Source organism: Thamnophis elegans, chromosome 2 (genome assembly GCF_009769535.1).
Source record: "Thamnophis elegans isolate rThaEle1 chromosome 2, rThaEle1.pri, whole genome shotgun sequence".
Taxonomy (NCBI): domain Eukaryota; kingdom Metazoa; phylum Chordata; class Lepidosauria; order Squamata; family Colubridae; genus Thamnophis; species Thamnophis elegans.
The window spans coordinates 146,480,227-146,552,315 of record NC_045542.1 but is presented as its reverse complement, the minus strand read 5'-3'; the positions used below and the strand labels follow the sequence as shown (position 1 = coordinate 146,552,315).

Genomic DNA, 72,089 nt, shown 5'->3' with positions numbered 1-72,089 from the left:
GATGAGGCATTCTGCTCCCCCTAAAAGCAAAGTTATAGAGATCTGAACAACACATCCATAGAGTGAAATAGTATATTTGTTGGTTATAAAACTGACCAATACTTGTGGAACAATGGAGAGAACTTGGCAGAGGTCCATGAAAGCCAACTGACTTAGAAAGAAGTACATGGGAGTCTGAAGTCCAGAGTCTGTTTTAATTAGAAAAATAAGGAGGCTGTTTCCCATCAGAACAATCAGAAACATGAAGAGAAGCCCCCAAAGGAAGAGGGTGGGTGACCATTGATGCAGAAGTCCCACCAGCAGAAATTCTCTCCATGAAGTTATGTTCTCCTCTCTCATTCCTCCTTCATGTGCCAAGCTTTTATCTAAAGATACAAAAATAATTTGGGACAACGTTTATCATAAATCTGTTGAAATCCATCATTATTGATAGATATCTTCCTCACTCCCTCTGCTGTGGATAGGCAATGGCTAAAACAATGTTGATGACATTGGAAAAGAATGTTTCATTTGAAAATGTTTTGCTTCTCGTCCAAGTGGCTAACTTTAGTTGGAACTGAAGAAGCTTCTTGGATGAGAAGTAAAACTTTTTCAAGAGAAAAAAAAAAGGAAATCCAGTTGCCTTTTGAAAAAAGCATCTTTAGTACAACCATGACTTGGATGGTTGGGAATCCTCACAGTCCACTTGCCTATCTCTTTCACCCTGATCCAGGTCCCTGCACCTTTCTGTCTTTAAAACCCTGCAAAATATTTGCTTTAATAATAAGCACAAAAGGAAAGGCTCTTGGATACAACTATAATATGCTTCAAGAGAGAGAGCCCGTATGAGCAGTCATAAGCCCTAAGTCAAAAATCTGAAATGCTCTGTTTGTCCACACCAGAGGTGGCCCTTGTTTAATATTTAAATCAGGAGGCAGAATGATCTCTATACCCAATTTATGTTGAGACAATTAAACATTAATGACCTGCTTTAGTTTTGCATCTCTGATAATGAGCAGCTAAGGAAGATGTAATGTTGCGTATTTGGAAAACAAGTACTTGTTGACCAAGATCAGGCAAGCAGATGTGTTTAGTCAAGTAAAGAGTGTGCTGCATTGTCAGGGATACCCTTAAAATGAAAAATTGAGTTTAACCTCACACAATTGTGCAGGGAGACATACACCTGCACACACATTCATGCACACATTCATGTGCACCAGGAATGTCACTTACAGCCTCAGGAATTCCTGGATATTGCAGGGATGCAATTATTGCTATTATATGATTGCTATTGTGGTGTTTGTATACAAACACACACAAACAAGCACAAACTTAATAGAACTCACCATAATTATCTCTTCAGAAATGAAGCATTACATACCTGCAGATGTTGGCAACAGCCAAGGAGAAAAACAGGGTTTTAAAATAAAAAAGCTCCATTTGAGGTTCTGAATCTTTGCCCAACTGAATTATTTTTCATGGCTTCCATCTCAAGCCATGCAACGTGATTCTTTTCAAATGCCTCAGGTTTATTCTTTCACTGCAAGAGTCATCGTCCGACATCCTTCAGGAGACAAGCGATTTCCATTCTGAAAATTAGTGAGAAAAACTGCAATTTTTAGAAATCAAATCAGGGAGAAAAATATGTGCTAGAGATTCAGGGATCAGTCGCAAGCATTGACCTGATTTTGATATGATCAGTTATATACATCTAATTCTTAAACATGTAGACTGTGATTCAAGGATTACTTATGCACAGCAATGGAGAGAAAGTGAGAGAGAAAATAAGAAACAGACTCAGTCCATTTTTTCCTGCCTGAATTATCTGAGGAAGGAAAAAACTGCATTCATTTTGCAAAGCTCAAGTTAGGGTCACTCTGTTTGTCATTTTTCCTACAGCCAACTAAGTCTTTCCTATATCCTGGGAGAGGTTGAGAGGCTTCTTCTTTAGGGAATTTGGTCTCTTTTCACGGTTTTAATTAAGGTGCAGTTTCAAAAGGGAAAATTTAAGAGCATAAGATCATATCATTTATTTCTGCAGGTTTTTTTTTTTTTAAAAATCTGATTTTCTTAAGAGAAGTTATTAGGCATTTTAGTGAATTGCAAAGTGACATCATGAAAGTCATGCTAGTTCCAAAAAGCCAAATCTTTTTGCAATAGTGTAGAAAAAAATTGCATCCTAATCTAGAGTATAGGCAAAGTCCCACTTAGTTCTGGTACTGGCCTTGTTATTTGAGCCTGAAACCCCAAACCTTTCTCTTCAGATCTCAGAGCTGCTCGTGTTCTGCTCCTGTGTCTTGCACAGATGGATCTCCTTATTCCTGAGCAAACTCACTGTCTGGCCTGGAAGCCATCTTTTGCATTGGGCCTTCAGGCCTGCCACATTAAATGCTGTGGGGAAATGGGGAGGATTATATGGAGTATGGGAGATATATAGTCTAAATAACATTCCTTTCTCAGAGAGACAAGGACACTTTGCACTGGATTGGTGTGACTGGGAGGGATCTCCAGTTGGGACAGGGCCAGATTGGACCATGTGATGGACTTGTGGGTGCTGGGCAGGGACTTGAACTTTCTTTTTTTAAAAAAAATATATTTTATTCATTTTCACATTCCATTTTACAATCACTTATATACAGGGTATTTGCTATAATAAAAAAAAATAAAAAAAAATAAAAAAAATAAAAAAAAATAAAAAAAAATAAAAAAGAAAACACAACTCATCATTCACAACCCCACCTGACACTTCCATCCTCCATACACCCCATCTACCCCCTCCAACTTTCCTTTCCTCCCTCTAACACTCCCCTCCTACTTCCCTTTCCCCTCAAACCTTCCTTCTCCCCTTACTCCCAACACGCCCTCCTTGCATTCCCCTTACTCCTTCCTTACTCCTCCCTCCTCTTTCCCTCTACCTCCCTCCCTCCTTGGTGTATTCCTTTATTCAAGTGTTGTTTATTATAATCTAATAAAAAGTAAAATAAACCAAGGAAAAAAAATTTAAAGAAAGAAAAGAGAAAAAAAAAGGAAAAAAAAAGAACAACCGTATATAAGTGCATTCTTGTTCTTATTGAGACTATGTTAACACCCACCCACCCACCCCCCATAAATCCCCATCCCTACTCCTCCCGACTTCCCAGGGCCCACACCTGGCACTGCCTTCTATCTAAAGTATCTTATATTCATATGGATTAAAAATAAAAGCAATATATTAAAGGAAAAAAAAAACCAAAAAAAAAGAAAAAGAAAAGAACAAAGAAAAAAAAAAAGAAACTCTTTGTGTTAAGCTCAGCCCCCCATCTTTATATATGCTTAAATAGTGTAAGTCATTCTATCTATATTTTATTCTCGTCTCTTGCTTCTTTGTTATTTACCCCGACCTCCTGTAGACTCTCCCATTCCTCTTCCTTAACCTTGTATTCAGATAAACATTTATCCAAATTTGTATAGACATCAATATACAATCTAACTCAAAAATAATCCCTTCTAGTAAAATTTAAGCAGCGTGGATCATTCCACATATTCAAATATTACTTTACAGAAGAATAATCAAACTTTCCCTTTCTTAACCTTAATTTCAAACAATAATTCAAAATAATCTAACCAAACTTTCCCTTCTTAGTAAAGTTTAAGCAGCGTGGATCAAGTATTACTTTACACAAAAATCAGTTTGCATTCTATCTTGAAATGATCCCGACCAGCTTTCCCTTCTAATAGGATTTAAACAACGTAAATCATTCCGCATGCATTTTGCCCTCATCCCTTGCTTCTCTGATATTTACCACTATCAAATTTATGCAGACATTAGTTTAAAATTTAGCTCAAAATAATTTCACCAAGCTTTCCCTTCTAATAAAAATTAAATAGCATAGATCATTCCACATATTCAAATAATACTTTCAACAAGAATCAGTTTACCTTCCGTTTTAAAATTATGTCATCCAGCTTTCCCTTCTAACAGAATTTAAACAACATAAATCATTCTGCATTCATTTTACATATATACATTCAGTATCACCCCACCAATATACGTAAATCATTCCGCATGCATTTTACCCTCATCCCTTGCTTCTCTAATATTTGCCACTATCAAATTTATACAAACATTAGTTTAAAATCTAGCTCAAAATAATTTCACCAAGCTTTCCCTTCTAATAAAAATTAAATAGCATAGATCATTCCACATATTCAAAAAGTAGTTTCAACAAGAATCAGTTTACCTTCTATTTTAAAATAATCTCTTCAAACTTTCCCTTCTAACAAGATTTAAACAACGTAAATCATTCTGCATGCATTTTACATATATACATTCAGTATCACCCCACCAATACATTCCGCTTTTTCTGCCGGAGAGAGGTCGCAAACCCCCATTCAATCCACAACTTTGGTGAATATTTTAGAATGTCTAAATCCTCAAACTCCGCTTTTCTGCTTCTCCGAGGGAGGGGGAGCTACCCCCTCCATCTTGCAGCCATGTGGTCTGTTGCTTGCCTTCTCCTTCGGCTTGTCTCTCCTCTTTTCCAAGTGAATCAGGAAGTCCCGCCTTCAAAGTCTTGTAATAGAAATCTCGAGCCTCCGAAACAGAATTGAGATGAAGTCTTTGATTCTCAAATGTGACCGTAATGCCGGCTGGGGCCTCCCATTTATATTGAATCTGATGATTTCTAAGCTCTTTAGTTAAGAAGGTATAGTCCCTTCTTGCCTTTAACATCTGGAAAGGTATTTCTTTGAAGACAATCAAGTCCTGGCCATCAACTCTCAAACTATTATTGTAAAATTTTTGCATGATCGCGTTTCTGGATTCTTTTGTGGAGAAATATATAATTATGTCCCTCGGGAGCTGTCGCTGTTCCACTACCAACGAATTCTGGCGATAGATTTTCCGAATCTGCCAATCAAAGTTAAGTCCCGGGCTTCCCACCGCATGGCTGAGGGCTTCAACAAAGGTCTGTTTCAGATTCTCTCGCTCCTTTTCGCGGAATCCTCTGACTCTTATTGCGAATGCCTTCTTATTAAAGTTTATCATAACGAGCTGTTCTTGGGTGTCTCTAATTTTTTGTTGTAATATTTGAATATTAGTAGTCAAATTAGAATTAGCCTCCTCCAAACTTTCCAATTTATTCTCTATTTCAGCGGTATAATCTGACAGGGCAGACACGGCTGCAAATGTATTCGCCTTCATTTGGTCAATTTTAGACTTTAAATCACCATATAGCTCCAATACAAATTCCTTAATTTCTTGTTTAAAATCATTAAACATTTGAAAAAAAAAATCCTGTGTTAAGAATTCTCCAGTAGAGGGCGTAGGAGACAAGGGCTGCGATTCCAGTGTAAATTCTTTAAGTTCATTCATAGATTCTTTAGGCACATTTGTAGAGAGACGCTTCGATTTTGACCTGGGTGCCATTATAAATAAACAAATAAACAGCGCTTTCGCTCCCCTCTGTTTCCAAAAAACCCCAAAAAAATTATTTTGTTAAGGAGCGGTCTGCAGGAAGGTAAAACCGGCTACGTACATCCCCTATCAGTCACCAACGGAGAGAAATCGCCATTTTGAAGTCCGTTTAAACAAAGAAGCCTCTAAGACAAATGGTGCTGGTATTTAAGATAGTAATAAAAGCATAAATCTCACAGGAGTGGGACCCGCCCGTATTAATCCTAGCTTCAAACAACTTTGCTTTGTCCTGGGGGGGGGGGATCGCCTGTCTAGGGCTGCAAAAAAAGGCAGCTGAGAAGAACTGGCTGGAGATAATTCACAGCCTTTCTCTTTTTTTTTGGCTGTGGACAGAGATTAGATCCAGCGTGAGCGGAGCTTTTATCTCCGGACTTGAACTTTCAATTGGGTGGGGAAAACCTTCAGATTCAGGTTTTCCCAGATGCGCCAATATGGCATCTCTAATAAAATGTGAGCCGAGGTGGCGCAGTGGTTAGGGTGCAGTACTGCAGGCCACTTCAGCTGACTGTTATCTGAAATTCAGCAGTTCTAATCTCACCGGCTCAAGGTTGACTCAGCCTTCCATCCTTCTGAGGTAGGTGAAATGAGGACCCAGACTGTGGGGGCGATATGCTGACTCTGTAAACCGCTTAAAGAGGGCTGAAAGCCCTATGAAGCGGTATATAAGTCTAACTGCTATTGCTGAAATGGAACTTTGAGGAAACACAAGCCTGGGAGTCTTCCTTCATTAGGGGTGTTACTTGGAACCTTGACATTAACCCGAATCTTCTTTAAAAACTCAACGAGCTCCTCCAAACTCCGGGGTGCTGTCCAGGGTCCTGAGACCCGAATGTTGACCCGAAACCAGGTGGTGCGAAGACTCAGGGAAGATGAAAGAAGACACCAAGGCCTGAGTTTCCTCAAAGTTCCATTTTATTAGAAATGTCACATTGGCACATCTGGGAAAACCCAAATCTGAAAACTTGCAGGTTTTCCCCACCCAATTGAAAGTTCAAGTCCCTGCCCAACACTCACATGTCCATCACATGGTCCAATCAGGCCTCGTACTAACTGGAGATCCCTCCCAGTAACATCATTCCAGGTGCAGGGCAAGATGTCCTTGACTCTCTGAGAAAGGAATGTTTATTTAGACTGCCATACTCCATATAATCCCCCCTCCCATTTTCCCACAGTAGAAATTGTGTCAGGCCTGAAGGCCCAATGTAAAAAGGCTTCCAGGTCTGACAGGCTGCCCTGCCCCCCCCCCCCCCAGCAGAAAATCATGTCCTGTAACAAGAGTAACACAGGGGTTTAAAATCATATACCTGACCACTTCTTTCCCCCGCCCCCAGGGGTGGGACTAACAACAACCACCCCTTCAAACAGACCGAAAACAGACTATGACTCAGAAGCATTCGGACACTAATTTGCATCACACAGACAGTACTTAAAACCAAAGACCATGTCTCAGTAACAACAGCCAATCAACAATCAGACCACGACCCAGTTATTAGTTTGCCTCCAGTGCACTTGCAGTCAATCCCAAAGGTGCTATTTGAAGAGCAACCAGACTTCCTTGTTTTTAGAATAGAATAGAACAGAGCTGGAAGGGACCTTGGAGGTCTTCCAGTCCAGCCCCCTGCTCAAGCAGGAGAACCTATACCATTTCAGGCAAGTGACTGCCCAGTCTCTTTTTAAAATCCTCCAATGATGAAGCACCCACGATTTCTGAAGGCAAGCTGTTCCATGAGTTAATTGTCCTCACTGTTAGGAAGTTTCTCCTTAATTCTAGGTTGCTTCTCTCGTTGGTTGTCCTGCCCACTGGTGCTTTGTAGAAAAGGCCTTCTTTGAAGATGTTTTGCTTCTCAGCCAAGAAGCTTCTTCAACTCTGGCTGGATGATGGGTAGCTGAAGTTAAAGCTTCGATGAGAAGCAAAATATCTTCAAAGAAAAAAACCAGAAAGTCCAGTTTCCTCTTGAAAAAGCACGTTTGGGACAACCATGACCTGGATGACTGAGAATCTCCATAGGCACTCCCAGATCAATCCTTATATCCAGGCCAAAATAAGCACTCATGTTTCTCTCACCATCTCCACTACAAAAAATCAAAAGCTTGGTGAGATTTATTTATTAAATATTGGGAAATCTTACAGTATTGAGTGGCCAAAAAGAGATAAAAAGCAACAAGGCAGCAGAAGAGGGAGGAACAGAGAGACATGGATACTGGGCAAGAATATATAGTGTTTACACATCTATATATCAAAAGGTATAGAATTTTCTCATGCTTCTAGAAACGAAAGGAAAGCTGATTATAATGAGCAGGTTTCTATAGGTTGGGAAATCTAAAGGATTGTTACTCCTGCGCAGCTGTGTATTTAGGAAGTTCACGAGACAAAACACAGGTTTCATTATGATGGACTAATAGCTCTTATTTTTGAATGAAATCTGTCCAGAAGTGGTATTTAGCAGGTTTTGACCAGTTCTGGAGAAACGGTAGAGGAAATTTTGAGTAATTCGGAGAACTGGTAAATACCACATTTGACTGCCCCTACCCTCATCTATTCTCTGCCTCCTGAGTCCCAGCTGATTGGGAGGAAATGGGGCTTTTGCAGTAACCTTTTCCCGGAGTGGGGAGGAAATGGGGATATTACAGTATCCTTCCCGTGCCACGCCCACCAGGCCATGCCACACCCACAGAGCCGGTAGTAAAAAGTTTTGAATCCCAATACTGAGTCTGCCCAAAGTTGGCTCAAATCAGGCAGCCTCTAAATCCAATAAACAAATTTATATACATTTATCCCGTTCTCATTTCTTGACAGAAGGGTATGTAAACATCTTGGTGATTGGGACCAATCCTCACCTTTTAAAATAGGATGCCTAAGGAAGGTGTGAGATAAGCCAGCCTAGCTAAAACGTATCATATATTATATGATAAAATAAACTAAAAATAAATAAAACTATGTAATCTTATGCTTTGAACTTCTCACTTTTGAAATTGTATCTTAATTAAAATCTTGGACTGAGAACCAAACTCCCTGAGGCAGAAGTTGCTCAGAACCTCTCCCTGCATATAAGGTTGGCTGCAGGCAGAATGACAACGTCGTCTCTAACTTGATTTTTTTCATAATGAATAGTCAGTTTTTTCTCCATTCCTCAGTTATTAAGTAAACATTTAATTATGTTGGTTTTAGGTTATAGAGTTATCTATTCAATACTGTATCTGTTTCTTATTTTGTGTGTGTGTGTGTCTGTGTGTAAGTGACTCTAGTATTAGAGTCTACATTTTTAAAAATTAGATTTTTATCTGATCAGACCAAACGGACATCAATGCCTGTGCCCATCTGTACTTCAATATCACAATGTTTTTGCCCTGATTTGGTTTCTTAAAATTGCAGTTTGTCTCACTAATTTTCAGAATGGAAGTTGTTTGTTTCCTGAAAGATGTAAGACAATGAATTTTGCATTGTAAAAAATAATTACAATATATTTGAATAGAATATGGCAGATGGCATGATTTAAGGAAGTCATGCAAGAAGCAATGAAAAAAAACCAGCTGAGTGAAGAATCAGAAACCTAAATGGAGCTTTCTGACTTTAAAAGACCCTGTTTTTTCCGTTTGCTATTGTGAACAGCTGCAGGTATGTAAGTCTTGATTTCTGAAGAGACTATTGTTCCTGGAAAGCAGATATTTTATAAAAGTTCATACGGCAACCATCCAACTCATAAAACTGTATTTGAAAATAACTTACAGACAGACAATTATAATTACAACATGAAAACAACTATAATTTGATTGATATATACAGATAGATAGATGATAGATAGATGATAGATGATAGATAGATAGATATAGATGTATCAGTAAAATATAATAACAATCATATTATTGTTATATATATTGTATAATGTACTATACTATACTATATACTATGTAATATACTATATTATATAATATTATAATATAATATTCTCTCTCTCTACCTTCCCCCGAAATGTGGGTGTGTGTGGGGGGATGTATTTGAAAATCTCATTTTAACAGTATGACTGGAAACACAGATGACCCTTTGCTTGATTAGGAACAAACCAAACTGTTTCCTCATCTTGATACACAAATCCTTATTTTTTCATTGTTCAACAATATTGTCCTCCTTTATCAGAGATGCAAAGCTAAAGCTTCTCATTAATGTCTAATTATTTAGACAGAGTTGGAGAAAGAGAATATTCTATTTCCTGCTTAGAGAAAGGACACATTTTGTGTATATACTGTATTTTGAGTATTGCAGATTTTTTGTTTGGGACCTGTAACTGCTCATACAGGCTCTCTCTTGTACAGTATATTGTGGTAGCATTCAAGAATCTTTTTCTTTGGGCTTACTATTAAGGAAAATGTTTTTCTGGCTTTTAAAAACTCAGACCTTTGCAGAATGAAAGAGATAGGCAAGAGATGCTTTCAAAGTGAGGCCAGGGAGATAGAAAAGCAAAAGAGAACGAACACCCAGATTAGGTTCCTATTTCCTCCAGGACTTTGCTCTCGGTCAACCCACTCACAATATTCTTTGGTGTGGGGAAATTTAACCCTCCTGTGGTAGGATAGAAATCTAAGAAGTGAACCCATCAACCCCCAAACTTTGCTCTAAAATTCAGATAATCCTTGACCATGACAACAACTAGGGGTTTGTGGATTTTATAATTCACATATTTGTCAAGATACTTGAACATGCCACTCATTTTTGAAGATGCTGAAGACATTGACATGTATTTCCATTAAAAAAAAATTCTATTTTAGTGTATCTTTCTACTTTTTAGTAAATATTTATATTCTATCTATCTATCTATCTATCTATCTATCTATCTATCTATCTATCTATCTTATCTATCTATCTATCTATCTATCTATCTCTATCTATCTATCTATCTATCTATCTATCTATCTATCTATCATCTATCATCTATCATCTATCCATCTATATTTCTCTATCTACCAATCATACATACTAATCAGTGTGAACTAATTTGAGGTTTAAGATTTGAAAATTCAGTTACAATTTAAGATTTGCAGGTAAGGATACAGAATTGAATTGGATCGGTTGGATTTAAATATAATAATCTTAGAAATGTCTATAGGTATGTGCATGTGTGAAAACACAAGACCCTAAGTTCTAGTTCCATCTTAGTCATAAAGCTAGCTGAATTAATTTTGAGCCGGTCACTTTCTCTCAACCCTGGGAAGAAGGAGAAAAGGGCAAACCACTGAAATTTACCCAGAAATTATGTCCAGACAAATCCCAAGCACATTTGTCTAGCCAGTCACCAGGGACAACAAGAAAACACCCAAAATATTTAAAATATGTTCCAAAGAAATAATCTGCAATAGTTTATTAGATATTTTTCCCACCTTTATTGTTTATAAGTAACCCAAAGCAGTGAACGTACATAATTACTCCTCTTATTTTCCATGCAAAAACAATCCTGTGAGTTGGGCTAGGCTGAGAGAGAATGACTTTGCTTTCATTTATTCTTTTTGGATACAAATGCTAACAATTTAATTAGAAGGAGCGGAGAGAGGAAGGCAAATGGTCTCAACTAGTTGTATCTGTGTGGGCATCAAACTTGAGCCTTGAGTCTATCAGTGGTCAAGCTGTGGAGCAAAGCAGCACCACCACTCATCTGAGTCTCCCGTCACAGGTGTGCATCCTTCTTGTGCACACACTGGTGTAAGAGCAAATGTACTCAGCCACTCGTGCAGTGGACCTTCCCACCCAGTATCAGACATGACAGGGACAGACAAATATGGAAGCAACATGGAGTGGTTTCTTGATTCTAGTTTTCAATAGTGCATGAGGAAAATGAAAGGGAATAAAGCTGGGTGGAAAAAGAAGAGGTCAGACAGATTGGACAGACTGACAGTATATTCCAGGTTGGACCAATTTATGGAGATGTAAAGAAAGATGCAAATGGCTATGGGGAAGTAAAGAGAAAGAGAAAACCAGAATTAAATTAGGAAGATGATAAAGTTTTGAAGACAGTTGAAATCAAAACTTCAATATTTTGGACACCCCTCAAATATATGGATATGTTTTATTCATATTTAAATCTATGGATGGTTGGATGGATGGCATAGATAGATGATAGATAGATAGATAGATAGATAGATAGATAGATAGATAGATAGATAGATAGATAGATAGATAGAGATAGATAGATAGATAGATAGATAGATAGATAGATAGATAGATAGACTTAGTTCTACATTATATTTATTTATTTATTAAATATATATGCTACAGAATAATATATATCAAAATGAATATAGATAGATGATAGATAGATAGATATAGAAAGATAGAGATAGATAGATAGATAGATAGACTTAGTTCTACATTATATTTATTTATTTATTTATTAAATATATATGCTACAGAATAATATATATCAAAATGAATATAGATAGATGATAGATAGATAGATATAGAAAGATAGATAGATAGATGATAGATAGATAGATAGATAGATAGATAGATAGATAGATAGATAGATAGACTTAGTTCTACATTGTATTATTTCTTTCTTTATTAAATTTATATGCCACAGAATAATATAAATTTAAATGATATTTTTCAATGATGCCTTACAAAATTTATAAAAATTGTAATTTGTTAACTAACTAAAATTGTGCAACACCTGGCACCAAAACACCCCGTGGAAGATAGTCCCACACATAATACCAGAATTCAACTTTTGAAAGCAACTGTGTTTGGGGGGTGGATTAAAGATGCTTGGAAGAATTGCAAATAAGTGCTGCTTTCATACTTTTCCACATTCTAAAGTAGCTTTTTAAAAGCAAATCTGAAGCAAACAATACCTAATTTGTTAACAGAATGAAAACAAATAATGCAATCAAGTCAATTTTTATACTGGGATGCTTCAAAATTCTGGAAATCTGATCTCAACATAAGTGGAAAGTAATGAATGGCACAAAGCTGGCATACCCTAATGAAGAATTGTGCACATTCTTGTGCATTTTCTCATATAGCCTGTTCCTCCTGGACATTTGTAATAATCTTATCAGAGGTGGCCTATGATATACTGTTTCTTCAATTTAAAGTAAATTAGGAGGGGTGATAAAGAAAAATCTATTAATAGTGGTGGACTACAACAGATTTATGACAAAAGCACTTCCAAATTATTTTTGTATCTTTAGATAAAAGCTTGGCAATGAAGGAGAAATGAGAGAGGAGAACATAACTTCATGGAGAGAATTTCTTCTGGTGGGACTTCTGCATCAATGGTCACCCACCCTCTTCCTTTGGGGGCTTCTCTTCATGTTTCTGATTGCTCTGATGGGAAACAGCCTCCTTATTTTTCTGATTAAAACAGACTCTGGACTTCAGACTCCCATGTACTTCTTTCTTAGTCAGTTGGCTTTCATGGACCTCTGCCAAGTTCTCTCCATTGTTCCACAAGTATTGGTCAGCTTTATAACCAAGAGGTATACCATTTCACTCTATGGATGTGTTGTTCAGATTTCTGTAATTTTGATTTTGGCAGGAGCAGAATGCCTCATCCTTGCAACCATGTCTTATGACAGGTACATAGCCATCTGCAAACCTTTGCAATATCCCATCCTCATGAGGAGAAACGTCTGTTATATGATGTCAGTGGCAGCCTGGTTTTGGTCCACTGTCCAAGCTCTCACTTGCTCATTTTATGTATTGCCCCTTCCCTACTGCAAGTCCAATGTGATTAACCATTACATGTGTGATTACCCAGCTCTTATCCAGCTGTCTTGCTCAGATAATTCTGATTTTGAAAGAACAACTTATGCTGGAAATTTCATGGTACTTCTCATCCCCCTCTCACTTATCCTCGCTTCCTATGTTGCCATCCTCATCCAAGTTGTGAGGGTACAATCTTCTCAAAGGAGCCACAAAGCCTTAGGAACATGCATGTCTCACTTATGTGTAGTTGGGATCTATTACGTAACTGCTATTATAACATACATGAAACCTGCATCCTCTTATTCACCCCAGGAAGCCATGATTAATACACTGTTTTTTACTGCTATGCCTGCCATGATAAATCCCTTTATATATAGCCTGAGGAATCAGGATGTCTTGGAAGCTCTGAGAAAAACCTTTGGAAAACATAGCTTGCATGACTGACTAGATAATAAAGGCATACTGCTAACATTAAATATTTTCTGTTTGAAATCTGGGCATCTGCTCCAGTAGAAATGCAGTTATTGATATTTCATAATATTGGATGTCTCTTTTTAATTGCTGTTATTTAAGTGATGGAAAGGGGACAAGTGAATCCAAAGACTACATTATGGAGCTGGAGTCTAAAATGCTATATCTTCTCATCTAGTTACGATATCATTAATATACCCAGAGAAAGTGATTTTTACTTTAAACATCTGAATTGCAATAGGTGCTTGGTAATGTGGAAATATTGTACAGAATTATTTGAGTTTTTCTATGAGAAATCTTTAGATCTCTCAAATCTAAGATGGTTAAATCTGAATGGTTATTTCCCTATTTAACTCAGTAAATACTTGTAAAATAATAATGTGTTAAGGATTAATTGAAGTATGATGTGGTCACTTCTACCAATAAGGCAGTCAAAGTTTTGTGTTGTCTAAATTATCCCTAAAGACACTGAACACAATCAATGGATATTGTATTCTATTATATTAAAGTGGAAAAAATAGACTTTGTAGTCTAAAACTTAATTAGAATAGATTTATCCATCATCCACATAACAGAATAACAGAGTTGGAAGAGACATTGGAGGACTTCTAGTCCCAGCCCCTGCTTAGGTAGGAAACCCTACACCATTTCAGACAAATGGCTATCCAACTTCTTCTTAAAAACTTCCAGTGTTGGAGCATTCACAACTTCTGGAGGCAAGTTGTCCCTCTGGTTAATTGTTCTAACTTTCTCCTTAGTTCTAGGTTGCTTCTCTCCTTGATTAGTTTCCACCCATTGCTTCTTGTCCTACTCTCAAGTGAGAGGGTAGAAGGAGAATAGATTGACTTCCTCTTCTTTGTGGCAGCCCCTGAGATATTGGAACACTATTATGCCCAACTGATTCTTGAAGCCTTATGCTTCATATGAAAGCTATCGTCTTTCCACCTATGCTGGCTGGGTTTATGAATAATGATAATGCATCCCATGTTGATACTCAAAGAATAACCTTATCGTGGAGAGGAGCAATTGACTACTCAGATAACATTTTGATGCTGACTCAATTATTGTTCAGCTGCTAAGTCTGACTCTTCGTGACCCTATGGATCATAGCAAGCCAGGCCCTCCTGTCCTCCACTGTCTCCCAGAGTTTGCCCAAATTCATACTGATTATGTTGATGACACTATCTAACCATCTCATCCTCTCCTGTCCACTTCTCCTTTTGCCTCCAATCTTTCCCAACATCAGGGTCTTTTCCAGTGAGTTCTCTCTTCTCATTTGGTGGCCCCAAAGCATTTGAGCTTCAGCTTCAGTATCTGTCCTTCCAAAGAACAATCAGAGATTATTTCCTTTGGGACCCTATTGATACTAAAGGTTGACTAGATGACACTCTTCTCTTCTGGAAATTTTGAGAATTGCTGTCCCAATACCTGAAGGACATCTCGTTGTGTAATAGAATATGTGGATGACCTTGGGAAATGTGGGGAAGAGATGCTATCTAGGAAACAATATGACAAGAGACACAGGAGACCTCAGTGGCTTAATGGTCAGGGAAGAGGCTGAAGAAAATCTGCCCTAATGGACCAAACAGTTAAAAGTATCAGTGGGAAGTCCATACGTTCAGATTGGCAAGATTGTGTTAATATGCCCTTAAGTAGGATTAATTCTCCTTGTGTTGGTAGTGAAGGAATGGAAAAGCACAATGGCCCTGCCTCTTTCAATCAGATCCCTTGAATTTAGTTATGTATGCTGTTGCACTCATAATATTGATAGTATGTCTATAACAGTGGTGGGATTAAAAAAAAAATTACTACTGGTTCTGTGGGCATGGCTTGGTGGGCATGGCATGGCTTGGTGGCTGTGGCAGGGGAAGGTTACTGCAAAATCCCCATTCCTTCCCGATCAGCTGGGACTCGGGAGGCAGAGAATGGATGGGGGTGGGGCCAGTCAGAGGTGGTATTTACCAGTTCTCCAAACTACTCAAAATTTCCACTATCGGTTCTCCAGAACTGGTCAGAACCTGCTGAATACCACCTCTGTTCTATAAGCCAGTGTATTTAATCCATGAAGTCATAGAACGGAAGAAATGGAAGAATTGGAAGAAGATGTGAAGTTCATCTGATCCTCTGGATAATACCCAACAGAGGTCTACCTGCTTTTGTTCACATTTCTCCAGCACAAGAGAATACAAAAAATTAATAATAAGAGAGGGAGGGAGGGAGGGAATACAGTCCATTCTTGGACCGCTCTCAGTATTAGGAATTTTCTTGTTGATGTTCAACTGAAATCTGCTTCCTTGTTATGCCATTCCCTTCCTTCTTTCTTATCTCGCCTTCTAGAATGGCCCTGAATAACTGGATGGCCCTCGAGAGTGCAAGGGTCCCTCATATGACATCTTAAATTGTGATGTACTTTATTCCTTTTAGGTTGTTTTTGGTGAGCAATAAAATTTCCAGAATCTCAGAATTAAATTAGGCAAAAGTTCTAATGAAAGGAAAAATTGGTGATATATTCGAGGGAACTTTTTTCTCCTTAGTGGATTTTTTTTTTTTGTTACAGAATCCTGAAAAACTCTAGTCTGGGGTACAGATAGAACAGAAACTATGCAGTTGTGTGTTCTTAGTAACTTTATTGTTGATTAGCCAATATCAACATACAGAATATAAAAAAACAGAATGTTGGTAAGACCATACATAAAATGGAATAAAAGAAACAGATTAAATAAAAAGAATAAAATGAAGAATGGAAATCAAATTTTTTTGTATTATCCCTGTAATTTATCCCTATCAGACCTCTCCCTCCCTCCCTCCCTCCCTCCCTCCACACACTCACACACTCACTCACACACACACACACACACACACAGTGGGGGGAGACAGGGATATATATACGTGTCTGTGTCTGTGTCTGTGTCTGTGTCTGTGTCTGTCTGTCTGTCTGTCTGTCTGTCTGTCTGTCTGTCTGTATGTATGTATGTATGTATGTATGTATGTATGTATGTAGGGGTTCACAGTTCCTCACACTTAGAAATGTTATGGTGTCTCCATGGTCACATAATCAGAATTTGAGTGCTTGGCAATTGGCATGTATTTACAAAGGTTGCAGCATCCCAAGGTAACATGACAGCCATTTTTGATCTTCCCAGGAAACTTCCATCAAGCAAAGTCAATGGGAGAAGCCCCCCCACATTTTGCCATAAAATTGGACGCAGCTCACAATGACCACTTCAGTTAGTGACTGAAGTTCCATTCCCAATTGTGATAATAAGTTGAGTACTACCTGTGCAACATCATCCTTGACTATTATTATTTTTTCCCTTCGTGTGCAAAGGTTCACATTTTATCATAGCACACATGCCACTCTCCACAGTTCGATTAGCAAAGCACATGTCTTGATGACGTTCATTTGTTAAACACGAGGAAACTTCAAAATTATTAAATGGCCAAAGAAAGATAAAAAGCAGGAAAAGTATCAGGAGAAAGAGATCAGTGGTGGGTTTCAAAAAAATTTCGAACCTACTCTGTGGGTGTGGCCTCCTTTGTGGGTGTGGCTTGCCAGCCATGTGACCTGGTGGGAGTGGCTTGCCGACCAAGTGTTCTCTCTCTCTCTCTCTCTCTCTCTCTCTCTCTCTCTCTCTTTCCTTCCTTTTGTCTCTCTGTCCTTTTTTTCTTTCATCTCTCACTTTTTCTTTCTTTTTTCTTTTTTTATTTCTTTCTTTCTTCCTTTCTTTCTCTTTCTCTCTCTGTGTGAGTCTGTCTGTGTGTGTGTGTCAGTGGTGGGTTTCAAAAAATTTTGGAACCTCTTCTGTAAGTGTCGCCTGCTTTCCGGGTCCACTGGTGGAACCTCTTCTAACCAGTTCGGTAGATTTGATGAACCGGTTCTACCGAACTGGTGCGAACTGGCAGGAACCCACCTCTGAAAGAGACATGGATATTGGGTGGGAAAGCACAGTATTTACACATCTATGTATCAAAAGGCACAGATTATGAACAAGACTTTTGGAGCTAGTCACCCTCCTTTTCAAGAAACAAATCCTTCCAATTTTCCAAAACAGGACTCTATGGCCTGTCCGATCCATAGCTTACAGTTGTTCCTTTTTTGAAGTGCAAAAAGGCATTAAAGCAAAAACAGAGATTTATTTGTTTCAGAAATGAGCCAGAAGGTCTAAACATTGACATGCTCCTGGCTTCAAATGGGAAAGGTTTGCAACAAAGGGAACAAATATGCTGAATTCTTTCACAAAGTCCAGTTAATTTTAGGATTTTGTTCTTGCTTGGAACTTTCCAGAGGTTCTGGAAATGGCACGGAAGGGCAATCCTTAACAGAATGGCCTGTGGTTATTCCATGTAGAGCACTTTTAATATTTATGCATAATGGCATCAGAGTAGATAAAGGTAAAGGTAAAGGTTCCGCTCGTACATATGTGCTAGTTGTTCCTGACTCTAGGGGACGGTGCTCATTTCCGTTTCAAAGCTGAAGAGCCAGCGCTGTCTGAAGACGTCTCCATGGTCATGTGGCCAGTATGACTAAACACCAAAGGTGGATGGAACGCTTTTACCTTCCCACCAAAGGTGGTCCCTATTTTTCTACTTCCATTTTTATGTGCTTTCAAGCTGCTAGGTTGGCAGAAGCTGGGACAAGTAACAGGAGCTCACTCTGTTACATGGCGCTAGGGATTCGAACTGCCAAACTGCTGACCTTTCTGATTGACAAGCTCAGCGTCTTAGCCACTGAGCCACTGCGGCCCTACAGAATATCAGAATAGATATGAACATTTAAACTCTAAGAAATTCATTCTCTATTCTGCACCACGAAAGAAACATTTTTATATAAAAAAAAACCAACCTCAAATAATAATTCTGTACAATATCTGTACATCACTATGCACCTACTGTAAGTGAGATGCTTAAAGTAAATGTCACTTTCGCTAGGTACCGTATATACTCGAGTATAAGCCGAGTTTTTCAGCCCACTTTTTGGGCTGAAAAAAGCCGCCTCGGCTTATACTCGAGTCTACAACTGGATCCGGCAGTGCTGTTGCCTGTTGGAGGAGGAGGAGGCGAACCAGCCTGCCATCGCCGGCCACCGCTAGCCCCGCCGCTCTTCCCGACCCCTTCCAAGCCCCACAGTCCAGCGGACGGAGCAGAAGCAGCCCCGGGGCTTCGCTGCCGCTCCCCGCATTTTCTGCACGGGGATCCCTTGGAGAGGGGATTCCAGCCTGCCATCGCCGGCCACTGCCAGCCCCGCCGCTCTTCCCACCCCCTTCCAAGCCCCACAGTCCAGCGGACGGAGCAGAAGCAGCCCCGGGGCTTCGCTGCCGCTCCCCGCATTTTCTGCACGGGGATCCCTTGGAGAGGGGATTCCAGCCTGCCATCGCCAGCCACTGCCAGCCCCGCCACTCTTCCCACCCCCTTCCAAGCCCCACAGTCCAGCGGACGGAGCAGAAGCAGCCCCGGGGCTTCGCTGCCACTTCCCGCATTTTCTGCACGGGGATCCCTTGGAGAGGGGATTCCAGCCTGCCATCGCCAGCCACTGCCAGCCCCGCCGCTCTTCCCACCCCCTTCCAAGCCCCACAGTCCAGCGGACGGAGCAGAAGCAGCCCCGGGGCTTCGCTGCCGCTCCCTGCATTTTCTGCACGGGGATCCCTTGGAGAGGGGATTCCAGCCTGCCATCGCCAGCCACTGCCAGCCCCGCCGCTCTTCCCACCCCCTTCCAAGCCCCACAGTCCAGCGGATGGAGCAGAAGCAGCCCCGGGGCTTCGCTGCCGCTCCCTGCATTTTCTGCACGGGGATCCCTTGGAGAGGGGATTCCAGCCTGCCATCGCCAGCCACCTGCCAGCCCTGCCGCTCTTCCCGACCCCCTTCCAAGCCCCACAGTCCAGCGGATGGAGCAGAAGCAGCCCCGGGGCTTCGCTGCCGCTTCCCCGCATTTTCTGCATGGGGATCCCTTGGAGAGGGGATTCCAGCCTGCCATCGTCAGCCACTGCCAGCCCCGCCGCTCTTCCCACCCCCTTCCAAGCCCCACAGTCCAGCGGATGGAGCAGAAGCAGCCCCGGGGCTTCGCTGCCGCTCCCTGCATTTTCTGGATGGAATAAAATGAGGTGAAAAGAACCAAAAATGTGCCGTTTTCTCACAAGGAGTCCCTGTAACTCTGCTTCTCAGCCACCATTCCTTCCAGTTGGCAAAGGCATTCAGGATTTGGGGATGGAGGGGGGAGTGTCTTCCCATTCATTGGGGGGGGGAGTTGAAGACCACTGAACCAGATTAGGGAGTGTGCTAAAACAGGAGCCAGGGAACCTGAGAAAGGATCTGAAGTGGCATCTGTGAATAGGCCCAGGTGGGAAAAAGGTGCCCAGAACATCCAAGGAGTTTGGATTATTCTTTATACTATTGATGTTGTTTGTATATTTTTCTCATGGATTGCATCAGTGAGGTTTCTTCTCGGCGGGGCTGGTGGTGGCCGGCGATGGCAGGCTGGAATCCCCTCTCCAAGGGATCCCCGTGCAGAAAATGCGGGGAGCAGCAGCGAAGCCCCGGAGCTGCTTCTGCTCCGTCCGCTGGACTGTGGGGCTTGGAAGGGGGTGGGAAGAGCGGCGGGGCTGGCAGTGGCCGGTGATGGCAGGCTGGAATCCCCTCTCCAAGGGATCCCCGTGCAGAAAATGCAGGGAGCAGCAGCGAAGCCCTGGGGCTGCTTCTGCTCCATCCGCTGGACTGTGGGGCTTGGAAGGGGGTGGGAAGAGCGGCGGGGCTGGCAGTGGCTGGCGATGGCAGGCTGGAATCCCCTCTCCAAGGGATCCCCGTGCAGAAAATGCGGGGAGCAGCAGCTGAAGCCCCGGAGCTGCTTCTGCTCCAGTCCGCTGGACTGTGGGGCTTGGAAGGGGGTGGGAAGAGCGGCGGGGACTGGCGGTGGCCGGCGATGGCAGGCTGGTTCGCCTCCTCCTCCTCCAACAGCACTGCCGGATATCCGCCCAACGCTGCGGGGGCGCCAGCGGGAGCTTTGGCGGCTTCACCTCAGCCGCAGCGCTGGGCAGCAAATGTGCTGGTGCTGTTGGAGGAGGAGGAGGCGGCGGCAGCAATAGCACCTGAGGACAGGACAAGAAGCAATGGAAACTTGTCAGAAGGAGACTCAAGCTGGAAATAACGAGAAATCTGACAGTAAGAACAATTAAAATCCTAGGAAAATGTCCTTTCATGAAAAATTACTTTTTCAGTTAACTCTGCCTGACATTAGTTGGGCGAACTAGAAATATTAGTTGGCCAATTCTAAAAGGGAGCACCAGAAAGAACTTAAAATATTTTTTAAGAGAGCTGGGTTTTTCATTTATATTATATGTATGAACAGAATTAACACAAATTGCAGATACCAATCAAACATAAAGAAAAAAAGGATGAAATAATGCTCATTTTTAAAAACTCAGTGAAAATAAAAACAATATACCAAGAAGGTGGCATACTGGTTGTGATTTGATCTCTTCGGGGGATCCCGGGGATCCCCTATACAAGTATTTTAATATTGCAGACTTGCAGTATTATAAGTCATACTGATATTATAGAACACTTTAATTAAGCGGGTCCCTTGAATAAACATAACTTTGAGTTTCAAATAACACTGATTTTTTATTTTTGAAATTTACCGGTAGTTGCTGCATTTCCCACCCTAGGCTTATACTCGAGTCAATAACTTTTCCAGCCTTTTGGGGTAAAATTAGGTGCCTCGGCTTATATTCGGGTCGGCTTATACTCGAGTATATACGGTAAATAAAAGGGGTTTTATCAGGATGAGGAGTCGGCTTCATGCTTTTGGGAAGCCTAGGTCATAACACTACCTATATTTAGGAAGCTGTCTGAAAGCCATTAATTCTTGAAACAATTCTCAACAATTCTGTTCCATCTTCCACCTTGCAGACGTTCAGATAGTTGAAGAAAACTATTGTGTCTTTCTTCTCAAGGCCAAAATGCGCAACACCTCCCAGCCATTCCTCATAAGATTCCTTTCAAGCCCCTTGTCATTATAATTGTTCCTCTGGACATTCTGAAGTTTGTCAATGTACTTTCAAAATTGCAATGTCTTGGTTGAAATCTGATCAATAAGTTATCTGTGTGTGAACACTGTTTCATAACGATCAAGATAATGCAAAAATCCTACCTATTCTTATCTGAGAAGGCCAGGTAACCCAGGACAGAAGTGAAAAATGACATATAGTATCCGGCACCTTCATTCAAAAAGTCTCCAATCATCTCTACTGCCCCACTGCTCAGATTTCCTTCCTTAATTAAATATTCCTGTTAAAGAAAAATTGGTGAGGGAAAAATACACATAATACTTTCTTTTTGAATTGCATCTAATTTTGTAGGAGAAGAGCAGGCAGAGCTGGTGGGGGTGGAGTTAAGCATGTCATCCGTTTAGAATCATTGTGTTGCCACAACCAATTTAGTGTTGGAACTTGACCAGATTAACGTCAGCTGTAAAGAACTTAACCAGATTAATGTCAGGTGCAAAGAATCAGGAACATTCATAAGAATGCAGCATAGAAGATTTATTCAAGCCTATGCACAAGAATTTGGTCAACTAAAATTTAACACTAATTTGGCACTAGATAAGAGTCAGCAGAATTCAGGAGGAGTTGGACTTGGTGAGTTTGCTGATATGCTAATAATTTAAGTAGATTAGAGGTTTTAATATTTTTAATATTTTAATATTTTAAATTCACTCCTTATGCAGTCTTTGGAGTTCACTTTTCTATCGGTAAAATAGCAGCAATTAAAAGGAGACATCTAATGACATCAAATTTCAATAACTCAGTAGAATGCATTTCTACTGTGCCCAGATTACCAACAGAAAATATTCACTGTTATGTTTCTCCTATCAAGTCACTGATGCAAGCTGTGTTTTCCAAAGGTTTTTCTGAGAGCTTCCAAGACATCTTGATTCCTCAGGCTGTATATGAAGGGGTTTGTCATGGCAGGTACAGTGGTAAAAAACAGTGTATTAACCATGGCTTCCTGGGGTGAATAAGAGGATGCAGGTTTCATGTATGTCACAAGACAAGTTACATAGAAGATCCCAACTACACACAAGTGAGACATGCATGTTCCCAAGGCTTTGTGGCTCCTTTGAGAAGATCGTACCCTCACAACTTGGATGAGGATGGCAACATAGGACGTGAGGATAACTGAGATGGGGATGAGAAGTACCAGGAAGTTTCCAACATAGATTGTTTGTTCAAAAGCAGAATTATCTGAGCAAGACAGCTGCATAAGTACTGGATAATCACATATGTAATGGTTAATCACATTGGACTTGCAGTAGGGAAGGGGCAGTACATAAAGAGAGCAAGTGAGAGCCTGGACAGTAGACCAAAGCCAGGCCGCCATTGACATCATATAACAGACGTTTCTCCTCATGAGGATGGGATATTGCAAAGGTTTGCAAATGGCTACGTACCTGTCATAAGACATGGTTGCCAGGATGAGGCATTCTGCTCCTGCCAAAATCAAAATTACAGAATCTGAACAACACACCCATAGAGTGAAATGGTGTATCTCTTGGTTAGAAAGCTGACCAATACCTGTGGAACTATGGAGAGAACTTGGCAGATATCCATGAAAGCCATTTGACTAAGAAAGAAGTACATGGGAGTCTGAAGTCCAGAGTCTGTTTTAATCAGAAAAATAAGGAGGCTGTTTCCCATCAGAGCAATCAGAAACATGAAGAGAAGCCCCCAAAGGAAGAGGGTGGGTGACCATTGATGCAGAAGTCCCACCAGAAGAAATTCTCTCCATGAAGTTATGTTCTCCTCTCTCATTCCTCTTTCATTTGCCAAGCTTTTATCTAAAGATACAAAAATAATTTAGAAGAGCTTTTGTCATAAATCTGTTGAAATCCACAATTATTAATAGATGTTTTCCTTTCCCCATTTTGTTTTAAATTTATCAAACAGCATATCATGGGCCATGTCTAATAAGATTATTACTAATGTTCAGAAGGAATGTAGCCGTATGTGATAATGAACAAGTAACATGATTTGGAATCTGTCTTAGATTTGGATACGATAGCATTCTCCAACTCACTACCTTCCAGTTATGTTGAGGTTAGATTTCCAGAATTTTGGGGTGTGCCAGAAGATCTTGAAAGGGCCAGACTAGGGGAAGTTGAGTCATATCTGACTGCACAAAGTCTCTCTGTTAGTCAGATCGGCAGTCTCTAAATTTGATATATAAATTAAATGAAGAAAGTAATTGACCAGCCTAAGGTTCTCAAAAGTAGCTTTGTGCCTAAGATTGGACTAGAACTCAGGGTGCCTCATTTTCTAACCTTGTGTCTTAATTAATATACCCAACTGGCTCTCTAGCATACATAAATATATGCATACATATACATCATTACACATCTCTAGGATTGTTGTTTTTAAAACCAGGCAATCCAATCTGTTGCCTTACCTGCAAATCTTAAATTGTATATTTGCACTGAACCTTCGCCCTGTCAGATCTGACATCTTAAATAACATTGGTTCAAATGGAGGCAGAGAGGCAGGCAAGAAGGCAGGCAGACAGACATACAATAAGAGTGTATAATCATTTACTGAAATGGAATAAGATTTATTGATATACAATGAAATGATGATAGACAGACAGACAATAGACAGATAGATGATGGGTAGGGGGAGAGAGAGAGAGAGATAAAGAGACAGACAGACAGACAGACAGACAGACAGACAGACAGATGGACAATGCATTCAAATGTCTTCCATCTAGAAATGAGTGTCATGTTCAAGTAGCTGTGCTTAGGATCTTTTGGTATGGAGGATGAAAACTTTGGGCAATCTCCAAAAATGTCTGAATGATAATATCCATGAACCCCAATCAGTGTTCATTATCAGAGATTATCTGGATTTTAGTTTAGGGGATTGATTGGACTGATTTCTATCCCATCTTAAGTGAGGTAATTTTCCCCACAAAAAAGGTATTGTGAGTAGCTGGAGTGAGGACAAATGACCCACCCAAAGTGCTGCAGGGAATCTGAATCTGGGTTCTTCTTTCCCCATCGCTCTTCTGCCTCAATGGCTTCATCTTGGGAAGCATTTTGGAAAGCCTCCGTTGCCTGTGTTGACACCCTGATCCAGCTCGCTGCACTTTTCTGAGTATTTAAAAGCCCCCCCCCGCAAATAACTTCTTCAGTAATAAGCACAGAAGAAAAAGCTCTGAAATATTACCACAATACACCATAGGAGCCTGTGTGTCAAGCCCCAAGTCAAAAATCTGAAGCGCTGTGAATATACACACGAAGCAACTTTTGTCTAATACTTAAAGCAAGACAACTTCTTTGAGGCAATTAACAACAAGCTTTAGTTTTTGCATCTCTGATCAAGAGCAGCAAAGGAAGATGAAATGTTGGGCATCTGAAAAATAAGTACTTGCTTTTTCAAGATCAGGCAAACAGATGTGTTTGTTCCTATCCCTGCAAAGAGTGATTTGCATTGTCCGGCAAATTTTTAAAATGAAATTTTGAATTTTAAACAAAGGGACACATACCTGTACACAGCCAGAGTGTCATTTATCACCATATGAATGATAAAGCAAGGATACAATTAGTATCGTATGTGTACATAAAATAATGATATAAAAATATAATAGATATAAATAAAAGTGCATGCATAAATACACCATTGTATAATTTATGCAATATACTTTTTCATAACACAAATTTAATTATACACATACTATTGCAATTATCACATGATAATTATATTTGCCTGTCTGAAAGTTATTTGCAAATATAGTTTTATGAGTTAAATAATTGCATTATATTACTGTTTAAGAATATCAGCTTATCAAGAATAATTATCTCTTCAGAAACGAAGCATTACGTACCTGCATGTGTTTGCAACAGCAAATGCAGAAAAATAAGGCCCTTTAAAATCAGAAAGCTCTGTTTGCGTTCTGAATTTTTGCCCAACTGAATTGTTTTTCATTGCTTCTTTCATGGCATCTTCAAGTCATACAATCTGATTCTATTCATATGGTAAATATTCTTTCAGTGCAAGAGCCAAGGTGGCGCAGTGGTTAAATGCAGCACTGCAAGCTACTGCTAGATCAGCAGGTCAGCGGTTCAAATCTCACCGGCTCAGGGTTGACTCAGCCTTCCATCCTTCCGAGGTGGGTAAAATGAGGACCCAGATTGTTGGGGGCAATATGCTGACTTTCTGTAAACCGCTTAGAGAGGCCTGAAAGGCCTATGGAGCGGTATATAAGTCTACTGCTATTGCTACTACTGCTATTGCTATTTATTGTCCTACATCTTTCATGAAACAAGTAGCTTCCATTATGAAAATTAGTGAGACAAGCTGAAAGTTTTAAAAATCAAATCAGGGAGAAAAATCTCTGCTACAGATTTATAGATCAGTAACAAGTATTGATCTGAGTTTGACCTGCTCACATACAAATCTGATTTTTAAAATCTAAAGTCTAATTCCAGGCTCATGTGGGGGTAAAGGAGGGAAAGAATAAGAAATCTGTTTTTCCATTCCTAATTATCTGTAACTTACAAAATTAAAAGTTTATTTAATAATAGACGAAAGGAGAAAAAAAACCCTATGTATTCACTTTGGAAAAAACTCAAGTTACAGCCAATCTACCTTTCATTCTCCCTGCAGCCAAGTAAATCTTTCATATATCCAGGTAGAGATTCTGAGAGACTTCTACTTTAGGGAATTTGATTTTCAGTCCAAGGTTTTAATTAAGATGCAGTTTAAAAAGTGAAAAGTTTCTAGAATCAGGTCATACCATTTGATTACTGCAGGTTTTTTCTTCACTTTCTGGTTTCCTTAATAGAACCTCCTATGCATTTAGTGAATTACAAAGAATTACAAAGTAACATGCTAAACATGTCAGGTCCAAAAACAAATTGCAATAACCGTAGAAAGGATAGATCTGCATCTTAGAGTTTAACTGGCTTCACATAACCACTCCCTAGTCAGAATTACAGAACAAAAGAGTTGGAAGGGACCTTGGAAATCTTCTAGTTCAACCCCCTGCTCTGGCAGGAAACCCTATACCAGTGATGGCGAACCTTTTAGGCACTGAATTCCCAAATCGGAATGCATGCACATGTGCGTGCCGAAACACCGGAAACCCGAAGACCAGCTGGCCGGTTATATGTGATTACCCAGACATAGCCTTGGCTCGATGACCTGTAATCAGTCAAAATTAGAATAGACTTTTAATGATATGGATTGAACTTATTGCAATTACTAGTTACATTTGGTGATTTATATAGTGTTGCACATTATTACTCATTCTGAACTATACTATCCAATACTGTCCAATATGAAGGTAAAGGTAAAGGTTCCCGTTGTACATAGGTGCTAGTTGTTCCTGACTCTAGGGGGCGGTGCTTAACTCCATTTCAAAGCCAAAGAGCCAGCGCTGTCCGAAGATGTCTCCGTGGTCATGTGGCTGGCATGACTAAATGCCAAAGGGACACAGAGCGCTGTTACCTTCCCACCAAAGTGGTATTTTTCTACTTGCATTTTTACATGCTTTTGAACTGCTAGGTAGGCAGAAGCTGGGACAAATAACAGGAACTCACTCCATTACGTGGCGGTAGGGATTCAAACCGCTGAATTGCCAACCTTCTGATCGACAAGCTCAGAGTCTTAGCCACTGAGACACCACCTCTCTTTTTTACTATCCAATATATCCAGTAGTAATTCTTAGTCCCTCAATGTGACATATGTTATATCTAATCATTCATAGTCCATTAATTATATTTCAGAAAAGTATAACCTTACAGACATTTTTAAATTTCTGATTTATTTATATGTTTCATATTTTTGTAAAGCTTCTTTTTTCCTCCTGTGCTACTCAACTACCACAACTTCTAAGAGGGAAAAAAGGAACATTTTTTTTAAGTGATACAGATAGTCCTCAGGTTACAACCATTCAGTAATTGTTCAAAGTTATAATGGCACTGAAGAAATATTATTTATGATGGGTCTTTATAGTCTCAGCTGTCACAGCATCCCATGATCATATGTCTGAAACTCAGTTCTTTGGTGCCCAGCCTGCAATCACAATGTTGCCTGCCATGTGACCATGATTTTCCAACATTCTCTGGCAGCTTCCCACAAGCACAGTCAATTGGAAAGCCTGCAGGAAATCAGAAGTTGAAAATTGTGGTAATGTGAGGTCCTCACTTAACAATCCTCATAAGCATTTTAACAAAGGCAAGTGGGACTGCCAGAATTGCCATTAATATAAGACAAGTGATGTCATACTTTATGACCGTGTCACTTAGCAATGGCAATTCTGAAACCTATTGCCATTATAAACCAAGTACTACCTGTAGTGTCTTATCAACTTTGAGAATTCCCTTCACTACATACTCTGCACAAGTAAACAAACATGTAAGTTTTCTACACTTGAGCATCTTATCTCTTCTTGGGAGAGATGCTGAAGATACGCATGAGATTTAAGTCCTCACATAAGGGCTAGAGCAAATTTTCTGTGATTGTCTTTTATTTTGATATTCTTTTTTGAACCAAGCCAAGCCATTTGCTGGAATGTATGAGTAAAGTTGGTTTTGATGACATTATGTACCTTGTCTTTGTCTGCATTTGCCATTTAGTAAGAACTTTTAGCATATAAGTTTGGACAGAATGTGCTTTATTGTGTGCTTCCAACCAAGAAGAATGTTTTTTTTTTACTTAGGAATGTCAAGTTCAATAGGTCAGAACAGGTACTTCATTATATACTCCCTATACAATATTGTAGTCTCTAGTCTATTTTGGTTGATTATTTCATCCTGTTCTGAGCACTGAATTTTTGGAAGGATATCAACAAACTGGAGCACGCCAAGAAGAGAAGAATCAAGATCTCCAAGATGTTCAGCAGAAGAAACCTATAAGCGACTATCGTAAGCAATAGGTATATTTAGCCTGGAAGAGAGAAAACTGGGAAGACGTGATAGCTATCTTCAGATAGTGTCATTAGGAAGATAGGGCAGAATTGTTCAGAATTCTTGCGGAAGTCATAACAAGAAACTCCATGATCTCCAAGATCCCTTCCAGCTTTTGCCTTCTGTGAACTTGTATGTGAAGAATCATAACTTTCTCTCCAAAGGTTTGCCTGGTATTTTGTACTTGGATTCTCATGGTGAATTCACTCTTCACAGCCTTCTTCTGATTTTACAACTGCAGCTAATAAAGTATATTTTTGGAGTTTAAAAAAATCATGTGATCAAAAGGAAAAAAATATATACACAAATAAGTAAATAAACCTGCAGTACATGGCTTTGATCTTCTCCAAATTGGTGGTGAATATTTGCAAAGTTGTCCATTTTTAAGTACCATATTTTGATCAAATCTTAACAAGTCTTTACCAACTTTACTTTCTGGTGATAATTAGGAGGAAGCCATTGCATATACTAAAAGATATAGTTTTCTACAAAACATTCTGAAAATGAATGAAATATCCAGTACAATTTTACTCAGTGGAAGACTCCATATTTCTTATACCTTACATATTATTCATAAATAAGTGAAGACTTTTATATAATCTATGCCATAACCACCATAAGCAATGGTGGGATTCAGCCAGTTCGTACCACTTCAGGAGAACCAGTTGTCAACTTTCTGAGCAGTTTGGTAAACTGGTTGTTTGAAGAAATCATTAGGGCAGAGAACCGATTGTTAAATTATTTGAATCCCACCACTGCATATAAGGTTGCAGATTTAGTCAAAATTTAGAATAGGGCAATGTTCTTCAATCTTAGCCATTTTAAGATGTGTGGACTTCAATTTCCAGAATACCTCAGCCAGCAATGGGAGTTGAAGTCCATATATCTTAAAATAGATTGGGAAACAATGAAATAAGCTACTAAGGATATTGCCACATGCTATTCAGGTGCTCATCATATGGTGTAGCTTCACACAGATCTAGCACTTTTTAACATCCTTATTCTAACAGTCTTTTCTTCACTCTGCATTAAGCAAACACGACAAGTTTTTAATGTAAGCTTTTATTTTTATTCATGTTTGGTAATACTATAAATTATCAGCATTATTATTCCAGCAATCAGGATCATGAGTGTTAGGTAAGCTCCCCGTTGTGAGAGCGAGTACGTTCAGCGAAGCGTTGTGAGAGTTGTGTTGGAGAACACACAAACCAGCATACAGAGACACTGCAGTTTAAATAGGCTTTTACTTTCGTGGAAATAGAGGTATCAGAGTCCATCAAACAGTCCAAGTCATACACAGATAAGACAGTCAGTCATCAATGTCTTTCAGTTAAGGGATAATCCAAATAAAATAGTCCATAATCATACAAACAGTCTGGTACTCAAAGTTTGCTAGCAGTTGCAAACTTACAATAGCTCATGGCACTTTCTAACAGCCAGCTTCCAAATCAGATCAGTCCAGCATCTAACAAACAGAGAGCTAACAGTCATTCTGGCTCCCTCTTATGACCGATTGAGGAAAACAGCAACCAATCACATTTTACAGTATGATTTAAAGAAACAGGTATAGCATTGCTATATGATTTATATATTGCCAACCCAAACGTTAGATTATATTCCTAACAATGAAATAATCTTCTCTTTCCTTTTTATGATCTATTGTTTAAAGAAGCAGCTATTATCACAAGCAGATCACCATCAACAGCAAGAAGCATGAAGTAAATTTTCCCTCTTTTATCTGAAAGAGAAGCTGAATCACCAGACTGAGTCCTTCAGATCCTGGGATATAGATTTATGAGCATTAAGATGAATGCTACATGCCGCTCTTATAGCCGATTTCATTGAACTGTCAATCCAACCAAAAGGGTAAGTTGTATGTTCTCCTGCAAAGTATACCCTACCTTCATTCTGAAACAAAGCCTTGAGAAAAAAGTTATACTGGTATGGGGTAGGAAAAGTAAAGGCCCCCATGGAGAATTTATCCAGGGCCCATTTCTGAATCACATGCCTGTTGCACACACTTTCAAGATAATACTTGGAGATGTTGTGGATTTTTGAAAGGTCATCCATAACTACATCAAGACATTCATCATCACTAAGAGGAGCAAAGAAGTCAGCATCATCATGCAGGGTGTATGAGACCAGGAGCACCCCAAGGCCACCAGGGAAGTCATGACTGGGATAGGTGACTAATCGTGTTGGGAGATCAGTGAGGGACGCCCCACCTCGGATTCCTTCCCTCTCCCAAAATTTGTCTTTGCAAACTAAAGCAATTTTAGTAGCACTTGTATAATGCAATGAGCGTAGAGCATAAGCCTTTGAAAGGGAAAGAGGGGGCTGGAATTTGATGAGTCGTGTGGCTTTTGCTGTTGCTGTGACAAGGACGTAGTCAGCAATCAGAAATGATGAGTCATCTTCATCCTCCTTGTGGAAAAACACCTTCACGTACTTGCTGGAGCGAATTATCTTTTCCACTCTGCTGTTTAAATAGATTATCTTGGACATTTCCTGACAGAAGCTGTTGGGCAGCTGGTCAAATCCACCTGTGATTTCCTCAAAACTGAAGAGGTTGAGGAAGAAGGAATAGGAATAAAGAAAGAAGTGAAGGAATAATCAGAATAATCAAGCAAAGTCAATGGGAAAGCCAGATTCACTTAACAACTATGTTACAAACTTAACAACTGGAGTGAATTACTTTATAATTGTGGCAAGAAAAGTTGTAAAATGGGGCAAAATTCACTTAACAACTGCCTTGTTTAGCAATTGAAATTTTGGGTTAAATTGTGGTCATAGGTTGAGGACTACCTGTTGTGGCCCACCAGAGGCCAGCTCATCTGGCAGCAGATTTGAACTGTGAGGAGGTTGGGGAGGAACATGGGCCAGTCCTAGAGTCTGGGGAAGGCTTTGATAAAGGCTTTGCATCGGAGGTAGAGATGGGGCCAGGGCTTTCTGACAGTTATCAGCTGCCTTTGGAGTTGGACATTAGTGGGGCAGAAGAACAGCTGGAGCCTGTTCCCAGTGTGCAGATGCACAGAGCTGCCAGGAGAAGGGAACAGCTAAGGAACAAGGGCCACTCCGGAGTAAAGCCACAGGTGGATGGTGAATGGCCCCTCCCATAGGGAATAAAGAGGAGAGAAAGGGGAAGGGAGTTTGCAGGAGTCAATTAGTCATTAGAGTGAAGACCTGTTCCTAACTTCTTGCCAAGTATTGTCTGCTACAGAGTGGCATTTGGAAGATATCGGCCTGGCAGTTCTCCAAGCCTGATAAGGGTCTGTAATTGTGAAATCTCTTGAAAGATTGTTGGCCGGGACTTTGCTGGAGAGGAATTCATTTTAAACTAAATAAAAGGGGTTTTATCAGGATGAGGAGTCGGCTTCATGCTTTTGGGAAGCCTAGGTCATAACACTACCTATATTTAGGAAGCTGTCTGAAAGCCATTAATTCTTGAAACAATTCTCAACAATTCTGTTCCATCTTCCACCTTGCAGACGTTCAGATAGTTGAAGAAAACTATTGTGTCTTTCTTCTCAAGGCCAAAATGCGCAACACCTCCCAGCCATTCCTCATAAGATTCCTTTCAAGCCCCTTGTCATTATAATTGTTCCTCTGGACATTCTGAAGTTTGTCAATGTACTTTCAAAATTGCAATGTCTTGGTTGAAATCTGATCAATAAGTTATCTGTGTGTGAACACTGTTTCATAACGATCAAGATAATGCAAAAATCCTACCTATTCTTATCTGAGAAGGCCAGGTAACCCAGGACAGAAGTGAAAAATGACATATAGTATCCGGCACCTTCATTCAAAAAGTCTCCAATCATCTCTACTGCCCCACTGCTCAGATTTCCTTCCTTAATTAAATATTCCTGTTAAAGAAAAATTGGTGAGGGAAAAATACACATAATACTTTCTTTTTGAATTGCATCTAATTTTGTAGGAGAAGAGCAGGCAGAGCTGGTGGGGGTGGAGTTAAGCATGTCATCCGTTTAGAATCATTGTGTTGCCACAACCAATTTAGTGTTGGAACTTGACCAGATTAACGTCAGCTGTAAAGAACTTAACCAGATTAATGTCAGGTGCAAAGAATCAGGAACATTCATAAGAATGCAGCATAGAAGATTTATTCAAGCCTATGCACAAGAATTTGGTCAACTAAAATTTAACACTAATTTGGCACTAGATAAGAGTCAGCAGAATTCAGGAGGAGTTGGACTTGGTGAGTTTGCTGGAACACAACAAGTCTAAGCTAATGACACCTTCACCCCACCCTCCATCTCTGCCTATCTTTTACAAATTTGTTCTTAATTTCATCTTCAACCAGCTCAAAGCAAATACAAGGCTTGATCCAGAATCTTCCTTCAACATATAAGGATTGCCATCTTCTCAAGAAACTATAATTCAATTCCCAAAAGTGCTTTTTCAAGAGGCAATTGGACTTTTTTTCTCTTTCTTTTCTTAAAGACATTTTGCTTGTTATCTAAAAAGCTTCTTCACTTGAAATGAACCAAAGGAGCTTCTTGGATGAGAAGAGAAATGTCTTCAAGGAAAAAGTCCAGTTGCCTCTTGAAAAAGCACCTTTGAGTTATGGATTGTGCTGAAATGGACAAGCTAACTAAAGAAATCCAGGGAAAAGAAGAATCAGAATTCTACCAGATATGGGATAAATGGTATAGGTGGACGGAGGAAAGAAACAAGAATCAATGAAGGAATATAACAAAACTCAAAAAATAATAGTTATGAGTAAAATAAGAGGTTTAAGAATGGTGAAATCCAAATAAAATACAATAGAAGGGAAAATAATATAAGGTGAGTGGTATTGATTGATAATTGCTATTAGAAAGAACAGGAAGCCCCTGTTCGTATTGTATTGTGTAAATGTGGTGTACGTCTAAGTTTTGTGTGCGTGTATTTTACATGTTTGTTAATAAAAAATAAAAAATTTTAAAAAAAGAAAAAAAAGAAAAAGCACCTTTGAGACAACCGTGACCTGGATGACTGAGAATCTCCATAAACATCACTAAACTCAGTAGATAATTTCTGACTTATCTTCAACTTTCTTACTGTGGGAATATGTAGGGAGCCATGAAAACATTCAGAAGCCATTACAAAAGCAAACAGTATAGAAGCATACTTTGAGCCTTGGGAAAGGGGAAAATATTAGGAAGAAGCTTGGGCTGGCTCTTCTCTGATTCCCTGGAGGAAATGACGGGAGAAATGAGGATGGAAGGGGAAACTTGGAAGATTTGCTTAACATAACCTATCCGAATAAACCCATTACTCTAATCTTTTTGTAGTTGCCTTGGTTATCTCTCATTTGGATTACTGTAATGCAATCTTAACCAGGTTGCTCTTAAGACCACTTTTACCATGTAATTCTCTTACCTTGGTGGAATATGAGTCATATTTCATTTTCAGCCTCGTGCAGTTTTTTGTTGTCTGACAAAGGAAGCAGATAAGAACAAAAATATATATAAAATTCCCAAAGCCATGTTTTGTATGCTCTCTACTCTCAGTACTTTAGATGGTTTCCAGGCATACAATCAGAGGTGGTATTCAGCCAGTTCTGACCAGTTCTGATGAACCAGTAGCAGAAATTTTGAGTAGTTCGGAGAACCAGCAAATACCACCACCACCTGGGTGGCCCAGCCCCCATCTATTCTCTGCCTCCTGAGTCCCAGTTGATCAGCTGAGTCTTCTTTTGTTGCCCTACACAGGAAAACAAAGCTGGAAAGGAGGTTAGTGGGGTGGGGAGGGAATGGAGATTTTGCAGTATCATTCCCCCTGGAATGGGGGTTTTGTAGTATTCTTCCCCAGCCATGCCCACCAAACCACACCCACAGAACCCGTATTAAAAAAAATGGAATCCCACCACTGCATACAATACAGTTGGTTCTCAATTTACAACAGTTCATTTAGTGACTGCTCAAAGTTACTGAAAAGGCACTGAAAAAGTGACTTATGACCATTTTTCACACTTTATGACCATTGCAGTATCCTCATGGTCATGTGATCAGCATTTGGATGCTTGGCTACTGGTTCATATTCACAATGCCTGCAGTGTCCCGGGGTCATGCAATCCCCTTTTGTGACCTTCTGACAAGCAAAGTAAATGGGGAAGTCAGATTTACTTAACAACCGTGATACTAACCGAACAACTGCAATGATTCACTTAACAGCTGTGGCAAGAAAGATTCTAACTTGGGGCGAACATTTAACAACTGTCTCATTAACAACAGAACTGTTGGGCTCAATTGTGATCCTAAGTCAAGAATTACCTGTATTATAGCAAATAATGCAATTAAGCTGTTAAAACTTATAAATTTGATGCATACTTTGCGTCTCTGTGTATAGGCAATCATAGCAATAGCAATAGCAGTTAGACTTATATACCGCTTCATAGGGCTTTCAGCCCTCTCTAAGCGGTTTACAGAGTCAGCATATTGCCCCCAACAACAATCCGGGTCCTCATTTCACCCACCTCGGAAGGATGGAAGGCTGAGTCAACCCTGAGCCGGTGAGATTTGAATAGCCGAACTGCAGAACTGCAGTCAGCTGAAGTAGCCTGCAGTGCTGCATTTAACCACTGCGCCACCTCGGCTCTCTTGAGATTATTATCTCACCATTGGGAGAGAGAGGAGTCAGTATCTGAACTGAGGAAAGTAGGATCTTGCCAATGCTATAAAGCAGGGGTGTCAAACTGGATTTCTTCGAGGGCTGGATCAACATTGTAGTTCTCCGCCGCGGGCCAGCTGGGGTGGGTGGGAGACAGGATGAACATCTCCTGCAGCACTTTACCAGCCAAGCTCTTCGCTAGCAGACGCACCGCAGGCCAGTACTCAGGGGTGGGTTCCAGCCAGTGCTCCTTTTGTGTGCATGCATGTACAGTTCAATAGAAATTGTTCTGCGCATGCACAGAACTAAAAAAAGTAAGATGGCGGTGGCAACAGTGCCAACCGGGAAAACAGTTTGGGGGCGTGGCAGGACTGGGTCACTGCTGGTTCCAGCGACCCAGGCCACCATACCACTACCAGTTCAGCTGAACCAGCCCGAACTAGTAGGAACCCACCACTACTGGTACTTTGCTATTTCCAGGCTGGCCCCACAGGCCAGATTTAAGTATTCCATGGGCAGGATCCAGCCTGTGGGCCTTGAGTTTGACACCCCTGCTATAAAGTCATACCTACCCTGTCCAATGTACTGCTGTAGAGCTCCTCAGCAGATTTTCCCAATTCAGAGCGACGCATTGGATATCCAAAGACATTTGGGTTTTCATTCACAGCTGCCACCCTTTCTCTAATATTTCTGAACAAGTACCAGGCATTTTTATTCGACAGAGCAAAGGGGTTTAACGGCAGATTGAACTTCTTAATATATTCATGAGTAATTCTGGTGGGGAAAAATGCAAAAAAAGTGAGTCACTGCAGGTTAAAGAGAGATCATTAAAGAGAGAGTAGGAAAAAAAGATGGGAATATATTTCTCTGCATCTGGTTTTGTACCTCCCTTAGGTGCTCCTTGCTGATGTTCTTCAAAAGATAACACAAAGTTTTCAGTTTCTGACTGCTCTTTAGAAGACCAGATCCTGAAGATGAAACTCAAGTACTTTGGCCACCTAATGATGTTTGATGTTTATTCAATTTGTATGCCGACCTATTCCTGAGAGACTCAGGGCGGCTAACAATCAAAGGGGAAGGGGGGATACAAATAGGAAAACAAAAGACAGACAAACTAAAACACAGTCGCAACAATTCAAGTGGGGCTGGAAATTCATCAGCCCCATGCCTGTCGGAACAACCAGGTCTTAGTGCAGTGATGGGCAACCTTTTTGGTGTGGTGTGTCAAAAATCGGCAAAAAATCGAGCATAACTCGCGTTGTGTGTCACTTCGACAAAAACATAATTTTGCGCAATTTATAGTTTAAACTACAAAAATATATAATTGCAATATAATTGTATTTAATAAACCAAAAACAAATTATTTAACATACCTGCTTAGTAACTTCTTTGTTCATCAGTCACTTTTTTCAATGCCATTGTAACTCTGGTCACTAAATGTTTTCCCCCTCCTCGAGACTCCTCACTTCTTCCTTCATTCCTCTTGCTTATCTACCTTCACCTTATCTGTCTTCTGCTCTTTCCCTCTCTTCCTTCCTTTCTCCTTCCATCCTCTCTTCTTTCCTCACTCACTCCCTCCTTTCCTCTTCCTTCCTCCTTCCATTCTTTCAGCTTCATTTCTTTTGCCTATCTACCTTCTCTGTCTTTCTGCTCTTTCCATTTCTCTCTTCCTCTTCGCTTCTGTTCCTTCCTCCTTCCCTCCTTCCCTATTTCTTCCTTCTTCCTTCCTTCTGCCTATCTACCTTCACCTTCTCTGTCTTTCTGCTCTTTCCCTGTCTTCCCCTTTCCTCCCTCCCTCCCTTCTTTCCTTTCTAGTTCCATCTTTTCTTCTTTCCTCTCTACCTCCCTTTTTCTTTTTTCCTTCCTTCCTCTTTCCTCTTGCCTATCAACTTCATCCTCTTTGTCTTTCTGCTCTTTCCCTCTCTTCCCCTTTTCTTCCTGCCTCCTTCCCTCTTTTCTCCCTCCCTTCTTCTTTTTCTTCTTTTTTTCTTCCATCTTCCTCCTTCTCCTCCCATTCTTTCTCCTTCCATCCATCTTTTCTCCTTCCATCTTCTCCCCCCTCCCTTCTTCTTTTCCTTCCCCCCTCCCTCCTTCCTTCCTCTCCTTCCCTTTCTCGCACACAGGAAGGGGAGGGGAGGCTTTCTAGTCGCTTTCACAGCATAATTTCTTTATCTAACTTTTAAAAAACAGTGTGCAAATCAAACTTGAGATTTTCGTAACCTGCGAAGCACCAAGTTATTATCTTCTGTTGTTACAAATTCGCAGCTACTCCATTCTTTCCGATAGGGAACTGCATTTCCCAAGATGCCTCAGGTCCTCAAAGCGCTGAACGCGGTTTTGCAATTGACTCCAGCGAGGCCCGGTAGCCGCCGGCTGGGGTGGCTGTCAAGGCGCTGACAGCGGAGCAGACGCGCCATTTGTTACTGCTTCCAGCAATCGAGACGGACGAGGGAAGCGGCGGTGGCGGACGTCAGCAGCGACTGTAACGACCGCGCGGGCGAGGTGCGGAGGAAGAACGGAAGGTCCCTCCCGCCCGTGACGACGGCTCCAGCCATGGACGAGCAGGCTGGCCCCGGCGTCTTCTTCAACAACAACAACGCGCTGCTCTTGCCGCCACCTCCGGGTGGGAAGCAACCACGCCTTGCCAACTCGCTTCCCACCTCAGCACAGGGGCCGCACAGGCGTGGTTGCTTCCCATCCGGAGGTGGCGGCAAGAGCAGTGCGTTGTTGTTGTTGGGGCCAGCCTGGTCGTCCATGGCTGGAGCCGTCGTCGCGGGCGGGAGGGACCTTCCGTTCTTCCTCCGCACCTCGCCCGAGCAGTCGTTACAGTCGCTGCCGACGTCCGGCACCGCCGCTTCTAATTAATATAATTCTCCCTCTCTTTTTCACTCTCTCTCCAGCACACAAACGCAAATGCATAGGGCAGCCCACCTCACACACAGGTAACTCCGGGCGGCTTACAACATTATGATGCACGTCTCCCCATAGGAGAGGAGATGGGGAAGCCGGGGGCCCGGAGATCACCCGGGGGATGCCGAGGATGCCTTACCAATCGAAAGCCGGCGTACCTCGTCATAATGGGGGATGGATTTCTTGCCAGGAAACGCGAGGGTTGGACAACGGCGGAGGCTCGGGTTTGTTTTTTTCCCCGGGAATAAAAGTGAACATAAGACTTCTAAATCCCCAGCAAGAAAAGAAAGGCAACTGTAGTGGTCTCTCCCCCCCTTCCTCTAAAGAACAAATGTTATCCTGCAGCAGAAGCGAAGAAATCTCAGATTTCGCCCTTCTGCAACAGCCTCCCTCGGGATCCTGCTCCTCCGCTACAGATGCATCGCGTCCCAACAGCGGAACGTCTGGTCACCTTAGGGATGAATCCTGTGCGTGTCACCCCAAATGGCTACGCGTGTCAGCACTGACACGCGTGTCATAGGTTCGCCATCACTGTCTTAGTGGCTTTGCGGAAAGCCGGAAGGGTGGTGAGGGTCCGGATCTCAATGGGGAGATCGTTCCAGAGGGCCGGAGCAGCCACAGAGAAAGCCCTACCCCAGGGAGTTGCCAGTCGACACTGGCTGGCCGATGGAATTCGGAGGAGGCCTAATCTGTGGGATCTGATCGGTCGTAGGGAGGTAATTGGCAGGAGGCGGTCTCTCTAATGAGAAGGACTCACTGGAGAAGAGCCTCATGCTGGGAAAGATGTAGGGCAAAAGAAGAAGGGGACGATAGAGAATGAGGTGGGTGGATGGAGTCAGTGAAATAGCAATAATAGCAATAGCAGTAGACTTATATACCGCTTCATAGGCCTTTCAGGCCTCTCTAAGCGGTTTACAGAGAGTCAGCATATTGCCCCCAACAATCTGGGTCCTCATTTTACCCACCTCGGAAGGATGGAAGGCTGAGTCAACCCTGAGCCGGTGAGATTTGAACCGCTGAACTGCTGATCTAGCAGTAGCCTGCAGTGCTGCATTTAACCACTGCGCCACCTTGGCTCTAAACAGTCGGTGTGAGCTTAAATGGACTCCAGGGGATGGTAGAGGATAGGAAGGCCTGAAGGAACATTGTCCATGGGGTCGCGATGGGTCAGACACAACTTTGCAACTAACAACAACAATGGGAAGTAATCTAAGAAAATATGAAAATGTATTTAAAAAAGAAAACCAAGTATGGTTAAGCAAGGCAGTCACTAGAAGCATAGGAGTAGCTCAATGAAGCAAGGCAGTCGCTTAAAGCGAAGGAGTTACTAAGTGAAACCACCAATGTGCTTGGGATCTTATTTCAGCTTTCCTTTGCTTTACAGACCTGTGAAGGTTGCAAAAGCAAGAATTGGTCATAAAGTCAATGTCATAATTGCGAATGGTCATTAAACGAGGAAGTCGCTAAATGAGAGTTAATTGTACTATGTATAGTAATATACTAGCAATTGGATTACATGTTGATTGAAATAGCAGAAGATTAACGTGCTGTCTGAAGTTAAGCTTTGCCAATCACTAGTTTGAGATCTATATGGGGAGTCTCCCCTCTAGCTAGATTTGAGATTGTGGGGATGAGTTACAATTCAATGTTTAGTTGAAATCTTACAGTAATTCTAACCAGGGGTGTCAAACTCAAGGCTCATGGGTCAGATCTGGCCGCAGGATACTTAAATCTGGCCCACGGGGCTGCCCTGGAAACAAGCTGCCTTTGCCAGTGAAATGGAGCTCAGGAAGGCTGTGTGTGGCCCTCCCGAGCTCCATTTTCAATGGCAGAGGGCTGCAGGAGGCCGTCACAGGAAAAAAGGAGCTCGTGAAGGTCACTGGTGGCATTCCCAAGCTCTGTTTTCAGTGGAAGAGTACTCAGGCCACCATAGGCGCCCCCAACACAAGTGACGTTGAGCTGGCCATGCCCAACCTGGCCATGCCCTCCGCGGCCCCCCAAGGTCAAACACAACCCTGATGCAGCCCTCAATGAAATCAAGTTTGATACCCCTGTTCTAAACAGAAAAATGGTAATGAGGACAGAATGGCAGGAGTCAAGCTGCTGTTCTATGCTCATTCTTGTGTGGAAAGTACCAGGAATTGAAAACTCAATGTGTTCAGCTAGTTTACAACAATGCGAAAAACCCCTGTGATCAAAGCCCAACAACCTTCTTACTTGCATCACACGTACGCTGCATTTTAAAAAGAAATGGGCTTTCCATTACATAGTCATCAGTGCCATGTTTTTTTGAAAACCCTTGTGAATGCCCCTACAATATGAACAGAGGTGGGCTTCAAAGATTTTAGCAAGGGGTTCTATGTCCAGTTGCTGGGTGGGCATGGCCATGGTGGGCGTGGCCTAGTCAGCCTCCTGCACTATGGTGGTGTTGGGTGTTTTTGCCTTCCCGGACTCCAGAGGTATTCCTCAAGCCTCCGGGAGGGCGAAAATGGCCTCCCTGGGTTCCAGGGGCCCTCTGGAGGCCAGAAACAGGCCATTTCTGGCCTTCCTGAACTTCCAGTAGGCCCGTTTTTCACCCTCCCCGAGCCTCTGCGCGCTCCCTGCACTTACCTCTATCCAAAATGTGCCACATGGCGACTCCTGGGAGGGGAGGGGTGGGCGCGGCCAGCCAGGAGTGGGATTTGCGGGTTCTCCAAACTGCACAGAATCTTAGCTAGAGGTTCTCTCGAACCTCTGTGAGCCCCCAGCAGCCCACCCCTGAATGTGAAGTTTGTAAAAATCTAAAACTGTGAGAACGTCTTAGGGACCGTAAAGGCCCTAAGGGGTTGGCCACGAAAAGTCAGAAAGCTAATTGGGAAAGTTGGGCAATTGAATATTGATAAGCATGAGAAGAGGACCTGGGTAAAATTGTGGAAAAGATCCAAAAAGACACCCAAAAAAAAGGAAGAGAGTTTTAGGAAGAGAGGAACACGTGATGAGAGAAACCCTGGAAGCCATTACTGAAGCCAGAATACTGGAAGGTGTGTGTGTGTGTGTGTGTGTGCATGCACGTGTGTATGTTATTGGTTTCACAGCCTCTTTATTACCTGTGGGCTTTAGGTAGGCGCATTGCTCCCAATTCCACATACCAATCTTTCTCGCGATGAGTCATTATCCGCCCACCAACACGGTCACTAGCCTCTAAGACGTGAACCTAGGAACAAATATATTATGACAGCTTTTCTTGATTCCCCCTGCCTCTTTCTCTTTGAGGAATTAAAGGTAAAGGTAAAGGTTCCCCTCGCACATATGGGCTAGTCGTTCCTGACTCTAGGGGGCGGTGCTCATCTCCATCTCAAAGCCGAAGAGCCAGCGCTGTCTGAAGACGTCTCCGTGGTCATGTGGCTGGCATGACTAAATGCCAAAGGTGCACAGAATACTGTTATCTTCCCACCAAGTTATTTTTCTACTTCCATTTTACATGCTTTTGAACTGCTAGGTTGGCAGAAGTTGGGACAAGTAACAGGAGCTCACCCAGTTATGCGGCGCTAGGGATTCGAACCGCCAAACTGCTGACCTTTCTTATCGACAAGCTCAGTGTCTTAGCCACTGAGCCACCATTTCCCTTTTTGAGGAATTACGATTCCCAAATATAAGAAACTCCAGGTTTTTCTGGACAAGCAATGTTTCTAATTGATAAAAAAATTCATATTCAAACATCTGTGGGAAGCATACGAGCAGCACTTTTAACAGTTACTTTAATCTAACAGAATGTTTTCAGTTTACCAAGAAACATGGAGACAAAAATGCCATCTACAAATAAATCTCTTAATTTGTTGAGATTCTGCATCCTATCAAATATCAAGTAACATAGAATGTAGTTTATTGAATATTTATTGAGACACAGAACGCTATTGTCTATGTTAATTTTCAAATACTGCAAATACAAAATTTGATGCTAGTTATCAAAAATTTGATCTTTTGATAGAGAGCATCCATTAGGAAGGGTCAGTATATATACTCCAGCACATGTGTTTGTTGAAGTGTGTGAGACATTGGTAGTTTGGATTTAGTTCTTTGTTTAGCTATATCCTTCGATATAAAGCAGTGGTTCCTAAACTGGGGGTAATTTAGACATAATCTGGAAGGTAATAAAGGACATAGTGGCTCGGTGGTTAAGACACTAAATTTTAGTCCATTAAAGAGCCATAGCTCAGCCTTTCAAGACCTGAGTACAGCAAGACACAGTGATTTCCCATCATTTGTCCCAGATCCTGCCAACTTAGCAAATTGAAAGCATGTAAATGCAAGTAGATGGATAGGTACCACATCCAAGCATGTGGCAAGATAAGAGTGTATCGTATTTCACCATACACTCTATCAGTGGTGGGATTCAGCCAATTTGTACCACTTCGGGAGAACCAGTTGTTAAATAATTTGAATCCCACCACTGCACTCTATGCTGCGGTGTGATGTCATGCTAGCCACATGTCACAGCAATGTCGCCAAACTGCAGTGGCTCTTTGGCTTAAGAAACAGAGATGAACACTGCGTCCTAAAGTTGGTCATTACTAGCAAAGTAACGCTCCCTACAACATCCAGGAGGGTAATGGGGGAATATATAATTGCTTGCTTGTGAGTCAAAGATCCAATTTGGGGCCACTGCTGCAAGCTACTTGTAAAACAACACAATCTGGTTTTGTTTTGTTTTGTGTTTTGTTTTGCTTTGCTTTGTTTTTGTGAAGATAATGGCTTTACTGGAGACTGGGAAAAGGGATAATATGGTCACTGGTGTAAAATTTGAATTATGCTGACCTATCTTTTTCACTTGGAGCTCATATTGAGATATCATGCTGGGACCCCAATATTTTAAATACCTGTCCCACCACTCACCACAGGTACCTCTCCATATTCTTGAGGGTTGAAATGGAAGGTTGGTATTTTCCTATCAACAGCATTACCTGATGTCCAGCGTCTTTCAGTAATTTGGCAGCAGTGAGTCCACTTATTCCTGCCCCAACAATCACAATTCTTTTTGGGTTTGACGTCTTTTCCAGCCCATTTCTGGCAATATTTAACAGCTCCTCATAGTTAGGGTCCTCAAAACATTTCATCCAGTCATCTTCCTCTTCATTGGCATGGTTTACAGAGGCCCAGATGGCCAGGAGAAGTGGTACGAGTGGCAAAATTGCTAGGGAAAAAAAAGCCAAGCTTTGATTGAAAGGAAGGGAGACAGCAAATGAAAATATGTTTTGGTCAGCTTTCCTGAGTCAGGTATTTAATTCTGGATCTTTTCTGGAGAAATCTTCATTCAAGAAAGTAACCATTTGGTGTTAGCTCAACAGTTGAGACAGCTGGTTAGTTGGATGGATGTGTAGCATCAGCAACTACATTTCAAGTAGCTTAAAGGACTAGTTAACAAAATGGCTAAAGAAGAACATCAAAATAGCAATAGCACTTAGACATATATCCTGCTTCACAGTGCTTTGCAGCCCTCTCTAAGCGGTTTACAGAGTCAGCCTATTGCCCCCAACAATCTGGGTCCTCAATTTATCCACCTTGGAAGGATGGAAAGCTGAGTCAACATTGAGCCTGGTGGGATTCGAGCTGCCAAATTGCAGGCAGCAGCCAGGTGAAGTAGCCTGCAGTACTGCACTCTAACCACTGTGCCACCTCCTTTTTACGCACTCATAATTACTAATAGCTGAATGAACAATGACCTCACTTGTGACAATTTCAATCTATGAATTTATGCAAAAACATATGTGGTAATCATCTATGAGCATTCTTTTTCCCCCTTATCTGTATAACCATTCTATCAACCTACTACATGAAGATGAAAGGAATCTTGATTAGGAGGGATGTAGAAAAATCCACTTACAAAGATCCGAATCATGAAAGCTGTGATATTCCCTACTATGGCATTCTAGGGAAGTTAAAACTGGACTTTAAAGAAGCAGGATAGGAAGAGATTATTGGTGCCTTTGAACTTTGGTGTTGGACAAGACTCCTGAGAGTACCATGGACAACCAGGAAAACAACCAATGGCTCATCAAACAAATCAACACAGAATCCAGTTACCCTGCTTTAGACAAATGAGGCAAAGACATCGCTCTCTGGAGAAGGCTTGGATGCTGGGAAAGGTGGAAGAAAAGAGAAGAAAAGGACAACCAGCCAAAAGATGGACACAGTTACAGTGGGGGTGACTGCACCACTGGGAGTCTTGAAAGACCAAGTTAGGCATGATTAGGTTAGATATTCATGGAGAATATCTGTGTGGTCACTAGGAATTGAAAATGACTTGATGGTAGTCATAATCAATCAATCAATCAATCAATCAATCAATCGACAGCTTAATTAACTACCATCTTGCCTTTGAATGCAATATTTCATTTTGTTTTTTTTCCTGAAATTCACCATAGTGGGGTATTAGTTTGGACCATGAACCTGGAATGAGGGGTAAGATGGCTTTAACCCTTTACTTCTTACTATAGAAAGGATAAAGAGGTAGTTTGATGTAGTGGTTAAGACATCTATCTCTTCCAACTTATTACTGTAATGATGTTTTTGTATCTTTCAATTTATATTGTTTTTATTAGTTTCCTAATACAATTTCATAGCTTATTAGGAACCTTGACTAACACTAAGTGTTGTATCTTTTTATTCTTGAGGAATTTATTTTATTCTCTTTATGTACACTGAGACCAAATACACCAAAGACAAATTCCTTGTATTTCCAATCACACTTGGCCAATGAAGAGTTCTATTCTATTCTATTAGGCTAGACACGGGAAGTCTGAGTTTTAGTCTTGCTTTGGTCACAAAGACAGCTGGGCCAGCCACTTTCTCTCAGCCCTAGGATGGAGGCAATGGCAAACTACTTCTGAAAAACCTTGCCAAGAAAACTGCAGTGTCTTAGTTAGGAAGTCTTCAAGAATGGTACATGACTGAACATAAGGGAGGGGAAAAAAGCAGAAAGGCAGCGATATTTGGGCAGCTACAATGTAGAGGACCAATAGAGGGCAGCAAATGAATATACATCTTTATTGCCATTTAATGAGCCTCTGGTTTTTTACAGTTCTAATATGCTAACCTATGCTATGGAGAGAGGAACAAGCTGTCGTTTTCAAGAGCAGCAAACTTTGGTAATTAAGGTGTTATGTTAGGACTTTTGCCCTACAACCATACAAGGTGACTTTGGGTCAATCATTCTCTACCAACCTCACAGAATGGCACAGATATAATAGCAATAGCCCTTAGACTTGCCATGTTTCCCAGAAAATAAGACGGGGTCTTATTTTCTTTTGACACCCAAAATAAGCGCTTGGACTTATTTTCGGGGAGGTCTTATTATTTTTGAGCTGCAGGAGGCGGTGAGCGTGGTCACCTCAAGGCTGCTGCTATGTTGCAATATTTTCAAGGAGGGTTTATTTTCAAGGGAGGGCTTATTTTAGGGCATGCACTCAAAAGCCCAATTGGGCTTATTATCCAGGGAGGTCTTATTTTCAGGGAAACAGGGTATATACCGCTTCACAGTGTTTTACAGCCCTCTCTAAGTGGCTTACAGAATCAGTCTGTTACCCCTAACAATCTGGGTCCTCATTTTACCCACCTCAGAATAATGAAGGGAGATTTTGATGGAAAATCCCTGGCGCTTTTGGAGGAAAGACGGACTAGCAGGCTAAACGTTTTAAAATGCGTCACTTAATCCAGTGTGATTTTTTCCCCCCTCATGGATGTTGCTGAATTAGAGAAATCGAATCGTATTTGGAGGGGGATGTTGGGGAAGAAGTGAAGGACTTAGTAATACACTATTCCCCAGTTCTGTCGGGGGGGGGGGGAAATGTATCAAGGGGAAGAACGTAGAAATGAATTTTATGAATTATGGCGAACCCAGTTAATCAAGTCTTTTTGTCGAGTCATGGGCATTAAATACAGCCAATTCCCCCCCCCCCCCCAAAAAAAAACAGGCTTTTCAGCTATGTTTTGGACAAAATATTTTTTTACTAGGAAATTAACAAATAGAAGTGACTCGTGGTAACCTTTAACTTTGTATTCCAAAAAAAGGAGAAGCTTTGGAGCATGTCAAGATACGCTGATAACTCTGTCAGCAATTCTTTAACCCAAACAATTTAAGGTATTTAATGTTGATATTCTCCAGGTTTTCAAGAAGGGACTAGACATCCACTTGTCTAGAATGATATGGTGTTTCCTGCTTGATCTGAGGGTTGAACTAGAAGGCCTCCAAGACCAAGATCCCTTCCAGTCCTATTATTCTATATTCTATTATTAGTGCAGAAGGTAACCGCATGATCCAGAACCCTACCAAAGTAGCTGCTGACAGAAGCACTGCAAAGGAACTTCTTCCTTTTGATTCCAAAGGAAATTCATCATATGCAAGGCTAAAATTATTATTCAGGTTAAAAGGCTCATCATTATACCCCAAAGTACATAAGGCTTCTAAAACAATGTCTATGCAGAAAATGAAATACTTACAGGACTTGGCCATGTTCGATGAGGAGGGTAAGGATGCAAATCTGTGCTCTTATTTATACTCAGCAGGTGCCTGGTTGAGGGGAATGGATCCAACTCCCTGCAGCCAGGTGGGCGTGACTCAGTGGGGGTGGCCATTTGGGTGTCACCAGGTGGGCATGGCCAGGTCAATGTGAAGGATCAAGTGCAGCCGGCTCAACGCAGATGACTCGGGGTGGCTGGGTGAGCGTGGCCAGGTGGATGCAACCAGATGGGTGTGGCCAAGTGATGGGCACCAGGTGGCCGTGACCAGGTGGGTGCAGAACAAGTACTCCAGACAACTGGACATGGAGCCAACTTGGCACCGTGCCAGAACAAAATCACCTGCAGACATGCTGGCAAACAGGGAGCAGGTAAGCTGGCAAAATTTGAAAGCCAAAGAGTGGATTTCCCCACTCTGGACAAATACTCCTTTTTTCTTTCTGTTTCCCAGGAAAGGTTTCTCTGCTAAGTTTCACAAGGAAGGGAGGAAGTGGGTGGATTCCCTCCCCTCTTTGAATAAATGCTCCTTTTTTCCTTTCTGCTTTCCAAGAGAGGTTTCTCTGCTAAGTTTCACAAGGAAGGGAGGGGCAGGGTATAGATTCTGCCAAAACTTAGCAGAGAAAGCTCTCCTAGGAAGCCAAAAGGGGAAAAAAAGGAGTGTTTCTCTGTTGGAATGTCTGGAGTCAGTTCCAAGTTGGGGAAAAAGACTCTGGAAACATGGAGGCTGCTTGAAAAGATGGTTTAATGGTGGACAGGGCCACATGGCTTGAGTTCCTGAACAGAAAAAGGAATCACATGGTTCAAGATGTTGGGTGAAGGAAGGGCTGAGATGCTGAAAGTCCCTGGTTTTATGCCCTCTCTGGGCTTTGAACCTGAGCTTGTATTCTGATTGGTTGTCAGACTCCCATGCATCTCTGTAGGCTGTGTTTTGAGTCCACGTTTGGTTGAGCATTGCTTCTTCCCAGGTGTCCTGTGGTGAGATGAGTAAAGGGCTAATGCTATCATGCCTTAATCCCATCACCCTGGAGCTGAGAGGGATCTTTGTTATGTAGAATAAACTGGCTCAGGCCTTTTAATGGCCCATTGACAAAAGTAGGGGCTATTAAGAGTTAGTCTGTTTCCTGCATAAAAACATGTTTCCCCATTTCTGATCCAGGGAAATATAATATTCTGCCTTTTCAATATTTCCCAGGATGTTTCATTTTTCTAGGAGAGCAATGGGTGCTAACTTCCTACATCTTCAAATGGAGGAATCCAGCCAGTGGTGGGATTCAAATAATTTAACAACCAGTTCTCTGCCCTAATGACCAGCTGGGCAGGCATGGCTGAGTAGGCATCAGAGATTTGTTGCTTCCGGTTCGCACCATTGCAGGCGAACCTGCAGTGGAAATTAGGACTGGGTTGCTGAACTGGTAGGGACAGTAGACTGGCCCAGCCTACGAATCGGTTCCCCAGTCACCCATGCCATTGCCGACATGTTTTTAGGCATTTTATAATGTTCTGCACATGCACAGAACAATTTACAGGCAACTGTGCATGCACAAGCAACGCATGGCAGGTGCGCACGCGAGCCAACCGGCAGCAATGCGTACAAAGTGAACCAACAGTAACGCCAGCAGCAGCCACCTCTGATGGGCAGGTGACTGGATGGGCATGGTCAACTCTATGTCATTCATGTCAGGGTGCACCTCGCCTCACCTGGCCCGACCTTGTTCCTCCCCGCCCAGCCACTCCTTGTCACACCCGGCCACCAGATCAAGCAGTTTCCAAATAGAAAGAATGCTCACATTGTGCAAATAAATAACAAGACATGTTGGGATCAGGTTTGATGCAACTCGCAAAGTATTACTGCTCCTTCTAGTCTCGTTTCCTACTAACAGGTCCACCTCAGATTGCAATTTGTTACAACCTCTCTTGCCTTTTGCATCACTCTATGAGAGATTATTCTGAAACGTTGTCTGTGATGTTTGCAGATTTACAAGTTTGTTTCCTGAGACCCTGTTTTCGAATGCAGTTCTTACAAATTATTTTGACATTCCTTCCTCCTTTTTAAACAAAGTAGTGGTTAAGGTGCTGGCCTAGAAACCAAGAGACTCATGAGTTCTAGTCCCATTTTAGGCTTGAAAAAAATGGCTGAGTGACCAGTCACTCTCTCCCAGCCCAAACTAAACCACTTCTTAGATTGTGGTTGTGGGGAAACTGAGAGAGGAAGGAATATTAGATAACTTCTCCACCTTGGGTTCCTTATGAAACAATAAAGACAGGATAAACATCTAACAAAATAAATAAATTATTTGTGAGAATGATGTCCTTCTAAAGGAGAAGGAGTGCCAACTGCCTTGCCACATGCCTTATACTACTGCATTTATTTCGTTTTTATCCACTTTATTTTTCTCTACTTTTTGGTTTATTCTTCAATGATGGCATAGCCTGTGACATTCTTATCTGTCTCACATGCCAGGGTTATGTGGGAAAGCATCAGGTAAACACATCCATGTGACTGACAGGCAATGGCAGCAGAAATCACTAAGCAGCTACATTAAGACAGAAAGGTGGGGGCACCAGGATGCAAAAAACGGAGGATTTTCAGGGAGAAGAGAGCTGAGATCAAACCGGCACAGCCTACAGAAAGGTAGGAAAGTCATCCATGCCTCTTTTATGTGCTCTTCCCCATTGGAAATTTTGAGATTGTTTCAAACTGACAGTGCAAATATTGCCCCTGATCTACAAGATTGCAGATCTTTTTAATGATCTTTCACTTTTTATCTGGATAAGTGCTGACGGGATTTAAAAAGCAAATTCAACCATGCCCCTTTTTTCTGTTTAATTTTGCCAAACACCTCCCCAACTGACAATAAAATAGCACTCACAACTCACAATAAAATAACACAATGAAATAGCACTTTTCCAATATTTGAGGGGCTCCTATGAAGATGGGGGGGTCAATCTATTTTCCAAAGCACCAAAGGGCACAAGAAACAATGGAGGGAAACTAACCAAAGAGAGAAGCAACCTACGTCCTAGGACTAAGGAGAAATTTCCTAAGGATCAACCAATGGAATGGCTTTCCTTCAGAAGTTGTGGGTCCTCCATCATTAGAGGCTTTCAAAAAGAGATGGGACAACTATTTGTCTGAAATGATATAGAGTCTCCTGCTCGAGCAGGGAGCTGGACTAGAAGACCTCTGAGGTCCCTTCCAACTCTATTATTCTATGTTCTCTATGTCTAAATTGAGTGCTTCACACAGGGGTGGGTTGGCATGCGTACTAGCGTCTGTGTGATGCTCCAGCTGCTCCTGGAGGATCGCGCAGGTGCTGTATGCGGGTGGGTGGACCCTTCGGCGTTCCCGGAAGTTACTTACTTCCGGGTTCGCCGACCAACCGGTTTGCGGGGACCACCGCGAACCGCCTGAAACCCACCCCTGGCTTCACAGCAGAAGCAACACAGCTGGTATTGCTACTTTGCTTTAAATGCAGGACCTGTATGATCAAGCTGCATCATTGTATCTTGTATCTTTTCCCCCCTGGAAGAAGCAAGAAATAGCCAACATTGCAGCAGCTCTAAAAGGCCTTGGGGAACGCCTTGGAGTATCAACTGATCACAAAAGTGTTATTTAATACCCTTTATAATGAAAATGTTTGTAATCTTATCCATCTTCCTGAAGGGAAGAGGTTAATGGGTTTCCTGGGTGTTTCCCTGCCCTAATTCTGTCAGTTTCTATTGTTTATTCAAAGCGTATGCCAGCTGCATTCCTGCAATTTTCTTATCGCAACTAAATATTCACCTGCTAATTGGTTCTTGGCTGTCTGCCCGGAGATAGTAATAGCAATAGCATTTAGATTTATATACCGATTCATAGTGCTTTACAGCCCTCTTTAAGTGGTTTACAGAGTCAGCCTCTTGCCACCAACAATCTGGGTCCTTATTTTACCCACCTCGGAGGTATGGAAGGCTGAGTCAACCTTGAGCCTGGTGGGATTCGAGCTGCCAAATTGCAGGCAGCCAGTGATCAGCAGATGTAGCCTGCAGTCCTGCACTCTAACCACTGTGCCACCACGGTTCTATATTAACTGAAGTGACAGAGAAGGAAAAATACCTCTCTTGTACTTTATTTTCAGTCGGTTCGCCGAATGGCACAAAAAGTTAGCTATCAGTTCAGTTGAACCAGTGTGAACCGGCTGAATCCCATCACTGAATCTACCCTTTGCCTTTCAAATTTTGCCGCTTCCCTGCTTCCTATTTGCCAGTGTGTCTCCAGGTGATTTTTGTTCTTCCATGGTGCTGAGTTGCCTCCATATCTAGTTGCCCAGAGTGACTTGTTCTGTGCCCGTCTAACAGAGTTAGTAGGGAACTTGGAGATCTCCTAGTTCAACTCCCTGCTCAAGCAGGAGACACTATACTATTTCAGACAAATCATGGTCCAGTCTCGCCTTAAAAACCTCCAGTGACAGACCACTCACAACCTCTGAAGGCAAGCTGTTCAACAAATTAATTATTCTGTCAGGAAAGTTCTCCTTATTTCTAGGCTCGAATAATTTCAATCCATTGCTTCTTGTTCTGCCTTCAGGGGCTTTAGAAAATAGGTTGACCCCTATTCTTGTGAATATGATTCAGAGTTCCCATGCGTATGCACAGAACATCATTTAGCACCCCATGTTTTGCAAGGATGTTGCAGTAGCTGTAAAGGATGGGCACATGAACCCAGAAAAAGATGCAGATGTTTCATTTAATCCTCAACTACCATATTTTTCAGAGTATAAGATGCACCTTCCCCCCCCCCCAAGGTGAAAATCTGGGTGCATCTTATACAATGAATGCAGCATTTTGGGTCTCCTAAAACCCCGCCTCCTTCACAAAAATGGACGTACAGAGGGTTTGGGAGGCCTGCAAAGTGCTCCCGGGGGCTGGGAAGGGCAATAACAACTGAAAAATGGTCTGTTTTGCTCATTTTTGCCCCCACGCCCAGCCACCAGGAGCATTCTACAAGCGTCCTAAAGGCTATGCCAAGGTGGCGCGGTGGTTAAATGCAGCACTGCAGGCTGACTGCTAGATCAGCAGTTCAGCAGTTCAAATCTCACCGGCTCAGGGTTGACTCAGCCTTCCATCCTTCCGAGGTGGGTAAAATGAGGACCGGATTGTTGTTGGGGGCAATATGCTGACTCTGTAAACCGCTTAGAGAGGGCTGAAAGCCCTATGAAGCGGTATATAAGTCTACTGTTATTATTATGCGTGCCCTTTTTCGTGTGTGTGCAAAAAACAGGTCCATTTTGTGAAAAATGGTCCGTTTTTTCTCGTTTTTGCCCTCCCCAAGCCCCAGGAGCATTTTGCAGACCTTTCAAACTCTCTGCGTGCCCTGTTTTTCACAAAAAATGAGGCATGCAGTGGGTTTAGGAGGTCTGCAGAGTGCAAAAACTTTTTTTAAATTTACCTCTTCAAAGTCTTGGTGCGTCTTATACTCTGGTGCATCTTACACTCCCAAAAATATGGTCGTTAATTTTAGTCTACTTATGACTACTATACAAATGTTTTTCTATGTCACAAATTCCTCATTTCCTATAGGAATTGTTATGCAATTTGGGACTTTCTCCTGTGTCCCTGGCTTCTGCTGGCAGTATATACTTAAATTCTTAGATATATAACCCTATAGTGCTTTACAGCACTCTCTGGGGACTTTAAATGTCAGCATACTGACCCCAACAACCTGGGCCCTCATTTTACCAACCTCAGAAGGATGGAGTCAACCTTGAGCCAGACAGAATTGAACTATAGCAATAGCAATAGCAGTTAGACTTATATACCGCTTCATAGGGCTTTCAGCCCTCTCTAAGCGGTTTACAGAGTCAGCATATTGCCCCCAACAACAATTCGGGTCCTCATTTTACCCACCTCGGAAGGATGGAAGGCTGAGTCAACCCTGAGCCGGTGAGATTTGAACAGCCGAACTGCAGAACTGCAGTCAGCTGAAGTAGCCTGCAGTGCTGCATTTAACCACTGCATCACCTCGGCTCTTATTGTGAACTCCAAATTGTGAGCAGAATTTGCCTGCAATACTACTTTCTAACCACTTGTGTGCCATCACTTTTTGCCATCTTTGGTAGATCTTCCGGTTTCCTCCTTTCCTGGAACAGGAGACTGTGAAAACAGTAGCAATTGCCCTTTTTATATTTCAGACCACCGCAACTCACTTTGACTTGGGTTGCCTTTGAAGACGACTTCATATTTTATACAGCTGTCACACATTGGGATGGTCTCTTACTGTCCAGTGTTAGCCATTTTACCACGCAACAGCTGTTCCTCAGGTGAATTAGAGGCTCTCAGGCCTACAGACCTAATTCTCACAAACACACGAAAAAAATCTTAGGAACAATTGCAAGGTCCTGACTGAAGTCCATGATGTACAATTGATGGCAAAAAAATTACATGTAACGTCTAAAGAACTATTTTGATTAAAAAGAAAAAGAGACTGTTTCCAAACAGAGTGACGAAAACATGAAGATCACACTGATAAAAGCAGTGGCCAGTTTTTGATGGAGGAAACAATCTTAGTTCATTCCTTCTTTATTTGACTGGATTGTGTCTAAGAGCTCACATAGAATGTAATGGAACTGTACTGAAAATCAGGGACGTGCAGCCAGGGGAGGCAGACCCTCACCATTGTCATCATGAAAAGAAAAAATGTAAAAGGAAAAAGGCAAGAGCTGAGGTCAGGCTGAGCTAGTTGCTGCCAGAGTCACCGTGGATGACTCTGCTTAACTGTTTAAAAAAGCTCTAAAAAGCACCCTCTACAGGAGGAGGCAGTAGAACGACGTGCCTCATCTAGTCTGACTTTAGGTGTTTTATGATCACTCGAGCAGAGTTAAGCAAGGGTTAAAAGCCGAAAAATTCCTGACGTAGGTGAGGTACGTCGTTGTCCTGCCTCCTCCTGTAGAGGGCGCTTTTTTAGAGGCTTTTTTAAACAGTTAAGCAGAGTCATCCACCGTGACTCTGGCAGCAACTAGCTCAGCCTGACCTCAGCTCTTACCTTTTTCCTTTTACATTTTTTTTCTTTTCATGATGACAGGCAAGAGCAGAGTTGAAATCTTCTCTGAAACAACTGGAAAAGGTACGTGTGGGTCGGAGGGAGGGGGAGGAATTCAAACTTCATCCTCAAGTGTAGATCCCTCCCCAAGTGTAGTTTGATTGCAGGCAGAGCCACGTTGCCTTTTCAAACACACACACAGACGCACAGCTGGATAAAACTATATAAGCCCAGCTTCACTGATTACAAGTTTGAAAAGGCTACATGGCTCCGCCTGCAATCAAAGACTCGGATTGGCTCCAATCCAACTTCTGTGTTTTTGTTTGAGAGTGAGTGAGTGAGTGAGAGAGGGAAGGGGGTAGGAGAGATAGTCCAATCCAACTTCTCTGTGTGCGTGTGTCTGTTTGAGAGAGGTGGGAGGGAGGGAAATAGGGAGGAAGGAGGGGAGGGAGAAGAAAAAGAATGAAGGAAACTTTTTCACAAAGGAGAAAAACAAATGCTGTCACTTTAAATCGGAACTGAGCATGCCTGGCTGTGGAATTCTGGGAGTTGAAGTCCACAAGTCTAAAAAAAATTGAAACCCACCACTGTGTCAGTGCACCACAAGCCATAAACCTCACTGCAATCACTGCTGTAAATATTGTACAATTTTGTACCGTGACAAAATTGAATCTTATTATTAATCTTATCTATAAAAAATATGTTGAACTTTTTGTTGCCTGAAACAAGTATTTCCTTCTATTAGTATAAGAGTAAGGAATTATGAGCTATTCTTTGTTAAATATGCAATAGTACAAAGGTAATTCTGAAAAATCTGTTACTTATTTTTATTTATTAAATTTTTATGCTATTTCTATCCTCTATAAGATGACACTGGGTGGAGAAGTTATTAATTGTTTGGATTTCCTAATTTTGTACCCACAATTTGCATACAATTGAATAAATAAGCCAATGCTTAAGCATTCTTCTTATAATTTACATTTTTTTAAATGTCAATTAGACTCATTATCTGTCAGTACAATCTACCTCCCTGCATGTATTTTGGGAGTGGTGGAATATTACATCTGAAAAAATGCGTCACTGGAATTCAATATAGAATTCTGCTATGCGCAAATGCACATACGGTACATAATAACAGTTTTAAAAATTATTTATCCAAGATCATAATCAGATAACACAAGATTTTTCCATTCCTAAACAATTCAATATTGGGCCTTTAACATTGACAATAGGTATATCGAGCTTCTTAGGCAAGTGCCTGAACAGTTTATTGCAAGAATCATTCATCAATTAGTCAGACAGCAATTGTTCTATTTTCAATAAGCAACCTGCGTGTAAAACATTTATGGTGATGTTAAAAATAAATTAGCAACCACAGTGATCACAACGATAATATTCATCTTTTCTTAATCTTGGTAATGATGTAGGTAGGGGATGGTTTCAAGTTGTTATTATCAGAATAGAAGCATAGAGTTAACTAGGTTTGACCCAACAAGTTAATAAATAGATACAAAATAAAATAAGTTGTAATTGTCCATAATGTATACTAGCACATAGCTTGTTTTATGTTCTTTGTTTACTTGCCTGGAGTTAGTATTTTAAGAGTTTAGTATTTTATAGCCACAATACTACATAGCTAGAGCACAGCCATGATTTGACCAATGTGTAAAACCTAGACATACCAGCTTCTGGTTTGAGATATGTAACAGGTACTGGGTTGTACAGAAAAACAAGATAAGAGAATACCAAGAAGATGAGAACTGAAAGAATGGGGGAGGTTGATTGCTTAGCAAGTTTGGGTGACAATAAGGTAGTGGTGGGATTCAAATTTTTTTTACTACCGGTTCTGTGGTTGTGGGCATGGCATGGCTTGGTGAGCGTGGCTTGGTGGGTGTGGCAGGGGAAGGGTACTGTAAAATCTCAATTCCCACCCCACTCTAGGGGAAGGGTACTGCAAAATCCCCATTCCCTCCCGATCAGCTGGGACTCGGGAAGCAGAGAATAGATGTGGGTGGACTCAGTCAGAGGTGGTGTTTACCGGTACTCCAAACTACTCAAAATTTCCCTACTTGTTCCCCAGAACTGGTCAGAACCTGCTGAATACCACCTCTGCAATAAGAGCTTAATTAACTTTATACATTTAGGGGTAATAGTAGATTATAGGTGGTCAGAAAGCATGTGACTGAACCAGACCTATCAACTGGGCCTGGCTAGGAAGGAACTGTGGCCGGTGAAAGAGATGTATAAAATATGCTGAGATCTGTAAGTTGGTGTGGAGTTCTGTTGCTCTCTTAGCCTGAAGTTCCACCAGCTTTTGCAAAAACCTATAATGAATCTTACTTTTCTGGTTGACCCAAGTTATTGGGGTCCCAAATATCATCCATAAGTAAATCAGAGTCCAAGGCAAAGTATTCCTCAAAGTTCCAATTTATTAAGAGAGTTATGTTGGCACATCTGGGTAAACCCGAATCTGAAAGCTTCCTGGTTTTCCCCACCTAGTTGAAAGTTCAAGATCTTGCCCCCCCACACACAAGTCCATCAGGTAGTCCAAACTCCCTTTGTCCTGCTGGCAGTTCTACCCATCCAATTCCAGTCAGGTGCAGAGGTGCAGAGACAAAGGATGACCTTGGCTTTGTAGAAAGAATTTTGTTGTGGCTACATAGTATGTGACTCCTTACAATCTCCCCCCGCCATTTTCCCACAATAGAAAATGCATAGCAGAATAATAGAAAGTGTGGCAGGCCAAAGACCCAAAAGAAAATATGACTAAAGGCCTGACCCAAGTATTGTGTGAATTTGTTACGCACAATTTAATCATAAAGTGGATACTTAATTTTTCCTCTCACATCTTATACACATAATACAAGATCACCGTGGGATATAATTCCAATAGATAAATAAAATATGGTTTACCCAGGATCTATTTTGCAATAATCTTTCCGAATGCAGCTAAAACATCCTGGTTCCTCAGGCTATATATGAAAGGGTTAATCATGGGAGGGAAAATAGTTGTAAACACTGAGTTAATAGCAGCTTTTTCTGCTGAATAGGAGGAGATGGGTGTCATGTAGGTCACAATAGCCGCTCCATAGAAGAACCCCACCACACACAAATGGGACAAGCAGGTGCTCAAGGCTTTGTGGCTTCTTTCTATGGAGCTCATCCTCAGGACTTCCAAGAAGATGGCAAGATAAGATGCAAAGATGACTGAAATAGGGATGAGAAAAAGCAGAAAACCTCCAAGATATACTGCCTTTTCAAAGGCAGAATTATCTGAACAAGACAATTGTATGAGGGCTGGATACTCACATAAATTCTGAACAATAACATTAGTCTTGCAGTAAGGAAGAGGCAGGACATAGAGAAAGCAAATCAATGCTTGCACACAAGACCAAAACCAGGTACATAATGACATAACACAGCATATTTTACCCCTCAGGAGGATTGGATATTGCAGAGGTCTACAGACTGCCACATATCTGTCATAGGCCATGGTAGCCAGGATGAGGCATTCAGCTCCTCCCACTGTCAGGGTGACAAAAATTTGGAGAGCACACCCATAGAGAGAAATGGTGTAGCTATTGGTTGCAAAATTCACAGTCATCATGGGAACAATTGCAAGAACTTGGCAGAGGTCCATGATAGATAGTTGGCTCAGGAAAAAGTACATTGGGATGTGAAGCCGAGGATCCACTTTAATGAGGAAAAGGAAAAGACTGTTTCCTAGCAGAGCAATCACAAACATGAAATTAATCACTCCAACAAAAACACCGGGTTGTTTTACATGGAGAAGTCCAGCTAGCACAAATTCTGTCCACAGTGTTATATTCTCTTCTCCCATCCATCCGTCATTGCTTGAATTTAACCTATTTTTTTTTTTAAAAAAACAGTTTATGGAAATGGAAGTTATCTACTATATCTACTTTAGCTATCTATTTTAATTGTCTACTTTATAGCATTTAAATATGCAGTCAGGAAATAAAACAGAAAAGGTTTTCAGAAGCAAAACCTAACCAGAAAAGAGATTTACAAGCATTAGAAGATTTCAAAAAGTTAAGAGTAATATTTTTTCGTTTATCTTCCACCATTATTATTTTAAAAAATAACTCAAGGCAGTGAATATATCCCACCTTTCTTCCCCTTATTTTCCCTGCAACAACAACCCTGTATATTAACCTTAGTTCTTAGTTCTCCCTCTCTGTGGGGCTGGGATGCCATAGAGGTGGGACTGTTAAAAGGAGCCACCCCAGTAAGAATTACAGTAAAAATACAAACACCCCTTCACGCACCCCAGTATAAAATTCAAGCCGAAGCCATTGATCCTATACAGAAACTGATAAAGGCATACAGAGAGAACAAGGATTTTTCCGTAAATGTATCTCTCCTTGCAATACCTCCATTTTCCCAGTTAAGAAGTCAAAGCCTAGACAGGGAAGGGAAACCCCATTTTTAGATTCGTCCACGATTTAAGAATTATCAATAGCCACATGATACCCCGAGCCCCTGTGGTGCCAAACCCAGCAACAATAATTACTGAGGTTCCAGCCTCAGCCACACATTTCACAGTCATAGACTTGTGCTCCACTTTCTTTAGTATCCCAGTACATCAGTCATCCCAGTACTTATTTGCCTTCACCTGGGAAGACCAGCAATACACGTGGACTCACCTACCTCAGGGCTATAAGGAGTCTCCTACCCTATTTTCTCAAACATTAAAGGCAGACCTTCATTTCACTGCCCGAAAGGTTGACTCTAATCTAATACGTTGACGATCTTTTACTGGTATCTGACAATGAGCAAGCATGCAGAATTGACACCCTGCACCTACTTAGATCATTAGCAGAGAGAGGACAAAGCTTCCCCATCCAAATTACAATATCTTAAACAGGAAGTAACATACCTGGGTTATATTATTGCCCCATGGATTAGGAAATTAGCCCCAAGCAGGGTAGAAACCATACTGGCCATGAAACCACCCCATGCCAAAAGACAAGTACGAGCCCTACTGGGTGTATTAGGGTTTTGCCAACCATGGATGCCTACCTCTCAGCAGAATTACCCAACCCTCTAATCCAACTGACAGCTAAAAGCATGCTAGACCCCATATCCTGGTCAAAACCATTAGACCAAATGCTTCAGAGGATTAAAAAAAAAACCCTGCATCAGCCCCCACACTTGGGTTACCTGATTACGATAAACCATTTACCCTTTTCATTCACAAAAGCAAGGTGTTGCTTCGGGGGTGCTAGCACAATGATTTGGTCCCGCACATCAACCAGTAGCGTATTATTCCATTCAATTAGATCCGGTGGCCCAAGGAGCAGTCCCCTGCTTAAGAGCAGTAGCTGCCACCATGGAAATAGTGAAGCACTCAAAAGACCTCGTCCTCGGACAACCCCTAACTTTAAAGATCCCCCATGAAGTTTTTGTTATCCTTTTAAAATTTCACACTCAGCGGCTGGCCCAATATGAGGCTGACCTATTCATCTTGAATCACATCACATTTGAAACCTGTAACACACTAAATCCAGCCACTCCAATGCTCACAGAACAATCGGGAGAAAAGCTTCATGACTATCTCCATATAGTTCATGATGCTGAACTATCCTGACCCGATTTGACAGATACCCCATTACAAAACCCAGACAGATCTCTTTACTGATGGCTCCTCCTACATACATGATGGAATGAGAGTTTCATGAGCCACTGTAGCTTCTCTCCATGAGGTCATCTGGGCATCCCCCTCACTCCCCTGCACAGTGCTCAAACAGCAGAGCTTATAGCTTTAATGAGAGCCTGTGAAGCCACTAGGAACTGGTCTACTAATATGTACATATATATATATACCGATCAGAGGCGGGTTGCTACTGGTTCACACCGGGTCGGGCGAACTGGTAGTGGAAATTGCGAACTGGTAGGGACGGCAGGCTCGCCATGCCCTCTATAAGTGGAGACCATCCATTATCCGGCATAAGGCCACCCATAAGTGGAGCAATCGTACTACAGTATATGAAGAGCAAACTATGCTGTTATCCAGCGGTTCTATAAGTTCCACCATAAAGATTCATTTCCCCATCTGAGGTTACTGCGGCCCAGAGGTGGGTTCCTACCGGTTTGCACCAGTTCGGTAGAACCGGTTCGTCAAATCTACCGAACCAGTTAGAAGAGGTTCCACCAGTGGACCCGGAAAGCAGGCCACACCTACAGAAGAGGTTCCAAATTTTTTTGAAACCCACCACTGCTGCGGCCCTGCAATCTATGACATCAAGTGCACTGGGCCTGGACCGCATTTCTGCCATGGATTTTCTGGCATTGCATCAGCCATCTTTAGCGGCTTATTTTAATTTGCTGCTAGCAGCCAGGGGTCCTCCTAAACATCTTGTGTGGTCCCGAGTAGTTTTCTTACCTAAGATAGAGAATCCAGCAGCTCCGGGGGACTACGTCCCATCTCGATAGCATCCATGCCATTGCGGGCTTTGCATAAAATCCTTGCAGTGGGTCTCCATGACATGCTGCAACTCTCCTTATTCCCACATTCCTTCCTTCAGCGGGATGACTGGCTTGAGGCAACGGCCCTTCTTCATACCATCTTGCAGAGGATCCATACCAACAACACCTTGTGCAGTGTTGTTTCCCGATGTTGCCAAGGCATTAAATATGATTTCACATCAGTCCCTTTTTAGGGTTGCTTCTGGGATGGGACTTCCTCCCACGCTGCTCTCCTATCTTGGCAACTTATATCAGTTTTCCACCATCCAACTCACAGACACAGTCATCCAATACAGGAGGGCTATACAGCAAGGAGATCCTCTTTCATCGCTTTTATTTATTCTGGTCATCGATGAGATCTTGTAGGCTTCCTTGCCCGCAATTGGGTTTGGGGGTGGTGGTGGTGGTGGGAACTTTTCTTGCCTGTCCAGACCCTTCCAAAAATAGATGTTATGTATACTAATCAGAGGTGGGTTGCTATTGCTTCACACCGGTTTGGGTGAACCGGTAGTGGAAATTGCAACTGGGTCGCCGAACCAGTAGGGATGGCAGGCTCGCCACGCCCCTGAACCGGTTCCCCGGTCACCGCGGCATGGTTTTTTTGGGGGGGCATTTTAAATGTTCTGCACATGCACAGACCTATTTACAGGCAACTGCGCACGTGTGCACACCAAACCAGTAACGCCGGCAGAAACCCACCCCTGATACCGATTCCAGATACACTTTTGGAGTTTGTCATGCTACGGGAGCCTTGTGGAAACAATGAGGTTTTTGAAAACAGCTGGACACCAAATTGCTCATGCAGCCCTTGTCTCAAAATTGCTGGAAGCCATCCAACTACCCCAAACCCTAGCAGTCATCCACAGTAGAGCCCATCAAAGGGATGACTCCATGGTCACTAAGGGAAACCAATATGCAGATGCCACAGCAAAATGGGTGGCAATGAACTCATAGCTCCAGCACTGACAAGTAATCCTGAAATTTCTTACAAAGATTTTTTTAGACACTGGAGAGGCCTAATAGTGGGAAAAGAAACTAGGGAAGTTTTTAAGGAAAGATTTTGGAGGGTCCCAGATGGCAGTTCCATAGCCCCTCCTACAATTAATTTGTCAAAGATTGCACTCCAAGGGCCACTGTGGGACCCAAGCAATGGTGGGTGCTATGAGGAGGGAGTGGTATGCACCAGGGGCATATTGTGAGGCAAAAAGGGTGACAAGCATCTGTAACACCTGTTAGGCAAACAACCTCTAGAAAAGCCATCCATGAAGGAGGGAGACCCTGAGCACAAAGACCTTTTGAGAAAATACAAATGGATTATATACAACTACCAGGGGCAAATGGGTGCCTACCACTATGTCCTCATAGGCAGGGATCAACTAACACATTGGGTGGAGGCCTTCCCATGCCGCCATGCCACCGCCCTTGAAACAGCCAGACACCTCCTTAAAGACATTGTGCCCAGATTTGGAGTACCAAGTGTTCTGGACATGGACAGTGGCAGATACTTCATATCCCAGGTTCTCACCCATATTTTCCAAGCCCTTGGCATCATCCAGAACCTTCATGTTTCTTATTCACCAACATCTTTGGGGGGCATAGAATGAGCAAACAAAGAGGTCAAGACCCTACTGGGCAAACTCTGCCAAGAGACACACCTCACACATGGCCACAGGTGTCACCCATCACCCTGGTTCTATATCAGAACTAGGCCCCAATGAGATATAGGGATTCCCCCTTTTGAAACCTTTTTTGGCTACACACATCCAGACATACTGAAAGGCTTGGACCCCCAATCACTCAGCTTAGATAGGGGGCGATATAATTTCTTCTGCTTACCTCACAGCCCTACACAGAAGGCTCCAAACCCTGTGCAAGCAAAGTGACTTGACACAGACCCTGCCCTTGGAAGAAGCACCACATCCCTTCAAACCAAGAGATTGAATGTGGATCAAGTGCTTCACCAGGACCTCACCTCTACCAAGGTAGAAAGGACCCTTTCAAATCCTGCTGACCACACAAACAGCTCTCAAGGTTGCAGAAAGGGAATTCTGGATCCACTGGACTCATGCTAAACCTGCTATAGTGGACCACAGCTCAGTTCCAGCTCAAATGCCCAAAGGTGCCACCTGTGAGACTCAGGAAAAACCTAGAGACAGAGCAGTGGGGACTCTGGAAGCCTTCTTTAATATTTCACAAGATGGGAGGGGAGAAATTAATGAGGAATGTATTTTGTTAATGTCAGCCTCTGCTTTGTTGCTGCTTCGGCTGTCATTGAAACAGGGAGGGGGTGCATGGTATCTGGGAGGGGAATCATTATGTGCTGGAGGAAGTTTCTAGTCGCTGATCTGACCACCTTATTGCGCATGTGGAAGAAGGGAGTTTCCTGCCAAGGCTAACTGTCCGGCATTCCATCCTGATGAGACTTTTTGAAGTTATCTCCCACCTGACAGTTGGGTGCATTATAATTGGACTATGTTGAGGGATGCCAAGGGGTGGGGATTGAATTGTACTTGATATTATCCGCTTTCGCGCCTAATTAACCAGACTCAGCTTTGCTTTGCAACTGTTCATTTATAATTAGTAAAAGTACACTTGATTTCAATTCAAATGGAGTCCAGTGGTTTTCTTTCCTGATTACTAAATGAAGTCAATGCTGACAGTTAAACTGTTTACACTTTTATGTTTGTAACTTATGTAACAATGTTCCTGGAGCCCAGCCTTTTTCCAGAAAAAGGGAACATTTGGGAATACTTAGCAAAGGAAGTACTCAATACCACTGATTTCTGTCTAGCTGGGGAGAAATCACTAAGGGACATTCTCCAAGCAGAATGGCATGCCTTCCTATGGTATGAAAAAGGATAAGCACATAAGTATTTTCATAGACATTACGTTAGACAGTCCCTGATATTAGTATGGAATAAAATTAAGCACAACCACTATATTGAAATGCCCATTTAGCTTGCCACGATGGAAGCATACATACACCCAAATTTAATTAACGGAAAAAATTGTTACATACAAAGAGATATTGAATAAACAGGGGGAGATAAAAACCAGACTAGAATTGGCATCACAAGGGGTACACCTAGAGTGGTGGTCTTATCTATAGATTCAATCAAGGTTTATAGAGGCTAGGAAAAAGGAAGGCATTGCCAAAGAATGCACAATATTAGATAAGCTTCTGATAGAGACAGAAGATAGGTTGATCAAAGCGCTGTACAGATATAAACTGGAATATAAACTTGAGGAAGAACATGTTAAAGAAACTATGGCTGCCTGGGCAAAAAATTTTGGTTACAATGTTGAATTGGCTAAATGGGAAAGAGTTTGGATCCTCAATTGGAAACTAACAATGGCCATGGCTTATAAGGAAAATCTGTACAAGATGTTCTACAGATGGCATCTTCCTCCAGCACGGCTCTCCAAAATGTTTAAAAATTTGGCCCCAAATTGTTGGAAGTGCACAAAAAAACACCAGGCACCCTTTTCCATATGTGGTGTACATGCAACAAAGCAAAAAGATATCGGAGAATGATACCATTATGGCTGGAACCCATTTCAAACCAGAAATTTTCCTCCTAGGCATAATACCAGATGGGTATAAGAAAGATGTGCTTTAGTTAGTTATCCATGTATTGACTGTGGCGCAGTAATAACCTGTGCACAGTATTGGAAAAAGTAAAGTATCCCATCAGAGTTAGACATAATTAGAAAACTGCCAGCAGAGACAAGAGGCATATTCTTAAGATAGTCAAGAATGCAAGTAAGGACTGTGACGTTGATGCTATTATACATCTTGGCACAAATGATCTGTCCCAAAAAGATTTACTTTCTGTGAAGAATGATTTCCAGAGCTTGGGGTATGAACTTAGTAGTATAGGTTGTAGGCTTATCTTTTCAGAGGTTTTACCAGTATATAAGGAACAAAAAGGGAAGGGCCAGCGTGTAGCAGAGTTTAATGTGTGGCTAAATGAGTGGTGCAAAAGGGAAAGGTTTGGTTTTATTAATCATGATGTCTATAGCTGGTCCAATAAAAAACTGTACAAAAGAGATGGTTCATACCCATACAAGAAAGGGACGGAGTTACTTGGCATTAAATTCACAGATTTTCTAGATAAACATTTAAACAGAGGGGACAGAGAATTAATTGATACAGAAAATTTCTGTCCCCAGCAATCTAAAATTCATAGGGTTATCAGTGCATGTAACATAAATGTTTGTATGGGTAAGATAATCACTCCTGCTGTCACGCAAAACCAAGCATTTAATAGTGGGTGCCATACCATGTGCACGAATCATACAAGTGGCAAGAAAATAGGGGCAGTCAGGCACAACACAGGTTATGTAGATGGTAAACACAGGGTCAATCAAAATGGACTCAAACATCTATACGCCAATGCATAGAGTATGAGGAATAAACAGGGTGAATTAGAAATTCAAGTAAATGAGGGCAGATACGATATTGTTGCCATTACAGAAACTTGATGGGATGAAACCCACAAATGGAACATACAGCTAGAAGGATTTAAATTATTTAAAAGAAATAGATCAAATAAAAGAGGAGGTGGAGTTGCACTATATATAAGAAATAACTACATCTCTACAGAAATAGAGCACAACAATGATGAGAACTATCTTGAATGCATTTGGATCAATATTAAAGGTTGGGGGTGGGGAATGACATTGCCATAGGTCTGTACTACAGGCCACCCAACCAAGCAGAGGAAGTAGATGAATTTTTTGCTAGTCAGCTAACTAAGGTATGTAGGAAGCACACCACAATAGTAATGGGGGATTTTAACTATCCTGACATCAACGGGGAAACAAACTCTGCACCAAGTGGAACATCCAACAGGTTCCTAATGAACCTAGCAGACAACTTTGTTTCCCAAAAAGTAGAGAAAGGAACAAGGGGATCAGCCATATTGGACTTAATTCTCACTAACACAGAGGAAATGATACAAGGTATTGAAGCTACAGGAACCTTGGGGGCAAGTGATCATGCAAAAGTTGAATTCAACATTATGCAAAAACAAGTAGTAGAACAAAGTCAAACTAGAGTCTTGGACTTTAAGAAAGCTAATTTCAATAAACTTAGAGAGAGCTTGGGAAGGATTCCATGGCAAGAATCCTCAAGGGGAAAACAACTCAAGAAGCTTGGGAAATTTTGAAAAATGAGATTACAAAAGCCCGGTCTAACACAATACCAATGAAGAAGAAAAATTACAGCTCCCAAAAGAAATCAGCATGGTGGGACTTCCTGTGGTGACATCATCGTGCTTAGAGCGGAGGAAAGGGAGCTCTCCTAACCTCTAACTTCTTCGTTTGGGCTCATTTTTTAGCGCTGTTGATTCTGAAGGGGCCAGCAGATTAAGGGGGATACTCTGTAGACGCTGGGGCGATAAGGCAAATCCCCCAGGGGATAGGAGAAACCCTCTAAATGGATGAGGAACTATCCTGCCATTTGGTTAGGACCAGAGCGATGGCGACCACATAAGAAGGAAGCAGAGAGAGAAAGCAGTTGAAATCGAAATATATGTTACTATTACTGACAACCCAAAGAGGAGGACAGCGTGATATTGGCAGAGAGGGTGAGCTGAGGGACGCGTCGGGAAGGAGACTGTTTTTGCAGTTCAATTTTGTCGAAAAGAAGTGAAGCTGAGACACTGAGTTGGAAGGGATAGCCGGAATAAACTGGGGAGTTGGCCACAATGAGAACGAAAACCTGGCATGGACCACAGGAGTAGAAAATATTTGCTGAGAAGATTTGGAAAGCTCAGAGAAGAGATTGTTTAACAGTCGGGTTGGTAGTTGAGTTCTTTTTTTCCCCCTCCTCAAGAAGCCTTCCCTGGACCCAGCTGTTTTGAAAAACTATTGTCCTGTCTCCAACCTTCCTTTTTTAGGGAAGGTTGTTGAAAAGGTGGTGGCGCTTCAACTCTGATGGACCTTGAAAGAAACAGATTATCTAGACTCCTGCCCATCTGGTTTCAGGCCCGGATACAGCACGGAAACTGCTTTGGTCGCCCTGACCGATGATCTCTGGCGGGCTAGGGATAGAGGACATTCCTCTATCCTGGTGCTTCTTGACCTCTCAGCAGCTTTTGATACCATCAACCATGGTATCCTTCTGCAATGCCTGGGGGAAGTGGAAGTGAGAGGCACCATATTACAGTGGTTCTCCTCTTACCTCTCTGACAGGTTGCAGTCGGTGTTGGTCGGGGGGCAGAGGTCGACCCCTAGACCCCTCGAGTGTGGTGTGCCACAGGGTTTGGTCCTGTCCCCCCTCCTATTTAACATCTACATGAAGCCGCTGGGTGAGATCATGCAACAGCACGGGGTAAAGTATCATCAATATGCTGATGATACTCAATTATATCTTTCTGCCCCTTGCCAGCTCAGTGAAGTGATGGACATGATGTGATGATGTCTGGAGGCTGTTAGGGTCTGGATGGGGGCGAACAAACTTGTGCTCAATCCCGATAAGACTGAGTGGCTTTGGATGTTGCCCCCAAAGGACTGTTGGGACAGTCCATCCTTAACCCTGGGGGGGAGAAAATTTACGCCACTCAGAGAGGCTCGCAATTTGGGAGTCCTCCTGGATTTGCAGCTGAAATTGGAACATCATCTGTCGGCTGTGACCAGGGGGGCTTTTGCCCAAGTTCACCTGGTGCACCAATTGCGGCCCTATTTGGATCGGGATGCGCTTCTAACCGTCACTCATGCCCTTGTCACCTCGAGACTGGATTATTGTAATGCGCTCTACATGGGGCTACCCTTGAAAAGTGTTTGGAGACTGCAGTTAGTTCAGATTGCGGCTGTGTGGGTGATAGCAGGTGTGCCTAGGTACACCCACGTTACACCTATCCTCCATGAGCTGCACTGGCTGCCTATTGGTCTCTGGACTCAATTCAAGGTGTTGGTTATCACCTTTAAAGCCCTACATGGCTTAGGGCCAGGATACCTTCAAGACCGCCTGCTGACACATACCTCCCAGCGACCAGTAAGATCACATAGATTGGGCCTCCTTCGGGTGCCATCGGCCATACAATGTTGGCTGGCGGGCCCTCAGAGGAGAGCCTTCTCGGTGGCTGCTCCGACTCTTTGGAACCAGCTCCCCCCGAAAATCCGGACCATACCCACTCTGATGGCCTTCAGGAAAGCTGTAAAAACTTGGCTGTTCCAGCAGACCTGGGGCTGTTGACGACACTATTGAGGTCCAGCCCCGACTAGAATGAATTTATGATGGATGATTGTTGTTTTAAATTGTATTGTTTTTATGTTTTTTATATTCTGTTGTGAGCCGCCCGGAGTCCTTTGGGATTGGGCGGCATATAAAAGAAGTCTACTCAGATGAAGAAGGCAAAATGCTAATGATTGAATTAGAGACAAAAACCGATATTATTAATAGTCATACATGCACCAAACCAGAAACAGGAAGAATTTTATAGGAAATTACACAACAAAATAAATGAATTAGAATATGAAAACATTTGCTTAATTGGGGATTATAACGCAATAGTGGATTAAAAAAATGGATTATGAAAGCAAAAAGAAAAATAAAACAAAAAAAATACATTACCCAAATCCTTTTTTGAGATGGCAATGGAATATAAATTACAGGATATTTGGAGAGAAAGGCACAAAACAAGAAAGCAATATACCTTTTATTCGAACCCCCATCAATCTCTATCAAGAATCGACATGGCTTGGATCTCATCTGGGCTATGTAATCAAGTAGGCGAAATTGAAATAGAACCAAATGAGTGGGCAGATCATAATCCAATAAAAATAAGATGGAAAGGTCAAAGAAGAAGAAAAAGATGGATGATGAACTCAAGTATTGTAAATGAAATAGAATACACTGAAATGCTAGAGAAAGAATTAAAATTGTTTTTTAAAATAAATAAAAAAGAAGACACCTCAATTCAAAATCTCTGGGATACTATGAAAGCATATATAAGAGGCCTTACGATTGCCTACACAGCAAGAAAAACTAGAAAACAAAAAGAGCAACAAGAAGGCATGCAAAAAGAAAGTAGTCAGACAGAATTACTTTGAACAAGCCAACAAACCAGGATGATGGCTGGCATTTAGACTGAAGAACGAAAGAGAAAAAAGGACGATACATCAACTAAAGGATGATGAGGGAAGAATCCACTACAAAGCGGAAGAAAAGAAGCATATCATTCATAAATACTTCACAAGATAGTATAGTATACGCACAAGATAGTATGGAGGAAATCAAAATAAAACAATATTTAGATATAGAAAAGATAACACCAATCTCAAAAGAACAAAGGAAGGTGATAAACAGGCCAATAATGTTAGCCGAAGTGGAATTAGTCCTGAAAAATCAGAAAAATAATAAAACCCCAGGACCAGATGGTATACCGGTGGAACTATACAAATGTAACAAAATAATATTGGAACAGCTAGGAGTGGAAATGTTTAATGAGGTTTTAGGAAAAGCCAAGATACCTGAATCATGGAGTGAAGCAATAATATCTCTAATCCCAAAAGAAGATCTACAATCTACAAGAAATTCAAAATTACAGACCAATTTCATTATTAAACTCTGATTATAAAATATTTGCAGCAATTATGGCAGGAAGAATTAAACAGGTTTTAAATGGACGAATACATCCAGACCAAAATGGATTTTTACCCCACAGACACATTAAAACTAATACAATAGTCATTCTAGATATAATAGAGTATTACGAGGCCCATCCAAAAAGCAAATGGTACTGGTTTTCCTTGATGCACAAAAAGCATTTGACAACGTAATCTGGAAATTTATAACAACACTATTGGATGGGATGAAATTCGGAGAAAAATTTATAAAAATGATAGAAGGATTTTATAACACTCAGACAGCCAAAGTTCTGATGAAGGGAGATCTAACAGAAAAGATTGAAATAAAAAAAGGAGTCAGACAGGGATGCCCCCTCTCTCCTTTGCTGTTTATATTGACTTTGGAAATTTTACTAAATGAAATTCGGAAAGACCAGGGAATAAAAGGTTTAAGACTCAAAAATGAAGAATATAAGGTCCAAGCCTATGCCGATGACTTAGTATTTATTTTAGAGGACCCATTAGAATCCAGATTGAAATTAATTCAAAAATTAGTAGAATATGGCGAAGTGGCAGGACTAAAGATCAATAAAGACAAAACAAAAATGATAACCAAGAACATGACAAAAAAGCAAGAAGAGGAATTGGAAGTAGCAACCAGATTGTATTTAACTAAGAAAGTGAAATACTTGGGGATCTGGTTGTCAGCAAAATGTTCTACAATTAAAGACTTTGGGAAAGGAACTTCACCAAGACAGTGTTGCATTAGGTAGACCAGTACAGCACATAACTAAACTGGAAGTCACTAGAATAACAAAGCCAGCATACATTCTAAAAGAAACCTCCGGAGAATAATTACCAGGATATCAGGACCATTAGGAATAGCTGCAGAGTAGGAAATAATACAAAAGACCCAGGAAGGGCAGGAAGATGTCACTCTTAAGCAAAGGAAAAGGGCAGAGTGGCAACAAAGAATGATTAGCTCGGGGCAGAAATGTAAAAATAGGAAATAAAGTAGAAGACACTTGTGCTCATCCCAGCTCCATGGGAAGTACTTTAGGGCAGAGGAATAACAAAACGCAAGTCAGGATTAGAACCATTAGCAAAGGCACACACAAAAGGTGGTAAAACAATAGTACAAAGAAAACAAAAGGACTTCAAAGAGGAAAATGGTATAAAAAATGTACACACTCTGTATATCGCTGTCAGCTCACCCAGGAACGCTGATCTACGCCATTGTAGGTCTGACTTTCCTGAAATAATAAAGACAACTTGCTTTCAAACGCAGCTTGCTTCGATCCCAAATTCATTCACTCAGCCGGGGCATTCTCCCAGCTGGGAAATCCGAACTCGGGAGGAAAACCCTTTTCCGTTTAACAATTGGCGACCTCATGAAGGGACTCCCAGCCAACCCAGCCACCGGACGGGGCCCGGAGATCAAACCCAGCCGGCACGGACCATCTTTGTCCAGGGAAAAATCCACGTACCCTGCCCGGAAGGCATCGGGTAATAAAGGGAGTTTTTGAGCTTTGAACTCAATAGCTGCTTGAAAGCAGGTAAGTACTGCTTTAATTTTTTTTTTTAAAAAAGGAGAAAATCCCTAGAATTAAGAAGAATGGAAGCATGTGCACGTGTATATGTGTGTGTGGATTCCACCCAGACAATAGCCTGATCTCACCTCTTCGAATGACCCCTAGCTGCCCCCCACCTGCCACTAGCTCTAATGAGCCATGACCGTCAGGATCGGGAAAGCAAGGGGGGGTCGCCAAACGTGAGACTTTCTGTTTAAAGGAACGAAAGCCGAGCAAATCAAATGAGAGAGTGTGTGGGGGTAATAAAAGAAATAAGGGAATCCCGGTGTGTCAGAAGCAAGCCATCGTGCAAAATAGAGAAGGAGGAGGTGCAGGTACTAACTGAAAGAGAGACAGGTCCTTCGTAGATTACCTTTTTGAACTGTAAAATCCTAACGGAAATTCCCTGGTAGGAAGGGACCGAATACTTCATTGGGGAATTTGAAGTCCTTCCCAGAATCTTTTTTTTTCTGAAAACTTACAGCGTGGGGGTTGCCCGGCTAAGCCAAAGTGAGCCTTACATCTTAAAGGGGTCATGGGAAGCATGCTCGAGGGTGACAGGAACATTCCTTGGTGATTTCCTGGAAGCCTGGGATGCCAGGAACATGCCTTTCTTAGCTGGCATGAGCAAAAAGAAGGCAAGGAAACTGTGTGGCAAATGGGCTTTGCTAAGAGATGACATCAGAAAACAAATTTGGCCTGACAGCGGTACTTTTGATTTTCAAACCCTGAAAGCACTTATTTCACGAATAAAACCCAGCCACATACCCTATTGGTACTGCTGGGCTGAGCTAGCCAGAACAAAAAATGTGATAACTGACAAGGAACCAACCAATACAGAAAATAAGAACAAGGCTAGAATTATGGCCCCACTGATAAGCAAACCCATACCAGGAAGACAGAGAGGCCAAATTGAATATGTGTTAACACACACCCCTTTCTCTGCTTCAGACCTGGTGGTTTGGAAAAAAGATGCACCAACCTTAGCAGTTATACTTATATAGTATATCTTAACTTCAAACAGGTATGTTGAGTATATGGGATTGTATGTGAGTGTGTGAGTGACCCACTTTTATTGCTATTATTGTTGTATTTTTGTATTTTAATTATCATGTGGGGACTGGTTGTGTGAGTGCTTGAGTATGCTTGACTCGGAGGACCTGCCGGGGAATGCGGGGGTCACTGGGGTGGTTGGGGGGACCACGGCCACGGGAGTGGGTCGGAGCATTGCGGTCGTAACAGGGAGGGGCAGATATGGCGGGGACTTTAGGGCTAGCCATTACCGGGGAAGGAGGGTTCGCTACATTACAGAGATCCCTCCTTCCGGCCCTATGAGTCCCACTCCAAGACCAGATGGCGCGAGTAGTCAGGACCCTGGTCTCAGGCTGCTGTTGCTAAATGCCAGGTCTGTTGTTCACAAGGCTCCCCTCGTCCGGGACTTAATCGTTGACGAGAGGGCAGACCTGGCATGTATTACTGAAACCTGGCTGGGCACAGAAGGAGGAGTCCCCCTTGTAGAGATGTGCCCAGAGGGATTTCAGGTGCTTCATCAGCCGAGAGCCCAGGGAAGGGGTGGCGGTGTGGCTATTGTTATCCGGGAGTCTCTGTTACCTTGTAGGGTCCCTGCTCCGGAGCTTGTCGGGTGTGAGTCCCTGCTGATAAAGTTGAACCTCAAGGGTCAAGTGGGTTTGCTGCTAACGTACCTGCCTCCCAACTGCGCTGCAGCATCCCTCCCCTCGCTCCTCGAGTCAGTAGCCGAGCTGGCAGTTGAGCTCCCCAGGCTTATAGTTCTGGGGGACTTTAATTTGCCATCGCTCGGTGAACGCTCTGACGGGGCGCAGGAGTTCATGGCTTCCATGACAGCCATG

General features: G+C 41.9%; 1 protein-coding gene across 1 annotated transcript; it reads right to left on the bottom strand.

Annotated features, from left to right (window-relative positions):
• Positions 1-30,309: 30,309 nt before the first annotated feature.
• On the bottom strand, positions 30,310-61,641 carry LOC116524038 (L-amino-acid oxidase-like). The gene is made up of 7 exons (XM_032239135.1): positions 61,458-61,641; positions 43,017-43,246; positions 41,163-41,269; positions 35,739-35,940; positions 33,937-33,990; positions 32,284-32,420; positions 30,310-31,114 (listed from the first exon to the last, which is right to left on the bottom strand). The coding sequence occupies exons 1-7, from the start codon at positions 61,639-61,641 to the stop codon at positions 30,310-30,312; spliced, it is 1,719 nt and encodes a 572-aa protein (XP_032095026.1).
• Positions 61,642-72,089: the final 10,448 nt, after the last annotated feature.

Excerpts from the sequence above, each read along its gene's own strand:
- LOC116524038 (XM_032239135.1), bottom strand. The coding sequence starts at position 61,641 with ATGAAGGTTCTGGATGATGCCAAGGGCTTGGAAAATATGGGTGAGAAC. Across the intron at positions 43,247-61,457 it reads GGAAGGCCTCCACCCAATGT|CAATTTTGCCACTCGTACCA; the intron begins GTTAGTTGATCC and ends TTTTTTCCCTAG. Across the intron at positions 32,421-33,936 it reads ATGACTCATATTCCACCAAG|GAATATTTAATTAAGGAAGG; the intron begins GTAAGAGAATTA and ends TTTCTTTAACAG.